The 72,089-nt window shown below is 33.9% G+C and overlaps 2 protein-coding genes across 7 annotated transcripts in view; both read left to right on the top strand.

Annotated features, from left to right (window-relative positions):
* Positions 1 to 9,157, top strand: part of LOC143059892 (fibroblast growth factor receptor 4-like) — an 11,984-nt gene extending 2,827 nt beyond the window's left edge. Inside the window, exons 2-3 of the mRNA XM_076233481.1 lie at positions 5,222 to 5,471; positions 6,711 to 9,157. Coding sequence (XP_076089596.1) covers positions 5,222 to 5,471; positions 6,711 to 6,764 — 304 coding nt within the window. The 3' untranslated portion in view covers positions 6,765 to 9,157. The remainder of the gene's footprint in view (positions 1 to 5,221; positions 5,472 to 6,710) is intronic.
* Positions 9,158 to 21,205: 12,048 nt separating this feature from the next.
* On the top strand, positions 21,206 to 65,035 carry LOC143059890 (uncharacterized). 6 transcript variants are annotated; one of them, XM_076233473.1, is made up of 8 exons: positions 21,206 to 21,329; positions 29,475 to 29,621; positions 30,651 to 30,795; positions 35,510 to 35,623; positions 36,192 to 36,317; positions 43,518 to 43,628; positions 53,004 to 53,070; positions 53,826 to 54,586. In XM_076233473.1, exons 1-8 carry the CDS (start codon positions 21,327 to 21,329, stop codon positions 53,893 to 53,895), a joined length of 783 nt encoding a protein of 260 aa, XP_076089588.1. In that variant the 5' UTR covers positions 21,206 to 21,326; the 3' UTR covers positions 53,896 to 54,586. The 6 variants fall into 6 exon arrangements, with proteins under 6 accessions (XP_076089588.1, XP_076089591.1, XP_076089589.1 ...); XM_076233476.1 differs by having other exon boundaries at positions 53,004 to 53,085; XM_076233474.1 differs by lacking the exons at positions 53,004 to 53,070; positions 53,826 to 54,586 and adding an exon at positions 59,182 to 65,035.
* Positions 65,036 to 72,089: the final 7,054 nt, after the last annotated feature.

The raw sequence follows: 72,089 nt of genomic DNA, 5'->3' as shown, positions 1-72,089 counted from the left end.
TTGACTTTGACCTCATTTTCACGGTCCATTGCTAAGTTTTAAGTGTTTGTGTGTTGTGGTCTGTTTTTCTTTATTTATAAGCAATAAGTCAACTATATTTGTTGTATTGAAAAATTGTTAGCTGTACATGTCTGCCTGGCATGGTTCATCTGACCTTGGCCTCATTTTCATGGTTGATTGATAAATGTTTCCTTTTCTTGGTTAATGTTGAGTTTATGTGACAGTTGTAATAAAGCTTTATATTTAGGTCTATCAAGATAGTATCAGGAATTAGTAAAGAAGGCGAGACATTTCAGTGTGTGCACTCTTGTGGTGTAGTAAGATAGTACTTTAATGTTAGATGGGCTATCTATTGAACCATGCTTGATGTAATTGGTTTTTTTTTTGTGTAGCGCGATAGTACTACGATTTTATATGGTATATCTATTGAAACATGCTTGGTATATTTGGATTTTATTGTTTAGTAAGATTGTACTATCATGTAAGATGGTCTATCTATTGAAACATGTTTGGTATATTTGGTTTTTATGGTGTAGTAATATAATTATATGATGTTAGATGGTTTATCTATTGAAACATCCTTGGTATAATTGGTTTTTATTGTGTAGTAAGATAGTACTATAATGTAAGATGGGCTATCTATTGAAACATCCTTGGTATAATTGGTTTTTATGGTGTAGTAAGATAGTACTATGATGTTAGATGGTCTATCTATTAAAACCTGCTTGGTATAATTACTTTTTATTGTGTAGTAAGATAGTACTATGATGTTAGATGGTCTATCTATTGGAACATGCTTGGTATAATTGGTTTTTATTGTTTAGTGAGATAGTACTACGATTTTTTATGGTATATCTATTGAAACATGCTTGGTATAATTGGTTTTTATGGTGTAGTAATATAATTATATGATGTAAGATGGTTTATCTATTGAAACATCCTTGGTATAATTGTTTTTTTATGGTGTAGTAAGATAGTACTATGATGTTAGATGGTTTATCTATTGGAACAGCCTTTGACCAAAGGGTCAAAAATTAAACTTTGTTTGATTTCAACAAAAATTGAATGTATGGGGTTCTTCAATATGCTGAATCTAACCATGTATTTAGATTTTTATACGACCGTATATTGCTATCACGTTGGCGTCGTCGTCCTGCGTCGTCGTCGTCGTCGTCCGAATACTTTTAGTTTTCGCACTCTAACTTTACTAAAAGTGAATAGAAATCTATGAAATTTTAAAACAACGTTTATAACCACAAAAGGAAGGTTGAGATTGATTTTGGGAGTTTTGGTCCCAAAATTTTAGGAATTAGGGGCCAAAAAGGGCCCAAATAAGCATTTTCTTGGTTTTCGCACTATAACTTTAGTTTCAGTAAATAGAAATCTATGAAATTTTGACACAAGGTTTATGACCAAAAAAGGAAGGTTGAGATTGATTTTGGGAGTTTTGGTCCCAAAATTTTAGGAATTAGGGGCCAAAAAAGGGCCCAAATAAGCATTATTCTTGGTTTTCGCACAATAACTTTAGTATAAGTGAATAGAAATCAATGAAATTTAAACACAAGGTTTATGACCACAAAAGAAAGGTTGGGATTGATTTTGGGAGTTGAGGTCTGAACAGATTAGGAATAAGGGGCCAAAAAGGGGCCCAAGTAAGCATTATTCTTGGTTTTCGCACCATAACTTTAGTATAAGTAAATAGAAATCTTTGAAATTTAAACACAAGGTTTATGACCATAAAAGGAAGGTTGGGTTTGATTTTGGGAGTTTTGGTCCCAACAGGTTTTTAGGAATAAGGGGCCCAAAGGGTCCAAAATTGAACTTTGTTTGATTTCATCAAAAATTGAATAATTGGGGTTCTTTGATATGCCTGATCTAACTGTGTATGTAGATTCTTAATTTTTGGTCCCGTTTTCCAATTGGTCTACATTAAGGTCCAAAGGGTCCAAAATTAAACTTAGTTTGATTTTAACAAAAATTGAATCCTTGGGGTTCTTTGATATGCTGAATCTAAAAATGTACTTAGATTTTTGATTATTGGCCCAGTTTTCAAGTTGGTTTAAATCGGGGTCCAAAATAAAACTTTGTTTGATTTCATCAAAAATTGAATAATTGGGGTTCTTTGATATGCCAAATCTAACTGTGTATGTAGATTCTTAATTTTTAGTCCCGTTTTCAAATTGGTCTACATTAAATACCAAAGGGTCCAAAATTAAACTAAGTTTGATTTTAATAAAAATTGAATTCTTTGGCTTTTTTGATATGCTGAATTTAATCATGTACATAGATTTTTGATTATGGGCCCAGTTTACAAGTTGGTTCAAATCAGGATCCAAAATTATTATATTAAGTATTGTGCAATAGCAAGAAATTTTCAATTGCACAGTATTCAGCAATAGCAAGAAATCTTCAATTGCACAGTATTGTGCAATAGCAAAAAATGTTCAATTGCACAGTATTGTGCAATAGCAAGAAATCTTCAATTGCACAGTATTGTGCAATAGCAAATATTTTCAATTGCACAGTATTGCGCAATAGCAAGAAATATCTAATTGCACAATATTGTGCAATAGCAAGAAATTTTCAATTGATTGGAGTTATCTTTCTTTGTCCAGAATAGTAGTTGAATCAACTTAAATCATTGTTTTATACAATGCACAATGTATATTCACTTTTACTACCAACTGATAAATTAAAACACTCTTTACCATTCAGTGATAACAAGCACTTTTTGTTACATTTTAATATTTTATGATGTATTTAAATGAGTAGTTATTGTTTCAAACTCCATTAGAAATTTGAATTGAGATCAGTTTTGAAAAAAGGGAAAGGGGGATGTGAAAAAAAAATGGTGGTGGGGGGGGGGGGGGGGTTAATTTTTCTCATTTCAGATTTCATAAATAAAAAGAAAATTTCTTCAACCATTTTTTTGAGAGGATTAATATTCAACAGCATAGTGATTGCTCAAAGACAAAAAAATTATTTTAAGTTCATTAGACTACATTCATTCTGTGTCCAAAACCTATGCTGTGTCAACTATTTAATCACAATCCAAATTTAGAGCTGAATCCAGCTTAAATGTTGTGTCCATACTTACCCCGACCGTTCAGGGTTCAACCTATGCGGTCGTATAAAGCTGCGCCCTGCGGAGCATCTGGTTAATATTTGGACCTGGTTATCAAATTGGTCCACATTGAGGTCTAATTAAAGGGATCTAAAATTGAACATGATTTGGTTTCATCAAAGATTTAATTCTTGGGGTTTTATGATATGCTGAATCTAACCATATATTTAGATTTTGGATATTGGACCATAATAGGTTTTTAAATGTCCAATTTGAAATTTTTAAGTTTTTATGTTTGAGTTGTTAGACCACATTCATTCTGTGTCAGAAACCTATATTGTGTCAACTATTTATATTTATTTAATCACAATCCAAATTCAGAGCTGTATCAAGCTTTTATGTTGTGTCCATACTTGCCCCAACCGTTCAGGGTTCAACCTCTGCTGTCGTATAAAGCTGCCCCCTTCGGAGCATCTGGTTGATTGAGGTGCCAATTTGGGCATAATTGGTTTTTAAATGTCCAATTTGAAATTTTTAAGTTTTTATGTTTAAGTTCATAGACCACATTCATTCGTGTCAGAAACCTATATTGTGTCAACTATTTAATCACAATCCAAATTCAGAGCTGTACCAAGCTTTTATGTTGTGTCCATACTTGCGCCAACTTTTCAAGGTTTGACTCTGCGGTAGTATACAGCTGCGCCCTGCGGGGCATCTGGTTTGTTATTTTTTTGACTACTATAGAGCACTCTGCCACCAATACCCCAAAAGACATCAATCAGGTCTTCATAGGTGTGTGCATGACCTGATTTCAGTTTTTTTTAAGCCCCCCCCCCCTCCCAATGTTCTTTGGATGAAATTATTTTAATATATTAAAAGTCGCTTTTTTTTTATTTCATTATAAACTAGGGATCATTCTGATTTCAGTGATATCTAGTTTTATACAAGTATCTTTATTAATCCTTCCACCACTAAGGGTCACTCATGCATAGTCCCTAAAATATGATGTCATAGAGAAAAAAAATGTTGATTGCACCCTTGTGTAGGTGCACTCAACTCCAATCTTAATTAACTAGGGAAAAGTGCCATTATTGGATATTAATAAAAACATAAAAAAGAGAACTGTTTTGAACAGAGGATTTTATTTTATAGCTTAAAATACTGAAAGATTTGAACAAACAGTAAAATGATTCCATATTCTATAAAGAATTTGTGTTAGCATTTATAAGAAACATGATGTAGATGTTCTGGAAATTAAGTCTTACGAAAACAAAGGTCAAAAGACTGCTACTATAGTTTAATTCAACTTGTTTCATATTGTACTGTACAATGCACGCAAGTGACAAAATCCTCGTGTGTAAACTGTTAAAAAAGCGTGTATTACACGCGAATATCATGTCACTTGACATGTATGCCTGTATATCATCTTAAGATGGTACCTAACACTACAGGGAGATAACTCTGTAAAATCAGCAGAACGTTTTAATGACGTTGTGTTCATAAGGGAGGGCCCTCATGGGGTTTTTGATTATGTGATTACTTGGCCGTTTTTTTAATGATTATTTGATTATTAAGCCAAATATTTCATGATTATTTGATTACCTAGGACTGTATTTTTAGTTTATGATTATTTGATTACTAACGATAAGCAAATATTTAATGATTATGTGATTATATTGGCAAAAAAATGGTGATTATGTGATTACTAGGACCCCCCCATGAGGGGCATCATAAGGGAGTATTAAGCTTCTCAATGATCAAAATAAGTGTTTGTCAAACTGCTATATAACCAGTGTAATTTTTTCTGATCAAACGGTTGGTTCAAACTTTTTGAAATTTTTATATTTTTGTCAAAGGGTCAAAGTAAATACTTTGTCAACATTTTAAGAAAATTAAAGGAGCCAAATTAATTTGAGTTAAAGTGTTGGGTACCACCTTAACGAATTTATATCACAGGTTCTACAGCAGTAATATTTTCCCCCAAAAAAGGCCTTACAGATACTTTATGATGACTGATTTTTGTAGGACCTTGCTTCAAGTAAAAATAAATTGCAAAGATGGTTGAAATAAAAGCATATTTTGATTCACTAAGTAATTTAAATTTATTCATAAATATATTAATCCTTGTTCTTTACAATTTTAATCTTTTTTTCATAGTTGGTCCTATGGAGTATTGTTGTGGGAGATATTTACACTCGGAGGGAATCCTTATCCATCTGTACCTGTGGAAAGATTATTTGAACTTTTAAAAGAAGGTCATAGAATGGGCAGACCTCCATATGCTTCAGAAATAATTAATAAAACGATGCAGTCCTGTTGGCATGAGAATCCATCAGGGCGACCATCTTTCAATAACCTTGTTATTGATTTTAATAAAATGTTGACCTCTATGGACAACAGAAGTGAAGTAAGTATTTATTCTATAATTATGGAATTATCAGAAAAAATAAATAGTCAAAATGGTTTTTTTTATAAATTCATTTAAAGTTTGATATTTACTTTATAAATCTTGTTCTCAAATATATGTCTATATTATACAAATGTCAGTGTAATTTTGTATGTATTTTCTGTTAGGCCAGGGTTTTTCAATTTTGCTGGTTTACATATTTTTCACATTAAAAAGTCAGGTTGGTCGGTAGGAAAAAAAAGTAAAAAATATCTTTCAAGACCACAAATATGTAAAAAAAAATATCTTTCACATTTCTAACAATATGAGTGGTATGCTATTTTGTCATCATTTCTTAAATTTGTTATCCTTGAAATTTAATTACTCAACGGTTATAAACAAAAAATGTATGGTATCCTCATCCAAGTTTTGTCTACAGACAAAGACAACATTATATTGTCATTTCACAAACAGATCCTCATAGTTGTCTTCCTGGAATTCATCAGTTGTCATGCATTCCTGTTTGAATATCAATAATGGAATTTTGGATCCTCAATGCTATTCAACTTTGTACTTGTTTGGCTTTATAAATATTTTAATATGAGCATCACTGATGAGTGTTATGTAGACGAAACGCGCGTCTGGCGTACTTAATTATAATCCTGGTACCTTTGATAACTATTTGTTATCCAAAAGGAAGATTTTTGTTTTTTTTATTATTTATGAAACAAGAAAATTCCAAATTATTTTAACTTTAACTTGACGACTTCCACGTTTTGACAGGTTCATTTAATCTTTGAGGTGATACATCTTATTGAATTATGACAAAAAAGTGAAACAAACTTATTGTTATGGGTTTTGAACACAGGTTTCTCTCATCAAAATTATTTGGCTATTTTTAGCTCACCTAGCCTGAACTTTTACAAAAATCTCTGAAACTACTGGGCCAAACTTAACCAAACTTGGCCACAATCATCATTGGAGTAAAGTGTTTAAAAGATATAACCAAAATGGCCTCCATAGCTAAAAATAGAACATAAGGGTAAAATGTAGATTTGGCTTATATCTCTGAAACCAAAGCATTTACATCAAATCTGACATGGAGTAATATTGTTAATCAGGACAAGATCTGTCTGCCCTGACATTTTCAAATGAATCAGACAACCTGCTTATTAATTAGTAGTTTTAAGTAAACTTTGCCATTTTTAGCTATAACTAAAGTTGCAATACTTCTTCAAATATATTTTTTTTTCATTTCAGGAATATCCAAATCTAGATGATTGTAACAGTATACATCCCATCATATCATCATGATCATAGTCTCTCTCATGTACGAGGCATTCACTGACAACTGTGTTTTATACTAATAGGCAGTGGTTGTTTCATTATCTCAATCATCTAGATCGTCTTCCACATATTGAATTATACTTGACTTAATTGTTCAAAGAAGACAACCATGCATCTTATTCAATCTCATGTTTTTACAACAAGTGCTATAGTGAACAAAAAAAAAGTTTTTGTTGCTCTAATGTTCAACCTGTGCAACCTCATTGACACCAAAGACAAAGAAATACTATTAGAAATCCAGTGTCTGTGATTTTTTTTTTTGTGATTTGTGTTGACAAGGATAAATATGTTTAATCATGTAAAGTACAGGAACTTATTTCAAGTCATTTTTTAAATGGAAATGTCCAAAGTTTTTTGATGACAATTTATATTAATTGTGACGAAAATGCGTTCAAATGACGACGAACGAACTTCAAATTGTGATCTTTTGAGAAATAATGAAATTCAAATCAGCGAACTGTCCGGGAGTATTAAACAAATTATTTCGATCAAATGACGAAACTATACTCCTGGTTGTTGAAATGCCAACTGACTAATTTTACAGCAAAAATGTTCTTTTATAGTTATGATCTGTAAAATTTGCATCATTTTTCCACATTTTCTATATTAAATTTTACAACAAAATTAAGCTAACAATACACAGGATTGTCAATATAGTTTTTTCTGTTTTATCATTCTGAAAGTAGAAATTGTGCAGGCACAATACTGTTTTTTATTGGCTCATGCTTTGCAACATTATACACTATTTTATATATGATTTTGGTTATACTGTTGAATTACTTTAGTATACATTTCAATGAATACAAATGTACAAATTTTGATTATTTAGAAGAATGAAAATAAGTGAATTAAATTTTCATTTAAATTCATACATGTGTACATATTAAAGAAGCATAGCAGATGCAGTTTAGCAAGAGGAAATGAGAAGTTTTTGGTAAATGAAATGTGTTTAAGACAACCTTATGCTAAGCTTTTATCCACACACGGTACCAATAATAGCCAATTGCCTAAGGTTGCTTTGACCCGAATCCTTAGGTGGTAAAAGGTGGGACTATTTTAGTTGAGTTCCAAAGTTATGGTAGGGTGAAACAACCTCCTTTATTCTGCAATGCATAAAAAAAAATCCCATCGGGAAAGGTTTTGTCCACACTTAGTTCAAATGATGGGACCAAGGTGGGTAAGGTTTTATAAGGTTTAAAGTTTGGGTAGTGTTACCACCTTCCAACTTTAATTTATCAAAAATTCCCTACGGCACAGCTTTGTCAACAATAAGTACAAATGATAGGGAATTACCTAAGGTTGTTTGGACCCAACGACCAAGATGGGTAAAGTGCTTTAACTTTTTTATACGACCGCAAAAATTTTAATTTTTTGGTCGTATATTGGTATCAGGTTGGCGTTGTCGTCGTCGTCGTCCGAATACTTTTGGTTTTCGCACTATAACTTTAGTTTAAGTAAATAGAAATCTATGCAATTTAAACACTAGGTTTATGACCATAAAAGAAAGGTTTGGATTGTTTTTGTAAGTTTTGGTCCCAACAGTTTAGGAATTAGGGGCCAAAAAGGGCCCAAATAAGCATTTTCTTGGTTTTCGCAAGTTAAAAGAATACATGTCAGTTTTCAAATCCCATGTACAGAATAAGGATAAATCATGGATATCTAAAAAAGAGGGACGAAAGATACCAGAGGGACAGTCAAAATGCCAACGAGGTTCAGGTTTTGCTTTTCTTATTTTAAATGCTTCATGGGAATATAATATACAGCATTTTTATATTTAGAGAGCTTATATTCTTCTGCATTTTTTAATCTCGTCTATAAATAAAACTAACCTTTGGAGTACATTATCATATAAAGATTAAAATAAATTGCAAAAAATACCAAGTAGTCCAAGATCAAGATATTTATAAATATCTTCGAAGTTGTGATTGAGAACTTTGTTTTCCTAAAACATATCTTTTTTGCAGTTTAGCAAGGTTCTTAAATTGAAGAAAATACAGTTCTAAAATTAACATTGTTGATCTCAAGTAAAAATTGAATGTATAGTAAAAAAAAAGGCAGTGGCTATTTGACTGGCAGCGGCAAAATAGCAAATTTGCTATTTAGCCGGCTCTAATTAAATTATATTTCACTGGAATTAAAATATGTAAAAACAATAATCAAATATGAGATTGCTCATATAGAGAATAGATAAGCAACAATAGAGCTGAAAAACGCTCAGTGGTCAATTGTGTGATTGAACAGTATTGAACATTTATTGAACATTTAAACATTTTGAGATGAACAGTTTTCGAATGATTTAATGTATTGTTATTCTTATCTGTTATTGATTATAGTATCTAATAAAAAAAATATAAATCTTTTGCAATTTTCTTTATACATATGCATGTGCTTTATGGTTTCAAAAGGGTTAGAAATGCGTTCATTATATATATTCCGGACCATATGAGTATTTTGACCATACGTGTATGGTCATGACCATATGCGTATACTCATATGGTCCGACCATACGCGTATGGTCGGACCATATGAGTATAATACTCATTTGGTTTTTAACGGGCCGGACCATATGAGGTATATTTTTTTTCAAATTACATTATAAAAGAGGGACGAAAGACACCAAAGGGACAATCAAACTCATAAATCTAAAACAAACTGACAACGCCATGGCTAAAAATGAAAAAGACAAACAGAAAAACAATAGTACACATGACACAACATAGAAAACTAAAGAATAAACAACACGAACCCCAACAAAAACTAGGGGTGATCTCAGGTGCTCCGGAAGGGTATATAATGTTTCAATAATACAAAAACTTTATCTAAAAACATGACAATTTTTTAATTTTATAATCCAAAAACTTCGTAAAAATTGAATATTGATGACATAGTTAGTTTTCATCGCTAGTTACATTCGTGCATGTAGGCTTGGTTGACATTCACTTCCACATGGTATCATAGCTTTTTTGCATTTGCAAGAAATTTGTGCACGATCGTTTTCATTTACACATTTTGTTTGCGAGTGAAAACAAGCCTTTCTTGCAGCTGCATACAGTGATACCGAGCTCTTTGGCCATTCCGATGTCTACGGTGTTTTTAAGAAGCTCTACATCTCAAATATCGTAACATGACTGCAATACACCATCTTCACAACACAACTTAAATAAACTAATTGAATGTTACTTTCCAGTGCAGTGACTTCTTATATAAATGTAACAGTTCATTAAGAAGTTTTTGGTATTTAATTTTTTAGTCGACCTATTGCCATTTACTCGAAATAACAAATCGGTAATGACCATCGGTAATGACCATCGGTATAAAATGTGTTTACTATAAATTTGACAATTAAGTAAAATAACTATGTGAAACTTCTTATTTTTATTTAGCTTATCTTTTTATTATAATATAATAATAAAATTACCTACATGATAGCGTCTTTTTAATGAACGGTCATACCATATGCAGAGTTTAGAAGTATTTAAAAAAAGTAAACTGTAACAGAGTGTTAATTACCCCGACCATACGCGTACGGTCGGACCATATCAGTATATACCCATATGGTCATGACCATACGCGTATGGTCCAAATACTCATATGGTCCGGAACATATACATAAAATATACATAATAAGACATATAAAAATGTGAAGATGTGGTATGATTGCTTAAGAGACAACTCTCCACAAGAGACCAAAATGACACAGAACACATAAACAAGCAACGTGTCCACCGCAATATTCAATAAAAATAATAGCGCTAATAGGGGTATTTCATCTATAAGAAAACATTATTACCACCAGAGATATGAACTTAATTGAAAGTCCTTTTCTAAGAGGTGCAACGTACAACAAACGTATTATAAGTGAATAGGTAACAAATAGGTAACAGGGTATTTACCGAGTGCTGGAACGGGTACATGCGCTCTAATAGGGTAATTTCATCTCTAAGAACACATTGTTACCACCAGAGACATGAACACAATTAAAAAACGATTTATTTTAAAGTGCAACGTATACCCTGCGCATTAAAAGCGAATAAGGAACGAATAAGTAACCGGGTATTATCCGAGCGCTGGAACGGGAACATACGCGCTAATAAGGATATTTCATCTATAAGAACACATTATTACCACCAGAGATATGAACACAATTGCAAAATCCTTTTCTAAAAGGTGCAACGTACAACAAACGTAAAAAAGCGAATAGGTAACGAATAGGTAACAGGGTATTAACAGAGCTCTGGAACGGGTACATGCGCGCAAATAGGGTCATTTCATCTCTAAGAACACATTGTTACCACCAGAGACATGAACACAATTGAAAATCCTTTTCTAAAAGGTGCAACGTACAACAAACGTATTATAAGAACGTATACCCTGCGCATTAAAAGCGAATAAGGAACGAATAAGTAACAGGGTATCACTTTAGCGCTGAAACGGGTACATATATTCTATTAGGGTAATTTCACCTCTAAGAACCAATACTGTTACCACCAGAGACACAAAACTATTTCTTTTTTAAAGTGTAACGCATAACACACATTTTAAAAGCGAATAAGGAACGAATAAGTAACAGGGTACCAGTCGAGCGCTGAAACGGGTACATATGTTCTTTTAGGGTTATTTCACCTCTAAGAACCGACAGTTACCACCAGAGACACAAAATCATTTCTTTTTTAAAGTGCAAAGCATAACACACGTTTTAAAAGCGAATAAGGGTCGAATAAGTAACAGGGTATCACTGAGTCGAGCGCTGAAACGGGAAGATATGTTCTATTAAGGTTATTTCACCTTTTAGAACCGACAATTACAACCAGAGACACAAAAATATTTCTTTTGTTAAAGTGAAACGCATAACACACGTTTTATAAGCGAATAAGGAACGAATAATTAACAGGATATCAGTGTAGCGGTGAAACGGGTACATAGGCGCTAATAGGGGTTTTTCAACTCAGAGAACACATAATTACCACCAGTGACATGAACACAATTAAAAAACGATTTATTTCAAGGTGCAACGTAAATCACGCGTATTAAAAGCGATTAAGGAACGAATAAGTAACAGGATATAAACCGAGCGGGTCATTTCATCTATAAGAACACATTTCATCTCTAAGAACACATTGTTATCACCAGAGACATGGACACAATTGAAAATCCTTTTCTAAAAGGTGCAACGTACAACAAACCAAGGTGTATCTCTAGTAATATTTTCAAAGACCAGGGACCCTATATGACATACACAAGACCCCATGGTCTTATCCTAAGTAATATTTACAAAGACCAAGGACCCCATATGACATACACAAGACACCATGGTCTTATCTCTAGTAATATTTTCATAAGACCAGGGACCCAATATGACATACACAAGACCCCATGGTCTTATCTCTAGTAATAATTTCATAAGACCAGGGACCCAATATGACATACACAAGACCCCATGGTCTTATCTCTAGTAATAATTTCATAAGACCAGGGACCCCATATGACATACACAAGACACCAAGGTCGTATCTCTAGTAATATTTACAAAGACCAAGGACCCCATATGACATACACAAGACACCATGGTCTTATCTCTAGTAATATTTTCATAAGACCAGGGACCCAATATGACATACACAAGACCCCATGGTCTTATCTCTAGTAATATTTTCATAAGACCAGGGACCCCATATGACATACACAAGACGCCATGGTCTTATCTCTAGTAATATTTTCAAAGACCAGGGACCCCATATAACATACACAAGACCCCATGGTCTTATCTCTAGTAATAATTTCATAAGACCAGGGAACCAATATGACATACACAAGACCCCATGGTCTTATCTCTAGTAATAATTTCATAAGACCAGGGACCCCATATGACATACACAAGACACCAAGGTCGTATCTCTAGTAATATTTACAAAGACCAAGGACCCCATATGACATACACAAGACACCATGGTCTTATCTCTAGTAATATTTTCATAAGACCAGGGACCCAATATGACATACACAAGACCCCATGGTCTTATCTCTAGTAATATTTTCATAAGACCAGGGACCCCATATGACATACACAAGACACCAATGTCGTATCTCTAGTAATATTTTCAAAGACCAGGGACCCCATATAACATACACAAGACCCCATGGTCTTATCTCTAGTAATAATTTCATAAGACCAGGGACCCCATATGACATACACAAGACACCAAGGTCGTATCTCTAGTAATATTTTCAAAGACCATGGACCCCATATGACATACACAAGACCCCATGGTCTTATCTCTAGTAATATTTTCAAAGACCAGGGACCTTATATGACATACACAAGACACCATGGTCTTATCTCTAGTAATATTTTCATAAGACCAGGGACCCTATATGACATGCACAAGACACCACGATCTTATCTTTAGTAATATTTTCAAAGACCAGGGACCTTATATGTCATACACAAGACACCATGGTCTTATCTCTAGTAATATTTTCAAAGACCAGGGACCCTATATAACATACACAAGACACCACGGTCTTATCTCTAGTAATAATTTCATAAGACCAGGGACCCCATATGACATACACAAGACGCCATGGTCTTAGCTCTAGTAATATTTTCATAAGACCATGGACCATATATTACATATACAAGACACCACGGTCTTATCTCTAGTAATATTTTCATAAGACCAAGGACAATATGACATACATAAGGTGCAAATTGAACATACCTTGTGCAATGTGACGATATGCACGGCATGACATTTCAAGGCGCTTGTGTGCATAAAATGCTTCTAATATGCGTGGCTGCACTATTTCCCGTGCATAGTCTATTCAACTTCACAGGACAGAATTTAATGCATTTCTGTTTTGTTGTGTACGCTACTGACGACCACCTAGGACAGTTTGTTAAAAATAAAACACGTTGAGACTTTGTTAATCTCACAAACAAGAAATGCCACAAAACAGTCAGCCTTAAGTTACATAGATTTAATTATGACTATTGAACGTGTAGCTAGCCTAGCTGCTACATAGATATTGATAGCAGATAGACTAGCTACTCGTTAAGTAAAAAAAATCTCTCATGGATGTGTAACTAAGCTACTGGACCAACTTCAGTGGGAATCACTGCAACACAGACGATGGAAACAGTGTCTGGTGCTGTGTTACAAGACTCAACACGAGATGATTGCCATTCATCCAGCCAAATACTACACAACAGGGGACAGTAGGACCAGGGGCAACCATAAATTTAGAAAAACTAGAGTGAAGAGGGATGTATACTACCACTCATTCTTCCCAAGAACAACTAGAGAATGGAATAAACTCCCCGAATCTGTAGTGGAGTCTGGATCTCTAGAGGACTTCAGGGCCAGAGTGAATACCATCCCCTGGACCCAGCCACATCTGAAATAGACAGCAGGATAACCAGTGTACATAGATGTAATTAATATCATATTTTATTGTAAACACCGTCCAGTTTATTTCCTGGACTTTTACTTTTGGCCAGAAGAGTGGCCTCCTGTCTGTTTGAGATGCGCCCGAGTCAATTACACTTTACTACAGAGTTCGACTCGTAGTGGGAAGAAGAAGAAGAAGAAGAAGAAATGATAAAAAAAAAAACTTTGGAGACTAAATAATTGCAGGAAAGCAGGGTTGGGTATAACGGACCCACTTGTAGAAAAATAACCATATGTTAACATAAAGTTTTGTACAGATATTATTTCATTGTAGATTAGAGAAAACATATTTGTATCAAACTTTATGAAATTAACTATACTAATATTATAGTATTGCCATACCAACGCTGTTTATTGTATTTCGTGTATAAGAAGAGGTGGTGGCAATTTTTTAATACTTTTACCCCCCCCCCCCAGGGGCGGATGCAGGAATTTTCGAAAGGGGGGGTGCTAACCCAGGGCACCCAGGGCAAAGGGGGGGGGGGTGCAAAACATATGTCCCGATACAAATGCATTGATCGGCAAAAATAAAGGGGGGGTGCGCACCCCCGGAACCCCCCTCCTGGATCCGCCACTGCCCCCCATTTTCTTTGAATTTGGGTCTTTCTAAATTTCACTCTAGTTGCTAGGGTCACCCTACCCCAACTTTGGGCCTCAATTTAAAATGTTTCATAACTTTACCCACCTGGGTCTTTGGGTCTAGGCAAACTGTAGGGATTTTTGTTTATGAATTGCAGAATGAGGAGGTGATGTCACTTTTATTGTAAACATTAGTTATTTAATACTGAGAGAGGTCAGATTCGTCTTTGAATATCTTTCTACTTTGGAAATTAAAGTACTTTAACACATTTAATACAATGATTGGTTCATCAATTAGGCAAAAGTCTTTATTCAAAATTACATTCGGGGCTCATTTTGTCCGAATTGCACTAAGACGAATGAATGACCAATCAAACACGACATGTACATCAAATACAGTTTTTCACATTGGGTTGTCGGCCTTGAAATTCTTTTACACAAACAGCGTATTTTTAAATCAGAAGTTAACTGTCATTATTTATTTTAAACAACACATTCGTCTTATTTCAGGTCAAGAGTACTTGCTATTTATCAAGCTTCCTGATCACCAAATCTTAATTATACATGTTGTAATATCATACATAAAAAAACACCGATGTTTGTTAAATAGTTTAATGTATACTCTATGCACTGAAGCCAAGAAAGGTGAGGTCTGTTCCCGTTGAAATATTGTTAGTTACCTACAATGAATTTCAACACATCTACCTCAGGTTTCAACGGGGCCCTTTGACCTCAATAACATATGAGTATAGAATTGATTGGGATTGGGATTGATACACTTTAATAGAACAAGGACTTGTATAGGCTGTTTAGCATTAGTTTTTTAATTTTTGAAGTTGAAAATTATGTTACAGGGCACAAAGGTATCTTTAAATTTATTTCTTACTGAAAATCTAAAGCTATTAAACCATTGATGTGGGTTATACATCCAGTGAGTGGGAAGATGATGATCTCAGAGGTAGAGATTAACTTATAAAGATCAGTAGCCAGCTGGGCTACGAGACCTGAAAATTGCGCTTTTTGTTCAGAAATGGCGCATAGAGTGACACATGTAAGCTCCCACATGGCGCACAATATGTTTCATTTTGTATCTAAATGTTAAGATATTGTAAAATGGATATGATATATAATATATAAAACACCCGGCCCATTGAACCTTTTACTTTCAATTCAATATCAATGTTCTAATATCACATACTACATGCAATAAATCAACTATATTTGGTGTATGGACAGTGTTCAAGCTAGTCCTTTTCACAGGGCGGTCCACCCGCCCTTACCCGAGTGCCGCCCTGTGCCCTTTGTACAGTTTCCAGGGCGCCCTGCCTTTTTTTGAAGATGGATTGTATATTATTTTGTTCGTATTGATATGATCCGCCAATAACGAAATTTTACCTGGCTTTCTTTACGACTCCAAGCTAATCAACAGTAACATCAGGTGTCACAATCTGTTGTTCTAGGTTATCCGTTTATTGGATGGGTCATTAATGATCATCAACATTAATTCATTCAAATAGAATCGGTCCTGCTTCAGGTTAAAGTTTTTGGTCAAGGTATAGTTTTTGATGAAGCTGAAGTCCAATCAACTTGAAGCTTAGTACACTTGTTGCTTATCATATGATCTTTCTAATTTTAAAGCTAACTCAGACTTTTGACCCAAATTGCATGGTCCACATGAAATAGTACATAGTACACATGTTCCCTTTGATATGATCTTTCCAATTGTAATGCCAAATTAGATTTTTTACCCCCTTTTTTAATGGTTCACTAAACATAGAAAATGATAGTGCGAGTGGGGCATCCATGTACTATGAACACATTCTTGTTAATACTTATTTTCACTGTTCACTATATGATCCTAACATTGTGCATTTACAGCTGTTTTTTGCTGTATTGCCATTAAGCACGCGCACAGCAGAGGTAGAACAATCATGCATAATACACCAGTTACTTCTAAAAATACAATGACAGCTAATCACCTTAAGACAGTACAACATTTCTTTATACATTATAATTTAAAAGCAGGTAATCCAAACATAACATTGTACTTAAAACCATTAACAAGGAAACCCTTTTAATTTGTGATCTTCCCTTATATTTCCATTTCCGCTTGTTTTCCCCACTAAAATGTTATAAATATAAATAGATTTTCTACACCATGATGTATAACACACCTACCTTTGTTGGGTGAAATCATTATTTCATAAAAAAAAATATGGCAAGAGTTGTACACATGAGAGCGCTTAGTATACAATTTCCCAAATAGTTCATGTTTCAACGGGCATTATTCTTTTTAAAGTAAGTAATCCACACTGATTTTTGAACTCGTCCAAGATAAAGCTGATTTAACCTATGAGCCCAAGACATTGCTGATTTAACCTCTGATATAAGTTGTTTCTATGTACCCTTCAAAGCATTGTGTGAGAGGAAAAAAGGCATGTGACATATACAATATGTACATGCATGGTAAGCAATGGTAATTAAAAAAAAAACTGTCCACATAATTCGCAAGCCTATACCAATCAATCAAAATCTTTAGAAAAAATCTAGGACAAGTTTTATGATAAATGGGTCTCATTGGGGTCTAAGCGTGACGCGGGATTGCCGATTATTTTGTAAGCGTGAAACGTGAAAGTCAAATTATTGTGTCGTGAAAACGGGAAATGAGGTCTAGCGGGATCCAGGAAATGACAAAAAAATGAGAATTGCTTACGTACATAGTGTAAGCGGGAAACGGGAATGTGACAAAACAGTAAGCGGGATCCGGGATCGGCACACCCCAATGAGACCCCCTGATAACAAAAAGAATCTGCAGCTTATCGTTCAAACTTTTGAACAGGACAGGAGTCAGAAAATGTCTCAAAAGCACATATACTTTAAAAGGGTAAAGAAATAATCTTCTACCAATCTTCTGAAAAACAATATGAACTGACGGCAACGCCTATTCACATTAGGAAAAAAACAAATTATACAACGGTATTATATAGTTAACATGGTTAAGAATTAATCTAAGAAAGTTTCAATAAATTCTAAAATTTTAGAAGAAATGGAGGATACACCATATACACTCCCCATATATAGCAATGAACAGTCAAATATTTGCTAAGCGAAAACCCAATTAATTTGTGGAAGTTTGTTTGAACGAAATTCATTCACTGGTTTAGAAAAGTATATTTACGCAAAAAAGAAGCAGTTGGTACATATAGCAAAGAATACAATTTTCTTAAAAAAAGAAGAGAGGAAACAGCTAGTGCAAACATTTTTAGATATTAGAAAGTTATTAGAATTTCTTTGAGAACAGTGATACTAAGTTGTTAACAGAAATACTTTGTGGTGAAAGAAATATACACATACTTTGTAAGCAACTGGGATTCTAAGTATTATCATCACAACTTTGGACAGCCTTGGTTTTCTTGAGATACACATCAACACTACTTCAAGACTGGAAGTGCAAAACTATTCTACCTACATATACCCAGATATGATAAATTAATGTATTGCCATAAATAGTTTGGAAGGCTTTGTCTTCATGAGGTTCATATTATTTGAACCTAAAGTATAGACCAATTAAATTTTCATACATACTGTAAATCGATGCCTCGTGTAGAGAGTGCTACGGTCACTGCAAGATAAGAACCATTGTAACAGCTCTTTGAAGGGTCCATATCCAATTAACCTTCATTTTCCATTTGCAGTCCAAATTGCCTCGAACTTTCAAATCGGTCTACATTAAGGTCCAAAGGGTCCAAAATTAAACTTAGTTTGATTTTTACAAAAATTGCATTCTTGGGGTTCTTTGATATGCTGAATCTAAACATGTACTTTGATTTTTGATTATGGGCCCAGTTTTCAAGATGGTCCAAATCGGGGTCCAAAATTTAACTTTATTTGATTTTAACAAAAATTGAATATATGGGGTTCTTCAATATGCTGAATCTAATCATGTATTTAGATTTTTAATATTTGGTCCTGGTTATCAAATTGGTCCACATTGAGGTCTAAAAGGTCTAAAATTGACATTATTTGATTTCATCAAAAATTGAATTCTTGGGGTTCTATGATATGCTGAATCTAACCTTGTATTTAGATTTTGGATATTGGACCATAGACCACATTCATTTGGTATATATTACAGCTAGGACCTTGGTACTCGTTTAATACATATACATGTACATCTATTGGGAAATATAAATTGACATCAGATTTACACTCAGGGATTTGTGTAACGTAGTAGCATATTAATTTTGTGTTTCTATTTTTTTGGAGGTCAAACGACCCCGATGACTTCCGTACACTATATTCAAAATTAATGGCAAATCATCGGCACAGACCTGTCTAGTGTACAGTCAAGCTATATTTTTATCTATTGTGGTCTATTAGACAGATATTGGTAAATTTATTTTTTCACAAGGGCAAATAAATACACATTTGATATTTGATTATCAAAAACATCTTCAAATACAGCAAATATGACATGTTGACATGTTGCCACACATTAAAAAATGTTTTTGAAAATTGCTTTACACCTTTTGGGAAAATATTGTGTACGCGTTTTTCCAAGGGCAACTAATCTAAACGAACGACCATTCTGCACCTGAACAACCGCTACGGTAAACCGTCAACAAAAAGATGCAAACAATTAAATCATTGAACACTGTCATCCTGAAGAATATACTACACTGTCAGTATACAGGACACCAATGTCATTGTGATTTGCACATCTTAAAATTTTTAATTATGTTTTATATAGTTTTGTCTGATTGTAGAATATTCTGTACAAAATACCGTCAGACATAGTGAAAAAAATATATGATAGGATATGTCTAAGGCGTTACGCGCGATATGTTCGTACATGTAAGCGTAACACAACGTCGCGAATATTTCGTAACGTTCAAACCGAAAATTCGACTGAAACGTTGTTTTTAAGCAAGTGCGACATTCTTGTAAGACTCGGCAAAATCGACGGTGCTTTTTAACTACTTATCGAAAATTGATGTATTTCAGTTTTTTGAAAATTTAAGAAAAATAACATTTTAAAAAATCATAAATTCTACCATTATAAGAGCAGTGATAAGCAAACAATGGACGTAAATTTGAGTTGAGTTCGTTTTTAAGTTAAAAAATGGCGGTGCGACAAACTTGTAAGCCTTTGAAAAATCGCTCATAAATTACCATATATCATGTTTCAGGATATTTGTCTTTAAATTCATAAAATTAAGCAAATTAACATTGATGTAGTAAATACAAATACTACACTTTTTTCATTTTAGATAAATATTTTTTGATTCTCAAATCTGGAATCCCAATTTTTTTTCCCGCGGGACAGATTTGCCCTTTTAGTATTGAACGCGTTTTTTTTTCTATGACGTCATCATAACGTCATAAAAATGCATAAAGGAATGGAGGAACTATTCTGTTTAATAATGGAAAAACACGTTTTTCAAAATATTAAATAGTTTTGACGAAAATCATAGTTTAGTGGTTACAATAACTGAAATATGTTACGCGGGACAACCTAAAAATAGCCGTTTTTTTTAAATGAAGTTTCAACAATTATTTTATTTGTTTTTTATTTTAAAAAATCGTTATTTTTTAAAATACGTACAATGAGGGGGAGGACAGGGGTAAGGGAGACAAGGAGAAAGGGGGTAGGAGAAAGGAGAAAGGGGGTGGGAGAAAGGAGAAATGGGTAGGAGAAAGGAGAGGAAGGCTGGGAGAAAGGAGAAAAAGTTGGACAAAAAAATAAAATATGACAAAATAAAATATCTCTCTTTTTTCCGGTAAATTAAAAAAAAAATAAGGAGAAGAGGGGTAGGAGAAAGGAGAAGAGGGGTGGAAGAAGGGAGAAGGGTACCCCCTGTCCTCCCCCTCTACAATAGCAACTACTCAGAAGTTTTATAAATATTTTTCTCTAATTTTTAGTCAATTTATCCCTTTCTAGTGCACCCATTGTATAAAAAAAATCCACGTGTGCTTCGTTTGATCTCAGTTCTTCATTGGTTAAAATCCGATTATGACGTCGAATTTTCTTGTTTTCCTCCGAATTTCCTATTGTGACGGCATGAAAAAAAGGCGACCATGCCTGATGACATCACATAGAAAGAACACATCTTTTTGCAGATCAGTCGCAAAGAAGGAATAAGTTTGCCTGCGTATTGTTAGAAAATCATTAGATAAACAGATTCCACCACCAAATCTCGTGTAATACGATATTTATCCACTCTCGACAGTTAAATTTTAAATATTTCTTCTTCCGAATACGGGAGTAGACTCCTAGGTAGGAGTGTAAAACGCTCGGCGAGTCTCGGGTTTAGTCGCACACCAGTCGTGTCCAATCCGGATCTCAAAAACCGATTCCGATATGCAGTTTATTGTATAATAGATACGTCAGCAAAACCAGTGTACACATCATGCACATATTTAATGGATTTGTCATAAGGCGCTAACAACAAAACGCAACGATAAGAATAGGAAACACAACCATAAAAATAATTATGGAGGAATGGTGAGACAGTGGCGGACCCCTCCCCCCCGTATTTTCCACCTTTACCAGATGAACCACTTCAGTTGGAAAATCCTCTTGAAGTGTAGAATCCCTTATTGTTGATTATTCACTATTGCCGTATTGGAGGGGGAGGACAGGCGTAAGGGAGACGGGGAGAAAGGGGGTAGGAGAAAGGAGAAAGGGGGTGGGAGAAAGGAGAAAGGGGGTAGGAGAAAGGAGAGGAAGGCTGGGAGAAAGGAGAAAAAATAAAATATCTCCTTTTAAAATTTTTTCTTATATTTCAAGAAAAAATATCTCAAAAGGAGATGTTTTATTCTAATGGGAGAAAGGAGAACAGGGGTAGGAGAAAGGAGAAGATGGGTGGGAGAAGGGAGAAGGGTACCCCCCTGTCCTCCCCCTCGTATTGGGCTATTCCAGAAATAATCCATACCCCCCTATAGTCCAAATAATTATGACGTCTTAAAAGGCTATTATAATTTTTTTCTTTGACGCCTTACATCGACGACGTTAATGTAAGGCGTCAAAGAAAAAAATTATAATAGCCTTTCAAGACGTCATAATTATTTGGACTAACCCCCCTATAGAAGGTTAAGGATTTCCAGAAAAAAAATCTGTTAAAATCTCAGATTTTCAAGAAAATATTCTGTAAGTTGTCAATAATTTCCAGATTATTTCAAAAATTCTAAAAAATATTCCAGGAAAAAAATGAGAATAATACTAAAAATTCCAAGAAAATATCCTGTGGAAATAAATATTTCCAGACAAATTTAATTTCCAACAGAAAAATTCCAGATAAACAATTTTCATGAAACATATAAGTTTTAATATTGTTTTTTGTGTGTCATACATGTAGATGATTAGATCAAACTGGCATTCATTCAGTGTATGGCAGCTGTATGCTTACTTGTTTTTGTTTAAATGTCTTTGTGATCAAGTTCATCCATTTCAAATGTACAATCATTCAATGGATAATTTATCTTGGGTCTTTTTATATTGTTATGATACATTACGGTCTCTGGTAAGGGTGAAGGTTGGCTCCTGTTGTAATGTTTAAAACACTACATTTTTTTATGCACCTTTTCTAAATCAGATGCCATTGACATTGTTCAGTGGTTGTCATTTGTTGGTGTAGTAACTTGTTCATGTTTCTGGTTTCTTTTTTTTTCATATAGATTCCACAGTTGGTTTTCTGTTATTTTTGGGGCCCATTATAACTTGTTGCTTGGTGTGAGCCAAGGCTCCATGTTTTTGACCTATACCTGTTAACTTTTTATGCGCTGTGATTTGGGTTGAGAGATGTCTCATTGGTATTCTTACCACATCTTCTTGTTTATACATGTAGGACTCTAAAGTGCGATGGTACTCTAAAGTGCGATGGTCACGCTAAAGTGCAATGGTCTACGCTAAAGTATGACGGTGTCTCACGCTAAAGTGCAATGTTTGTTTGTTCCCTAAAGTACGATGGTACAGCACGCTAAAGCGCGATGGAACAAAAGAGAAAGATTCAAGGGCACTAATGTCAAAAACAAGTCTTTTTGCGAAATCTAGTTTGCAATGATTCAACATATATACAACTTAGATTGACAACTAATACAAATAAATTTTGGAAAATCACTTGGATCATTTTGAATATCAATGTTTAGTGAGAGTTTAATGTCTCTAGCATATTTTGATTTTTCGTATTATAGGTGGTGAGCAGTTCTCTTTTCTGTAGTTCCACATAAACGACAGTTATAGTCTGGGTCCATTTTTTACCATATCTGTTGACAAAAAAAGACTATTTTGGATTTGTTTTAAAGGGTTGAAGGGTAGAAAAAGCACATCATAAGTTGTGATTGAAAGTTGTTTGTCTTACGTCCAGTGGCATGTATTTCATTCATATTTCGGGACTGTACATATTGAAAATTGAGCCGATTTAATCAAGATTTAAAAAAAGACAATTTTATTATAGAGCAATTATAAGACTTACAAATGTACTCCAAATCCAGGGCTGGTTTAACACCATGTTAAATAAGGCTTTACGTATATTATTATATACAGTGGCGGATCCAGAGGGGGGTTCCGGGGGTGCGCACCCCCCTTTATTTTGGCAGATCAATGCATTTGAATCGGGACATATGTTTTGCACCCCCCCTTTGCCCTGGGCTAGCACCCCCCCTTTCGAAAATTCCTGCATCCGCCACTGATATATGAAATATCCTGACTGCCAAATATACATCACTGATTTCTGATTTCATGGACATGTATATGTTAAGTGCACTGTAAAACAGTTTCAGTTTACGTTTTTGAAATAGACATTAAACCTTGTTTTTTAAGTGCATATATAAAGTATAAGATTTACAGTAGAAGTTGATAACTTTAAGATTTGTCCTTGTGAGAAAACAATACTCGGGTCATAAAGACTTTTTTTAAATCTTGGCTAGTATATATATTGGCATAGTCATACATGTTCAAATGATAAAATACTGACCATGGCTTTATATGATCGGAAAGGTCTTTCAATTGCGGGTAGACATGAAGTTTTTATATTCACAATTAAAAAGATATTAACCAACATTATATAAATAGCTACACAACGAAGTGAGATCTCTGTTTTCTTCTTCTGTATTTTGTTGATGTTGGTACTTGTTCGATTAATTTTCGTATTTTAAACTGGAAATTTCTACTTTCCAGGGTTATCCAGTACCTTAACTATATAGACTACTCGAAACTTCACAGTAATTATTTTTATCAAATATATTTATTTTTAACCGGCGGTAACCGGAACACACCTTAATTACGATTTAAACTTAACCCACAAACTAATGAAATATTGTCACTCACCACTTCAAAACGTTGTAGTATTCAAAGTTCTCGTCCGATTTTCTTGTTTTGTACATCAGTCGATTTGTTTTGAAAAATTGAATAATTCTGAAAGACCACAGACGAGATTGAAATAAACAAAGGGGTTTTCCGACAGGTATTAGAGATAACCTTTCGCAATAAAAACCACGTGATGATAAGAAGTATGTCTGGTCAATTTAGGACGGCGGCATCGCACATGGTCACAAAGGGCTATTAACGATAACATACTAATTAGTCAGTTTCCATATCTTTTCTACAGAGCTCCCCGGGTTATAAATAAGTGCTAACAAATCGTTGTAGTTCCTGTCAATATAATACTTCCATGGTTCAACATAAATAGATTGTTATATTGGTTATCAAAATCAGCTAGTGGCAAAATCTTCTGAGTTTTGAATTTTATAAGCTCCAGACATCCCCCCCTTTTTTTTGTAAAACAAAATTTTTGTTTAGTATGTATGTTATCTTTATATTTATATTATAAAATCTTCAATATAAATTTGAATAAGAAATGACTGATTTTCTACAAAAAAAAATTGTATACTGGAATGAAATTTGAGAAGTTATCAAAGGAGTACATGTAGGTTCAGTAAGACCCCTTTTTGGCTCCAAAATTAAGCAGCTTTGCAAAATTGAGCAAATGTAATCTTTTAGCTATTTTTTGGAAAGTAGAATGCTTCTGCTACATAAATATGTGCTGTTTTTGACAATACAATGTACATATATCGTGTACTAGCATCATAAAGTCATGCTAAATTACTGAAATCTTCACAATTATAGCATTTTAGTTAAATTTTAGACAGTTTCCGTCTAAAGCTTAGATAATGCAGCCTCTAATGAAGAGAAGTTATGTATACAGCATTACGGGTAACGAGGGTAAAGGGGCGAGTTTCTTCATATTTTGGCTTGGTAACTATGAATGTCATGTGAATATTCTGAGACATTTATTCAGGAGATTAAATATTTTCTTTGGTAATATCTTCTGACATCAGACTCGGACTTCTCTTGAACTGAATTTTAAATGTGCGTATTGTAAAGTGGCCGCATTCGTGTTCATTCATAATATTAAAATGTAAGTTGTATTTGATGATAATACATAACATATACATGATATATAAAGGTTGAGGATGAACACGGATGCGGCCACTTTCATTTTTGACGAAAACCATCTTAAAAGTGACGTTTTTTGGCATATTTGTTAGATTTTTAACCGGATTTTTGTGACAAAAATGTCGGTTATTGATTTGGGGATGTACGGCGGGCGGGCGGGCGGGCGGGCGGCAATCAAATGTTGTCCGTGCATTAACTCATGAACCGTTCAATCAAAGCTTTTAAAATTTTAATATGTTGTTACTGACAACTAAATGAAGGTCAAGTTCAATAATGGCGATTTTGACTTTTACCGTTCAGGAGTTATGGTTCTTGAAAGATTGAAAAATGAAGTTTCCAGTCGTGTCCGTGCATTTACGCATGAACTGTTCTACTAAAGCTTCCCAAATTTTAATATGTTGTTACTGATGACAAAATGGAGGTCATGTTTAATAATGACGATTTTGACTTTTACCGTTCAGGAGTTATGGTTCTTAAAAGATTGAAAAATGGAGTTTCCAGTTGTGTCCGTGCATTTACGCATGAACTGTTCTACCAAAGTTTCCCAAATTTTAATATGTTGTTACTTATGACAAAATAGAGGTCATGTTCAATAATGGCGATTTTGACTTTTACTGTTCAGGAGTTATGGTTCTTGAAAGATTGAAAAATGGTGTTTCCAGTCGTGTCCATGCATTTTCTCATGAACCATTCAACCAAAGCTTTTGAAATTTTTATATGTTGTTACTGATGACAAAATGGAGGTCAAGTTTAATAATAAGGATTTTGACTTTTACCGTTCAGGAGTTATGGTTCTTGAAAGATTGAAAAATGGAGTTTCCAGTCGTGTCCCTGCATTTACGCATGAACTGTTCTACCAAAGCTTCCCAAATTTTAATATGTTGTTACTGATGACAAAATAGAGGTCAAGTTCAATAAAGACGATTTTGACTTTTACCGTTCAGGAGTTATGGTTCTTGAAAGATTGAAAAATGGTGTTTCCAGTCGTGTCCGTGCATTTTCTCATGAACCATTCAACCAAAGCTTTTGAAATTTTTATATGTTGTTACTGATGGCAAAATAGAGGTCAAGTTCAGTAATGATGATTTTGACTTTTACCGTTCAGGAGTTATGGTTCTTGAAAGATTGTAAAATGGCGTTTCCATTCACGTTGTTGCATTTACTCATGAACCATTCAATCTAAGCTTTTCAAATTTTTATATGTTGATACTGATGACAAAATGGAGGTCAAATTTGATGTTGACAATTTTCACTTTCACCATTCATCAGTAATGGTTCTTGTGATATTGCCAGGACACAAATAAATATTAATAAATCCGGTTTGCTGTCGTTGTGACAGCCTCTTGTTCATATTTAAGCTTCAATCGGAGCGTTTTTAATGACTGATCATTTAAATCTTTTACATAAACTAATCGAATCAATTGAAATATACACTTAAGTGTTTAAAAAGTGTCCTAAATATCTCGTTAGATGAAACTGAAATTTGGGGCCAAAATCGGCCCTTACCGGACCTACTCCTTTAATGTTCTCATACCACAGTCACAATTTGAAAATGTTTTCTCCAAATACAAATGGTTTTTAAAAAAATTATAAATTAGTTCACAATACATTACAAAATAAATGTGTCTCTAATCTCATATAATTTCCTGTACATGCAGTTTTACAATTTTCTATTTGTCGCCTGCAACTAAAGTGGCCAAATCTAGACATCTAACAATCCTTCTTTGGGGAACGATTTATATAATTTCTTATTGTTTTCAAATTCCTGTATTTCTTTACATGTTATAATTTCCTAAAACATCATGAAATTAAAGAAAATTACAAAACTTTTAAACAATTGTTAAACTCTAAATTTGTATAATATGAATGACATTTGATTTTTTAAATGTATACATGTTTAACATTTTTAAAGTTAAGATAAGTTATGGAACTGAAAGATGATACATTATGTATATATATTCAAAACATATTCATATAATAGATGTAATCATATTAATCCACTTAGACAAATAGAGTCAATGTATTATAATGATTGATAAATAAACGGAAAAAATAACAATTTAAATAATAAAAAAATAAACTTTTCTAATTTTAAAACTGAGACTAAATATTTATTTTTGCAGAGCAAGGGATTATGGATACATAGTTCCTAGTATTTATCTCCTTTGTCTTATAACATGTGGTTCAAGTATTTGCATGTAGTATATTATGATATAATTAAAGTCCACAGAAATGGCCATGTGTTCACAGTGGGACTTCTTTAAAGCTTTTTAATTACTGATTGTTTGTCAACTAGATGGCTAGATAAAATAATCTTCAACCTCAACAACTATGAAAAGCAGTAGGTCCTGGTGTGTGGTTTCTCACAAATTTCAATACAAACATACTTGTAGAGAACATAAATCATTGTAAATAAAACCCTATAAATCCAGATAGTGAACTATGATTTTGTTTTTATTTTAAAACCATTAAAACACTGACTTGTAAATAGTTGTAAAAATCTTGATTTGTTATCAACATCCAGTATTTTTACTTAGTCATTTCTTTTGATTCTTCATTTCTTAGTATGGATGTTTTGCATTTTTTATCATAAACCTTATAGCTGCATTAAAATATGACTCCTTCACAATAAAAAACAAACTTGAAACAAAAAGATAACTATGGGTCTATAATCAAGTTTGATTACAAAATCAAAAGTTAAATATAATTAGTGGAATTTGGATGTTAGAACCATTTGTTATGTTTATAAAGGTTTTTTTTTTATCATTTTTGTCATGAATAAATTATAATATACACAGTATTCATATCAATTTAATTTCACTTAGTTCTAGAAATGCAAGTTTCAAAATATTTTTTTTAATCACAGGCATTTATTTTCTGAGAATTTTTTCCCTTATGCCATGACCATAACCATGATAACACATGTTTTATGAAAATGCAAAAAAGCAAACAAGTTCTATAATACCAATATACTGATATACATGCATGTACATGTAACTTCCATGGTAAAAGAAAAGAGGGGGAAATATTATTATCTCAATCTCCAATTAGAAGTTGTGAATTGTCCCAATAAGATTACAAATGTAATAGTAAACATGTCATGTGGTGTTGAAAGTATGCATTTCTTTTGAAGTATTATCACTATCAATATCTACATGAATATCATATCCCCTGAATGTTATGTTAGAAGCTGAGGTACATGAACAAATGTACATTTTTTTATTTTTTTTTAGGTCCTATTGCAAACAATTTCAAATTTACAACTCTCAGACTTAATAGATATAGGAAGATGTGGTGTGAGTGCCAATGAGACAACTCTCCATACAAATAACAATTTAAAAAGTAAACCATTATAGGTTAAAGTACGGCCTTAAGTTCAGTACTGACAACTCTGGCTTACAACATGTATGGACACACTTTATACATGTAGTATTAAAATAATAAAATGTGGTATCATTTCCAAATTGCCAATAAGACTACTCTCCAATAGTTAAGATAATCATGCCATCTGCTGTGGGTATTTTTCAATTTTCACATCTTTTGATCCACTGGAAGGCGTCAAAGCAAAAGCTTAAAATAGCTTTCCTAGACATCATAATTATTTGTACTAACTCCCCACCAGAGATCAAAAGATACAAAATTAACCACTTAAGAATATCGTACAGCCTTCAACAACGAGCAAAAACCTATTAAACCACTTTAAATTTCTGGTACATTGTTTGTAAAGATACATAGGGCTTTAGAATTACCTAATGAACTACAGATATACATACAAGCACAAATTTATCTTAAGTTTACTGAAAGCGACTAGAATCCAGATTTTCCATGGAATTTTTAAACTTTTATTGTTGCCTTCTATAGGATGCTCTGGATTTCCAGAAATTTTCTAATAACAACAGCATAATTTTCCATGGAATATTTTAATTTATCTTTTTGCCTTCTATAGGACCGACATGGAATTCCAGATTTTTTTCTGAACCACATCCCAAATTTTCCATGGATTTTTTTCTGAACCCCATATACCTTCTATAGGGGGGGGTATGGATTATTTCTGGAATAGCCCATTCACTACATGTATCTGTAGCATTAACATCCTGACACAAATATGTGTGCAATACGCATTGCTGAAATGTGACGTTTTTCTCCTCAAAAGATGATATTGTTGTAACAAATCTGTGTTTATTTTTTTTATAGTTTATGAGCATGGCACCTACATCCCCATTTATCTTGTTTGAAGAAAAATTGATGGAAGTCATCAAAAAAACACCAAAGACATCACCCCTGGAGATATATATTTTAAAAATATATCTGGAAATGAAAACAGAAACTGACATTGTTCAGGTTTGTACTATAGTCATGATAGTAGGATATAGACTGTCTGATGGACATGCATGACAATTTTTTATACCCTGTAAGAATATAAGATGGTCCCAAATGTTTGTTTGTAGACTGTTAACATCATGTAAAAACTTGAAGGCATTATTTGACGTTTTTATACCCCATCAAATGAAGTTTGTGTGGGTATATAGGAATCACCTCTGTCTGTCTGTCTGTCTGTCCATCCGTCCTGCTCATTGTCCTGAGCAGAACTTTTGTACCTTAGTACCTACATTGTAGGATTATCAAACTTGGTATGTGGATGAATCATATACGGGAGGTGGATGTGTCACGAATGAAATTATGTCACAATGACCTTGACTTTGATCTTCATGATAGCAAAACGAAGATGATGTGTCACGTACCAAATTTAGGTCAATGTGACCCTTGACCTTCATGATAGTAAAATGTCATCCACTTTTTTCTTTATAATTTTTAAAGCTTTTCTTCTTCATGTTCTTCATGTCATAGCTTTTGTACTGTAGAGCCTAGGTGGTTGTATCATTGGCATAGCTTTTGTACTGTAGAGCCTAGGTGGTTGTATCATTGGAAGATGAACTTCTTGCGATATCAGATGTAAGTCTCATGACTTATAGGGTTAGGCAAGTGAGAGGGAAAAAGGGGTGGGGTATAGAGTTGTGCTCATAGTTTCAAGTTAGATTTAATATGGAACAAGAATTTCATTGCAGACTCAATACACATGATACATTTACAAGTTTAACTTCATACCCTTGGGAAGGAGATTTGAAAGAATTTTGACACGCATCTTCATCAGTGATATCTCACCCATTATTTCATGATGTTATTATTATACAATTTTATTTCTATCTATTATTCAATTTTCCGTATTTAGCGCCAAAGTTCGGGAGCGGAGTATCACTAATAAGCATCAGTTCACACAGATTTCTTGTTTTGCTCTTGCATACATATATTATTATTTAGTGTACAGTTTTGTAACTGCTGAATATTGATTTTCATGTGTGTTATCTTTAGGAAGTAGGAACCAAGTATGACAGTCCCCCTCTAGATGAGAAGGACAGTTGTGGACAGAATTCAAGGAAAAGGAAAGAAAAGAATAGACTTTACACCTGGATAAAAAATTTCATAACAAGAAAGACGTGTGCACCTGTGGAATCTTGTGAGTTTATGATGTTTATCATGTTTATATGCACATTGATTTAAGAATTGAATGCATATTTTTTGTACTTAATCGGCGTGTAAAAGCGTTGACCGAAGCACATTTTATATAAAGCGTGGAAGCGCTTCATACAAAAAATGTGTGCACGGTCAACGCTTTTACACGCCCATAAAATGCAAAATCTGCATTCAATTCTTAAAATTACATTTTCAGTCAAAAAAAAACCAAAATCACATCAAAGTTCAAGGCAATATTTTTTCTGCGCCAGTCGAGTGTTTCGTCTATAAAAGACTCATTAGTGACACTCTTATCTAAAACTATGCAAATCCAAATCACTATGAAGTTGAAGAGATTATAAACCCAAAATATACCGAAACAGGGAACCAAAATAAGACCAAGGAAATCCTATGCCTTGAAGTAGAAAAACTTTATTGTTTTAAACAATTTCAAAATTTATAACAGCACATTTAGTTTGATGAATCACGTCAGCACCGAAGTGTTGACTAGCGGAGCGGGTTAACCTCTAGGAAGAATACCTCCACCAGCAGTGAAAACCATCATGGTGTTAAAAAAAAAAATCACATCAAAGTTCAAGGCAAGATTTTTTCTGCGCCAGACGCGCGTTTCGTCTATAAAAGACTCATCAGTGACGCTCTTACATGTATCTAAAACTATGCAAATCCAAAATCACTATAAAGTTGAAGAGCTTATAAACCCAAAATATACCGAAACAGGGCACCAAAATAAGACCAAGGAAATCCTATGCCTTGAAGTAGAAAAACCTTAGTGTTTTAAACAATTTCAAAATGTATAACAGCAAATTATGAATTTCCAACATAGTGTATTTTAACAGATTTGAGCTAGGACTTACATTTTCTGAGCTATAAGGGGCTAAAAGGGGTTAAAAAAGACTTCTCTTTTTTGTTCGTCAAATTTTTATTTTTCATCTTATTTTGGTTTTGTTTTTATGCCCCGCCACGAAGTGAAAGGGGCATATAGATTTACCCTTGTCCGTCCGTACATACGTATGTACGTCCGTCTGTCCCGATCTTGGTTAAGTTTTGCGTTAAGGTCCATTTCTCAGAATGTGATAATGATGTACCAATGATATTTCATCAGTATATTCTTCTTAAATAGTACTACATTGATCAACAACATTTGGGTCAATTTGACCTACATTTCATGCTTGATTGACTTCAATAACTTTTTTCATAAATGACCATTGTGAAGAAACCTATTGTAATATATGAATGATATTTCACCACTGTGGTGTTCCTATGTAGTGTAACACAGTTCAACAGTTCAGCATCTTTTGGGTCACTATGACCTACATTTTATGCTTGAGTGATTTTGGTTAAGTTTTGCGTTTAGGTCCATTTCTCAGAACCCTATGGTAGTGCATCAATGATATTAGACTGTTGTAGTGTTCTTGCTTAGTGCAACACAGTTCAGCATCTTTTTGGTCAATATGACCTACATTTTATGCTTCAGTGGTTTTGGTTATGTTTTGTGTATAGGTCCATTTCTCAGAACCCTATGGTAGTGTATCAATGATATTAGACTATTGGTAGTGTTCTTGCTTAGTGCAGCACAGTTCAGCATCTTTTTGGTCACTATGACCTACATTTTATACTTCAGTGATTTTGGTAAAGTTTTGTGTCGAGGATTATTTCTCAAGAACCTAATGTAGTATATCAATGATATTAATGTATTGTAGTGTCCTTGCATAGTGCAGCACAGTTCAGCATCTTCTAGAATACCATGACCTACATTTTATGCTTGAATGATTTTGGTCAAGTTTTGCATTTACTGCCATTTCTCGGAATCTGTGGTAGTGTATCAATGATATTACACTGTTGTAGTATTCTTGCACAGTGCAGCACAGTTTGACCTCTTTTTGGTCACTTTGACATATCTTATGCTTGAGTGACTTTGGTTTAAATTTGCCATACAGCTCTTTTCAGCAGCATTTTGGTCAATTTTTACATGAGAGAACATGGAACCTCATATTGATCTAAATGGCAGGGCATCTGTGGCTTACAGACACATTTTCTAGTTTTTCTTTATGTTCCTTATGAACTTTCGCAACAGTAGAGTACGACAGATTTAGCATAGCTTTTACCGTTTTCGAGCTATTAGGGGCCAAAGTGGTGCTAAATAAAAAAAAAACCAAAAAAAAGTTTTTTTATTACTAATCAGAATTCTCTGTCCAGCATATTACTGTGTCCAGCATATTATTGTGTCCAGCATATTATTGTGTCCACTTTAGTAGTGTGTCAATGCTTGCCCAAATGAACACCTGTTCGACCACTGCGGTCGTATCATGCTGCGCTTGGCGTAGCTCTTTATTCTGGTAATGCTTCAACCAAATGATAATATCTTTGGTATGTAGCCTTATTATGAAGAGTTACAGATTAAGTTAGAGTTTGGTGACGGTTCAATGATTTTCACGGAAGCTACAGCCCTTGGACATAGAAAAATTCAATATCAAAGAAATTGTAAATGTAAAACCACTGGCAGTGGGGCTAAACAAACCAAATATAAAACATACAAAACAATAAAAAGTAAAAGACATAGGTTAAAGGTAAAAGTGGCCCAAAATATAAAATATTTCTATACATACAAAATTACAGTGAATTATAAGTATTCCACACTTTTTTTTGTAATGTTCAACCAATTGATTTTATTTTTGGTATGTGGTCTTATCATGAGAAGTTACAGATTAAGTTCTACTTTGGTTGTGGTTGAATAATTTTTACGGAAGTTACGCCCTCGGACTTAGAAAATTACAGTGAATTTGAAGTTTTCAGCACTTTTTTATGTCCCGCCACAAAGTGGTCGGGACATATAGTTTTACCCTTGTTTGTCATTCTGACTTGTTGCGCAACAACCAGTTTTCCAGACTTTTTTACTAAACACCTTGAGATATTGAACTGATTTTTGGTATATAGATATTTATTGATGTTACAGATTGAGTTTGAGTCTTGTTACGGTTCATTGATTTTCACTTTTGTCGTTCAAGAGTTATGGGACTTTGTTCATTGAAAATTGACATTTTTCACAAAAACTCAAGTTTACTTTGACCAATTCTTACTAAATTTTAACATGATGTTACATGTAGGTCCTATGTAGAGTAAATGCCTTTGGTTTTTGTTATTTTCCCTATTGTCCTTTTAGAGTTCTGGAGTTGGGAGCGGACTAAGTAACTTACTTTTTTTTTGTGAATAACTAAAGAATATTTTTTTCCTATTTTCATTTAGATTTTTTTTGGTTCTATATTTAATTTATTATTTTTTTCATTATTTTATTAAATTTTATTTTTATAAAAATAATTGTCTGTTTGCTTTTAAAATTCACATAGTGTTTCTTCTTTTGTTTTGTTTGAAATAGACATGATCTGATAATTACAGTCGAATCTGCTTAATCCGACACCTGAATATTCCGACATCCTGTGAAATCTGACAAAATTTACTGGTCCCGAAAGTTTTCTTTAACATTCTTTGTTAAAAAATCTTCTGTATTCCGTCACCCGTCTACTCCGTAATCCGACAGCATTTTCAAGTCCCAGCCTTCATAAGTACTCTAATTATACTTGTTTAATCCGACCCTTTGATCTCCTTAATCAATTTATAAACAAGGTAATCATAATTCAGTCAGGTGTATTTCATGCATTTTTATTAAAGGTAATTTAATCCATTACCTGTGTACACAAATATCTTGTTATTTTTTATTGATCGGATAGGAAATTTGAGGCTCAGTACGGGATAAAAACATTTCTACAACATATGGAAAATATATAAATCTTAATACATACTTTTCATAATGTCTTTCTTAATTCAATGTGAGTAAATTGTTGGGGAAAAAAATCCAGACGAAGAAATATTGCTAATTGGACTGTGAAATGATTTCATTTTGACAGTTTAATTTATGTGACCAGTGTCGAAGACGATATTCCGACTAAATGATACAAATAACCATGACTGGGAAAATAGTTAAACAATTGATGAAGACTAACACTGTAAATGTTCTAAGAACTTGTCAATCTCACTGAAATTTATCGTACTAAATATTTACAAGATCTTGGGAATTCGTACTTGACGTGGTGTAATGTTTCATAAACACTATTTTTCTTTAAAGGATCTCCTTAGTAAAACCTATTTTGGGTGTTATTGCCCACGTTTGTATCTTACATGCTTATTTCACTTTTATCAAATGTGAAACCCGAGTATTCCGACACCCTGTCCAATCCGACATATTTCTCTGGTCCCGAGGTGTGTCGGATAAGACAGGTTCCACTGCATATGTTTTGAAATGAACTATAAAAAAAATTCGGAATGGGCGTATATTGCACTTGTGGCGCAGCTGTTTATTCTAATTCTGATTTCCAATATATTTCAATAATAGTGAACTACCAACATAATCGTGGCAAGCAAGTTAGACTGTCAAGAAAGTAAGCATATCAAACACATTACTGTATGAAGCAAGCTACTGGTAACACAATTCCTGTGTTGACCACAATATAGGTTATTGAGTAGTCAACAAAGTAGGTTGTTGAGCACCTCAGTTTGTATTGATAAAATTATCTGTAATTTCAAATGTTATTTTGGACTGTCAATTAAGTCATTTTAAGCTTGAGAGGCAAAATAAACCTTTGCAAAAAAAAAGCTCAGACCTGTCCTCTGTTTATCATTGGATGAAAATCTTATATTTTCAGTTAAAGAAAAATGGACCAGATTTGCAGATGCAAATCCATCTGTGGTGATGCAGTACGTCATAAGTAGGCCCAGGGTAATAGAACAACTGCAATGCATTTTGGACTCTGATTCAGGTAAATTTAGAGTTTTACCAAAGAAACAAATGGAATTGTGAATTCAAAAACATGTGTTTTTGATTTCTGTTTAATAATTGAATGATTAATTGTAATATGTTTTGCATTAGTCCATGATTGCAGAATATTTAATTTATTTCAGACAACATGTATGAAAGATGAGCATTGTTGATTGCTTTATAGATTATTATTAGGGTAATGTGAGCTTTTGCCACCATGAAACATCTATCATAACTTATCACACTTTAATCTTCCCCTCTGAAACCGCTGGGCTAAATGGAATCAAACTTGGCAGGATGCATCTATGTAAGGTCTGTTATAAAATTGCCTCATTTCGTCCTGATTGGACAACAAAATTGGCTGCCATGGGCAATTCTTGATGCTCACCTGAGCCTCTAGTTTTTTTTTTATTCAGTCATCTTCAAAATTGTTACTAAAAGAATGCATAGATCACACACAAAAAATTAAAACGGCATTAAAATTGCTATATTTAGCCATTGATATGTTTGGTTAAGACTATCCAGGTAAGCAATTTATGTTAGTTAATGAAATATCTTTCCTTATTCAGAGAAAGAGTTAGAAATAGACAGAGAAGAAGATAGAAATACTCAGATGGAAGGTGTAGAGGCAGAAGAAGATTTTGAGAGGGAACAGTTCATCGATTCAGAAGAGAATATTATCAATGAAGAAGAGGGTATAAATATTGTCAAGTGCTGTTTTTATCCCCCCTGCTAAGCGAAAGCGGGGGGATTATGTCATGTATGTAATGCAGTCCGTCTGTTTGTATGTATGTAATGTCATGCAAAATCTCAGAAACTAGAAATGATGGAAACTTGAAACTTGGTAGCATGTTAGAGTATGTGATCAGGGTATGAAATTCATGCCCTAGGGCAAATTTATGAGCGAAATTTCGTTTTTGAGATAGGCAGAAAATGGTGAAATCTTCCAAAATATTTACAATAGGAAGTTGGTTCCAACAGTATGACCTCCCATTATGGGTACCAAGTCTAGCAGTGGCATGGTATTTTGCCTGCAAGCCCTGAGGGCATTTTCCTAAGGGTTAAAAATAATGACAAAATCGATTCTGCACGAACTCCTCTTACACCTTTCATGGTAGAAACAAGAAAATTATAAGTGTATAAGTAGTACTATGAAAGTTGTCTGTGTCGAAGGTTTCGGAATTTTGAACTTTGCCCTTAGGGCAAAATGATTTCCCACCAAATGATTAATATGCGACATCTTTTGGTATGATTATGATCCAAGCAACTAACTTTTTATACCACCGCAAAAATTTTGCGTTCGTATAATGGTATCGCCCCTGTCCGTTGGCGTCGTCGGTGTCGGCGTCGTCGTCGTCGTCCAGATTAATGGTTTCCGGACAATAACTTAAGTTCTGATAGAGCAAATGCTACGAAATTTTAACACAAGGAATATAACCACAAAATACAGCTTGGGATTGTTTTTGGGGGTTATGCCCCCGCCGGTTCCTGAAATAGGGGCCAAAAAGGGCAAAATAAGTGTTTATATTAAATATGATGTAGAGGATTTATTTTTATGCCCCACCTACGATAGTAGAGGGGCATTATGTTTTCTGGTCTGTGCGTCCGTTCGTCCGTCCGTCCGTTCGTTCGTTCGTCCGTCTGTCCCGCTTCAGGTTAAAGTTTTTGGTCGAGGTAGTTTTTGATGAAGTTGAAGTCCAATCGACTTCAAACTTGGTACACATGTTCCCTATGATATGATCTTTCTAATTTTAATGCCAAATTAGAGATTTTACCCCAATTTCACGGTCCACTGAACATAGAAAATGATAGTGCGAGTGGGGCATTCGTGTACTGAGGACACATTCTTGTTTGTTCAATTTTAATCAAATTTTTTTCATAATGTTCCTTATGAAATCCCGCAACTGTAATATTGCAACGGATTTAACATAGCCTTTACCGTTTCCGAGCTATAAGCGGCCAAAGTGGTGCTAAATCCCAAAAAACGAACTTTTTTATTTCTTGTCCGATTTCAATGGGTTTTTTTTTTTTGATTCCTCATGAAATTTTAAGCGATTTGAGCTAGGACCTACGGTTTCGGAGCTACAAGGGGCCAAAAGGGGCTAAAACTGCCTTCTCTTTTTTGTTCGTCAAATTTTTATTTTTCATCTTATTTTCATTTTGTTTTTTTCATTATGTTCCTTATGAAATTCCGCACCGATAGTATGTCAACGGACTTAACGTAGCTTTTACCGTTTCCGAGCTATTAGGGACCAAAGTGGTGCTAAATAAAAAAAAAAAACTTTTTTATTTCTCGTCCGATTTCAACGGGTTTTTTTTCTTTGGATTCCTTATGAAATTTCCAACTCAGAAAATTTTTACCGATTTGAGCTAGGACTTACGGTTTCTGAGCTACAAGGGGCTAAAAGGGCTAAAATGAACTTCTCTTTTTTGTTTGTCAAATTTTTATTTTTCATCTTATTTTGGTTTTGTTTTTTTCATTATGTTCCTTATGAACTTCCGCACCGATAGTATGTCAACGGATTTAACATAGCTTTTACCGTTTCCGAGCTATTAGGGGCCAAAGTGGTGCTAACTCCAAAAATAGAACTTTTTTATTTCTCGTCAAATTACAACATTTTTTTTGTTTGGATTCCTTAACAAATTTCCAACCCGTTTGATTCTCTCCAAATTTAAGCTGGGACTTACGGTTTCCCTGCTACAAGGGTCTTAATTTCTGTGTCCAGTATATTACTGTGTCCAGCTAATTACTGTATCCAGCAAATTACTGTGTCCAGCAAATTACTGTGTCCAGCACATTATTGTGTCCACTTTAGTAGTGTGTCAATACTTGCCCAAATGAACACTTGTCGACAACTGCGGTCGTATCATGCTGTGCTCGGCGAAGCTTTTTATTATGTATTAGTATAACAGTTGGAACAATACTGTATGTTTGGATTCCAAATATGGCAATTCCAACTTTGGTAAATTTCCTGAAAGTCTCAAAGACTGTTTAAATTTTGGAAATGTTCCTTGAAACTAATTGTGTTTTACAATAACATATAAAAAGATATGCACACTTGGATTTTTAAAAAATGCCAATTCCAGTTTTAAGAAAATTCCTGAAAGTCTCAAAGACTGGCAAATCTTTGAAAATGTTCTTCAAAACTTACTATTCTTACATTGCAAAAACAAACAAAATATTTTTGAATGTTCAGATTTCCATTTTTGGTAAATTTCCTGAAAGTCTCAAAGACTCATTATTTTTTCAAAATTTAACTTGCAATTAATCTCTTTTGCTACATTTTATTTATTGGAATTACATGGAACACTAAGATTTCAAAAAATTGCAATTCCAAGTTTTGTAAATTTTCTGAAAGTCTTAAAAAGACTGCTTGATTTTTGGAATCATTCTACAAGACTTACCATATATATATATCATAAAAACTAATGAAATGTTTTGAAATGCTCTGATTCCAAAAGTTGCAATTCCAACTTTGGTAAATTTCCTGAAAGTCTCAAAGACTAGTTAGTTTTTGAAATGAAACTTTTACGCTGATGCTTGTAAAATGGGTTAAAACAAGTCCAATGTTTAGTGTGGTATAATAAAACAATTATGTCCTTCATGAAAAGTTAATATCCAAAATTGTTAAATCTCGAAAGGGGGAATTTCCCTTTGGCTATGCCCGCAGGAAATAACCTCTTCCTCGATTTATCAATTTTGGATACAGTAAAACCTGTGTAAACCGGCCACCTCTGGGACCGTCAAAAAGGGCCGATTTAGGCAGTGGGTCGGTTTATTCAGGTTTTCAGATTGACAGGAAGTCAGTGGTTCATGACGTCAGATATTTTACAGAACTGCATATTTCATGCAATTAACAAATAATAAGCTTGTATAGTACAGTAGATTACTGACATATTATAAATTAGTGTATTGAATAATAGAAAATTCTGAAACTAATTTTATTTAACCTAGAGTGCCGATGATTTGAACACAATATATATTTGGACATGTCCCTGCTTTTTACCATTTTTCTACGAACGAAACATCTTCAATCATTGCTCTCATTGGTATGAGAAAGTTAAGAAATCCATCATCTTTGGAATTTGAAAAATGATTCATACATTTAATGTTTGTGAAGAAATACTCATATGAAGTTAAAGTTTCTGGCTCGTCCGCTTCATTTTCACTTTCGCAGATTTTGTTTGCGTCGGAATCTCCACATTGTTTGAATTGATAAACACGAGTTGTTTTTCTGTCCATAAGTTTCCTCCGTAGGCATTGAAGATTAATTTTCCATAGCAGTTATTTCGTTTCAAAAGTGGTCGGATCTCTGTCGACTTGATCAGTTGATTGACATCAATCAATACCGTTATGATAAAAGGCCAAACCGGTTTTGACAGGTAATAATTAAAGTAATTTACTGTATTGGGACTAGATAATTAGATCGGAATTCCGAATAGACAGGGTCCGGTTTACAAGGGACATTTTTGCAAAGAATATTAAGGGAAGGAAGTGGGACTTTAATTTTCGGCCGGAATTGACAGGAAACCGGATTACTCAGGGTCCGGTTTTCACAGGTTTGACTGTATTAACTTTCCATGAAGGTCATAATTGTATATTATACAATTTATGACTTTTGATGAGGTGGATACAAGGATTTATTTACCTTGTACAAATATTTCATGTGATTAAGGTCAATATTTAAGAAATAGTTCAAGACACTGAGGGCCTTTTGGAGTGGCCTGCCAGTCCATATATTACAATTTGGCCTAAAGTTTCAATGAACAATTTCTTTAATTATACTTTCAACTGTCCTTTACAGTAACATGACTATCAATCTTTATTTTTAAAATTTTGTAAAAAAAAAAAATGAGTCTTTCATTGATATTTTATTGTAATAATTTGATACATTATTTAGTTTTACCCCCGCTTAAAAAAACGGGGTATATAGTATTCGTTGTGTCCGTCCGTTCATCCTTCCGTCCCTAAACTACTGAAGGGAATTCCATGAAACTGTCAGAGAATCTTTGTTACATGTTCCCATTGTGCACCTCCTAATTTAGATTTTGATCCTACCAATTTCTGCGGTTTCCAATAGCAAATCATGGACTTTGTCTGTCCCTTCGTCCGTCATACTAAGCCATCCTGTTTACGGACTTAGTACATATATTAAACATATGGCTGTTAATGAAAAACATGTTCGACTGTATTGACTAATATCTCAAAAACCATTCATTGCAAACAGAGAAAATGTGACAAGGACAAAAATGTTCAGAATGACAAGATCTATTTAATTTATATTTATGTCAAAATTGTTGGATACTCCTGCATAGGGGTTATTGGCCATAAATGACAGTTTTTGGCAAATTTGAATGCTTTTGGCTATTATCTCATAAACTATTATCACTGTGCTTAAACGGCTGTGGGTAACTTGAGTTACCCACAGCCCAATATGGCGGCGTAAAATAATGCGATTTTAATTTTATCAAATATCTTTAGATTTACGCATTAATAATTCTTTACAAGTTGTCAATGTATTGTATCTAAGGCAAAATAATCAACTGAAAACAAAAAATGTAATGCATTTTGTCTTAGCTTAGCGTAAGAACAATTTTAAAAATGGCAAAAGATGTCCGTAACTTTTCTTAACCGAAAACTCTGGCTGTGGGTAATTTTTCTGTTGTAGCCTTTGGATGCATAATTTTTGCGTATATAAGGATTCTTTATACATAATGATCTGACATTTGTTTTCCTTTTCCACGGACACCGAAGAAAATGACACTCACAAACATGGGGATAATACCAACTTAAGCGCTTAACTTTGGTCCGTTTAGCTGTGCTGGATGTACAAATACACAGTCAGGTCCGGTCAGATTAGGGACATTAAATCCGATGCCTCGTATAGGAAGAGTGCCACGCTCTCTACGTTCATGAAAATATAACATAAAATTGCGTACCAATACAGGATAATTTGTACATTAAACATGCAATAAACTTCAGCATTTCAGCTACTGCAATTTACAATCATTAGATCTGCAAGTTACACGCATCCGCTTTACAAGTTAAGGGCATCTAAACTGTAGAAAAAGCAGCAGGTACACGCATCTTACAGCTCACTAAGAGCTTTAAAAATGAAATAGCTAGACATATAATAAACATGATTCTGGTCTATATTAAATCTTGAGACACTGACCTTTTCCTAAATTGCAAAATTCAACAATTGTAACAATTTTATAGGCTTAAAAGCTAGAAAATATAATGCCCATATTTTCGTATGCCATCTACGGCTAACCGTAACTGCATTTACGGGCATCGGCTTTATACCAGTGATTTTCCACTATTAACAGCTACCGAAGGAGAGACAGGGTTTCAAAGAACTCAATAAATCATTATCCCAGTAGAAATTTTATTTTCAACTGTTTGAAGAAAAACAACAATGTGATCCTGGCAAATCTATTTGAAATTACATATATGTAATTGCACTATGTTTCGATGAGTAACACAAGTAAATAATGAAGAAAGTTTATTAACCCAACTAGTCCTGGTTTCTTTAAAAATAAGGCTAAGATATTTTCATTGTTTCAGTATTAATGTACGGTTTATTCCCTTTTGTAATTTCATCTGAAAATTTGAATATTGGCACCGCATAGAAGAAAAACATTTAAGCTACATGTTCAGATTTTTCGGCTTCTTAATATTCATCTTAAACTAGTTGATGAAGGACAGCCGTGGTTTGTTATTGTAAAAATGTATGTTGCAGTACTGTGTTGCTGTAATTTTATGAGTAAAACAGACAGAGTGATATCACATATAATCTAGAATAAAAAATGTTGAAGGGGTTTAGTGTTTTGCTTTAAGGGATCGTTTCGAAAATTGGAACTTCTGACTATGAATTCCCCTTGCCGTTTTTGGGAATAAGTAAGGCGTTAACCTTTACTCTTTACTGTAACTAAATGTAGTTGTATACCAACTTACGATATTTCATAGCTTACCTTTATATTTTTGTGTATAACAATATAAATTCTGAGAAAAGTTAAAGACACATCATGAAGTTACGGACATCTCTGTAAATTACGTAAAAAAAGTTACGGATATCTCTTGTAAAAGTTACGTACCTCTTTTGGACTTTTAAAATCAGTTGTTTTTCGACTTATTGTTTTATACTTAAGTTATTTCTACTTTTATTAGTGCGGGCGAAACTGATATACATCTTCTTGAAAGCTTTATCTTCGTTAAACAACTTTGTTTTGCTTTAAAATAACTAAAATCTATATAAACAGAAGATGTCTTGCGCCATCTTGGGCTGTGGGTAACTTAAGTTACCCACAGCTGTTTAAGCACAGTGATTATAGATAGAAAAAAAAATATTTTAGATTGCAAATATGTTCAGCAATAAAAGCTCTACACACAGTTCAAATGACCACTTGTTATTGGATTTATTGCCCTTAAATGTTTATTACTTGTTTATTACCATATCCTCTATTTTTATATTTTCACCGATTTTAGTGCTTTAAAAAGTATCTTTTAAACTGTTATAGATATATTGAAAGTTTGAACAGCAAAAATGTTAAGTAGGACAAGATCTAAAAAATACAGCCAGTGGGTCTGAAATCATCCTCAAAGGAAGATTTAGACAAATTTGAAAACAGGTGAGCGACACAGGCTCCTTGGAGCCTCTAGTTACCTTTCTTGCAATAGTTACTAGCTGGTTCGTGTCAAGCGCAAAATTATTATGATTTACATTCAGAGTGGAATTGGTAACGACACGGACACATAAATATTCTGAAATATAAAACAGCAATACAAGACTTGACACAGCTTGTTTTTTTTTTTTTGTCAGATCATACATTATTTTTTTTATTTTGGTCCTGGTAATGAAACATCTGTCAAATATGATATTCATCTTTTGCAGATCTACCAACAATGGAAACTCCAATTTCCTATCCAAAAAGGAAAAGAATTCCTAGAAAAATATATACTCCAAGCAGCAGTAAAGTAGCTGAAAAGCAAGAAAACAAGAAAAGTAAGAATTGCTGATTTGTATTATTGGTTTCTGTTTTGGTCACTTAGCCTGAAAGGCTTGCAAGTTTTTGCCATCACTAAGCATTTTCATCCATTATTTATCGTCTGTCTGTTGTCCATCCATCCATAATTTATGTTTTATTTTGTTCTAAAACATCAAACGGACAGATGGATCAGTATAAACAATATGCCCTTCACTTATTGTCACGGTGGCACGAAAAAGGCGTCTAATTTTCCATCTAGTTGTAATTTGACCATGTCATGAATATTGTCCAAGTCCCTTCCAACAACAATCGTCAATTTAAGGAAAAAAAATCCAGTAAATTTTCAAAAGTTGTAGGCTAAAAAATATCTTTAAACCTGAATTTCTTTTTATATTAAATAAAATTGACAATTTCGATTTTCAGTTATGTCAAAAGTAGTCATATTTTTTCCAACAAAGTGAATTTTTACAGATTTGAGCTAGGTCTTAAGGTTTCAGAGCTAAAAGGGGCTAAAACGGACTTCTCTTTTTTGTTCATGAAATTTTTAATTTTCATATTTTCATTTTGATTTTTTCATTTTTCATTGTTTTCCTTATGAACTTTTGCACTGGTAGAGTCTCGACGGATTTAACGTAGCTTGTACCGTTTCCGAGCTATTAGGGGCCAAAGTGGTGCTCAATCCCAAAAAACAAACTTTTTTATTTCTCGTCCGATTTCAAAGGTTTTTTTTCTTCTTTAGAGTCCTTATGAAATTTCCAACATAGAGAATTTTAGCAGATTTGAGCTAGGACTTGCAGTTCTTCCAACCTATTAGGGGCCAAAGTGGTGCTTTTTAGTACTAATGTAATTTCTGTGTCCAGCAAATTACTGTGTCAAGCATATTATTGTGTCCACTTTAGAAGTGTGTCAACACTTGCCCAAATGAACACTTGTCGACCATTGCGGTCGTATCATGGTGCACTCGGCCAAGCTCTTTATTCTTGTATGTTGTTCATGAATTCAAAAATGCTTCATCCAATTGAACTGAAATTTTAAAATTAGGCTGGAATTGGTAATGTCTGGTTACCTTTTGTTTTTTTCCAATTTTGCGATGTGTCCAGAGTATGGGACTTTGATTTTTATAAAAAATGCCATTTTTCTTGAATGTCGTACAGTAACTCAAAAATGCTTCATCCAATTAATCCGAAATTTTATAATTAGGCTAGAATAGGTAATGCCTGGTTCTCTTTCGTTTTTTTTCTGATTTTTCTATATGTTGTTCTAGAGTTGTGGGACTTTGGTGTTAAAAAAATGCGTTTTTCTTGTATGTTGTACACTAATTCAAAAATGCTTCATCCGATTGAATTGAAATTTTAAAATTAGGCTGGAATTTGTAATGCCTGGTTCCCTTTCACTTTTTATTAGCTCACCTGACCTGAAAGATCAACTGAGCTATTCCCATCACTTGGCGTCCGTCGTCGTCGTCCGTTAACTTTTAACAAAAATCTTCTCCTCTGCAACTGCCAGGCCAAATGGAACGAAACCTAGCCACAATCATCCTTAGGGTATGATGTCCATGTCAGTCAACCAAGATGGCCGCCAGGGCTAAAAATAGAACATAGGGGTAAAATGCAAATATTGACTAATTTCTTGAAAACCATTGCAGATAGAGAAAATCTGACATATGCAAAAATGTTCAGAATGTCAAAATCTACCTAAGTTCCATTTATGCCAAAATTGTCGGATGCCCTCGCAAAGGGGTTATTGCCCATAAATGATGATTTTTGGCCAATTTTAACGTTTTTGACTATCTAAGAAATAATTCATGGCAGCCATGGTTTATCAGAGATTTTAACATGGGTTGCATTGTTTGTGTAAAATTTTAATCCCGAGTGTTAGCGAGGGTTAAAATTTCGCAAATAATAATTTTCTCCTCTGAAACTACCAGGTCAAATGGAACCAATCTTGGCCACAATCATCCTTATGGTATCTATTTTTAAAATTATATCCGTAGTCCTTGACGGGCAACCAACATGGCTGCCAAGGCCAAAATTTAATAGATGTATATCATGCTAAAATTGTCATATTTCTTGCATTTTATATATAAAAAACCTGTACTCAATTTCCTTTTGTTTTCACAATTCCCTTTATTATCCAATGCTACATACTATTATGCTGCGATTGGTAAGCACCTATGTTTCCATGAAGTGCCAGCGCTGCAGGTCCAGAGCCGACTTTGCTCTTGTTCTTTCCCATTTTCATACTTAACAAGTTTTCTTTTCATGGTCTGTATGTTTATATTATTGGCAAGTGTTAACTAGAGATCAAAAGAGGTCAGGGCATCAACTTAATCGGAATAAAAATTAGCATGGTTATAAATGCCACTTGGCTAAGTACATGTAATTAAGACAATATAAAAGAAAAAACACACCTGTCATATTTTAAATTTCTCTTTAATTACCGTTATCAGTGCCAGCTAAGTAAATTAACAGTAATAATTATACCCCCGCTCCGAAGGAGAGGGGGGGTATAGTGTTTTACCTCTGTCCGTCCGTCCGTCAGTCAGTCCGTTGTTATGATATTGTAATTATTATGTTTATTTATGTTGGCCTAATTTGTGTTGTATGGCCTGATAGTTGTTTACCAAATAATCTTATAACTGTGCAGTTTAGGAATCACTGGAACAATCACAGAATGATTGGAACTTTCTAGAATGATCCTTATAAAAGATGCGTAATTTAAACTTCTACGTTATTCCAGAAACTTCCGTTGTAACTTTCCAGGATTTTCCACAATGTTCCATTATAGAGTGTTCTAGAATTTTCCATGACAACACTATATATACAGACACTAAAGTTAAACTCTCATAATTAAACTTGGACATAGACATTGATAGACATTAGTATTCATAGCATTTGGATTGACACTTTTATTCTAAAGACAACATCATACTGGATTGTGACATTAGTAGTGAACGTAATATTCAAATTGGATTCCGAAAGATTTCCGGATACAGATAAAGATAACAGATTGGACTCATATTTTGACAGTTAAGTTAACAGTAATATTTGTTTAATACCTTTTGTAAACTTTTGTATATTAAATGTTATTAAATTTTACTATTGATTTGTGTCTTTTGTTGGCTACAATTTAAAGGCGATTTCTGGCCGTAACAGAAATTGGGGGCTCGTCCGGGAGAACGAAAATATCTTATTTAAAATTTATTCAATATTTTTATTATAACTAGCCAACAAAATTCTACAAAATGGCATTTGATGCCGGTAATTTTTTGAAAACGCCAGACCTGGAGAGTTTTGATAATTTAAAGAAAGAGGAATTAGTGTTGCTTGCTAAAGAACTGAAATTAGTTTTTAAAGTATCTATGAGAAAACAAATTATAAAAAATTTGGTTATAGACAAATTAGTTGACGCAGAAATTTTAGGTAAAGAGGCTCTTGAACTTAAGGTCGAAAATATTGACGCCTTTAAATTAAAACAGCTTGAATTAGAACATGAACGCAAACTAAAAGAACTGGAAATGAATTTGAAGGAGATGGAGAAAAGAAAAGAAGATGAATTTAAATTAAAACAGGCAGAACTGAAAATGAAGGAAAGATTGGAAATGGATAAAAAGGAAAAAGAAGATGAATTTAAATTAAAAGAACTTGAAATGAGGGAAAGGCTAGAGATGGAGAAAATGAAAATTGAAATGGTCAAAGAAGAAAGCAACACTAAAGTCCAGTCGAAATCAGAATATTTTGATGCAGCAATATTTTGTGAAAAAAACAGTCGATAAATATTTTCCACAGTTTGAGAAAATTGCTCATAGTTCATTTGTAGTTTGAATTGGCCAAAGCCATATTGGACTACAATGCTACAGAGTGTTTTTGAGGGTAAGGCCGCTGAAATATACTCCGCACTTCCATCAGAAAAAAGTTCCGATTATGACACGGTGAAACAGGAAGTTTTGAAAGCTTATGAGCTAGTACCAGAAGCATATAGACAGAAATTTAGATCTTATAAAAAGTTTGATTCACAAACCTATGTGGAATTTGCTCGGGAAAAAGAAGATCTATTTGATAAATGGCTTACGTCAAAGAAAACAGATAACAATTTTGATAACCTAAGACAATTGATGTTATTAGAAGAGTTCAAACAATGTGTTCATTTAGACTTAAAAACACATTTAGACGACAAAACTGTTGAGACAATACATGATGCAGCTGTTATTTCAGATAATTATACTCTTTCACATAAAAGAAGTTTCAAGGGTCAAAATGTTAATACTTCAAGTGGAAATTACAAAAATCAAAGCACTGAGCGTACTGATAGTAAGCCTGTTGCACAGAATAAGAGTCAGTCCAGTTATAATATGTCTAGTCCAAAATTTGATACTTTTGAGAAGAAGTCACTGACTTGTGCTTATTGTAAGAAGATTGGTCACCTGATGGCTGATTGTTTTAGACTTCAGAAGAAGAATGAACGAGATAATAAGCCGAAGACCAGTGCTTGTACGACACCTTATATTACCAGTACATTGGAATGCCCTGCGCGTCAGGCTTTTAAGTCCAGTTTTTGTGATTACATGGAGGAATATAAACCCTTTATGTCTGATGGGTTTATTTCTATTGTTGATGATACCACTCTTCAGCCTATTAAGATTTTACGAGACACTGGAGCTTCTCAGTCTTTATTGTTAGAAGGTGTGTTGCCTTTGTCCGAGAAGACTTCTGTTGGTGCCTCCGTTTTGTTACAAGGTGTAGAGATGGGTTGTATAGATGTTCCTCTCCATCGTATTTATCTGAAGTCAGATTTGATAACTGGACCAGTTATTGTGGGTGTTCGTCCTAATCTCCCTGTTGAGGGTGTTACATTATTGCTAGGAAATGATCTAGCTAGGAACAAAGTGGTTGCAGAACCAATTGTTACCAGTGAACCGGTGGTGGATGTTAAATCACCTGAAGATGATGCTGAATTGTATCCAGCTTGTGTTGTTACTAGGGCGATGGCTAGAAAACAACAAAATGAGAATTTGCAAGAAGACAAGTTTGATTACATGGACCTTTCTGACACTTTTATAGCTGATATTGAAGATCCTGGTAACTCAGAAAAGGCTATTATAAAACCACCTAGTGTTAACAAAAATGTTATTATGCCATGGCCAGATGTGAACAGCCATTCATTAGACCGAAATAATTTACTCGAAGAACAACATAAAGACCCTGAGGTTCTTCAGCTCAGCCAGAGGGCTCAACCACAGGAGGAAGCAGACAAAGTGGCCGAATGCTATTACCATCAGGACAGTATTTTAATGAGGAAGTGGAGGCCTCCTGATGCTACCCCAGAGGAGGAATGGAGAGTGATATACCAAGTGGTGGTGCCTAAAGTTTATAGACAAGAAATTATTGGTCTTGCCCATGACACCCCCTTGGCTGGACACTTAGGTATAAGGAAGACTTGCCTTAAGATCTTGCAGCATTTTTACTGGCCTAAACTTAGAAATGATGTTGCAGAATACTGCAAATCATGTCATATATGCCAGGTTGTTGGTAAACCTAACCAGAAAATACCACCAGCACCTCTTCTGCCTATTCCAGCCTTTGACGAACCTTTCAGCAGAGTTCTAATTGACTGTGTTGGACCTTTACCAAAGACCAAGACTGGAATTGCATATTTATTGACAATCATGTGTACATCTACCCGCTTTCCTGAGGCTATTCCGCTAAGAAATATCAAGACACCTACTATTGTCAAAGCACTTATCAAATTTTTCACATTAGTAGGACTTCCTAAGTCTATACAGTCCGACCAGGGATCAAATTTCATGTCAGGTCTATTTCAGCAAGTAGTGTACCAGTTAGGGATTGCTCAGTATAGATCAAGTGCGTACCATCCAGAATCTCAAGGTGCCTTAGAACGTTTTCATCAGACATTGAAGAACATGATTAGAACTTTTTGTCTTCAATTTGACAGAGACTGGGATGATGGAGTTCACTTTCTACTTTTTGCAGTCCGAGAGGCTGTTCAAGAATCCATTGGTTTTAGTCCCTTTGAGTTGGTATTTGGCCATACTGTAAGGGGACCGTTAAAATTGATTAAGGAAAAGTGGCTTACTGAACATACTGACTTGAATCTTTTAGACTATGTATCTAGATTTAAAGAAAAATTGTATACTGCTTGTCAAATTGCTCAGAAAAACTTAAAAAATGTACAGAACAAGATGAAAATATGGTATGATAAAGATGCCAGGGACAGAGTTTTTGAGCCTGGTGATAGGGTACTTGTATTTTTGCCAGTCCCTGGACATCCTTTACAGGCTAAATATTGTGGTCCTTATACAATAGAGAGTAAAATTAATGATTTGAATTATATTGTAAAAACTCCAGGTCGGCGCAAACAAAATAGAGTGTGTCATATTAATATGTTAAAACCATATTTTGAGCGTACTAATGTTCTATGTGATAGTAAACCAGTTGCCACTTTAGGCATGGTTAAATTTGAGAACAATCATGACAAACCAGATGTAATTGAACCAATTTTTAGTTGTAAAACTATGGAAGAGACAGTTAGATTGAAAAATTCAGAAATTTTGTCAAATTTAGATTCAAAACTTGCACATCTGTCTTTTGATCGTAGAGAAGAAATAAAAACTTTGGTATTTTCTTTTAAAAATCTTTTTCCAGATGTGCCAAACAAAACCACTGCTGTTTGTCATGATGTTGATGTCGGAGATGCTTGTCCAATTAAGCAACATCCTTACAGGCTCAATCCACTCAAACTTGAAGTTATGAGAAAAGAAATTAAATATATGCTTGACAATGATATTATTGAGCCGAGTAACAGTGAATGGAGCTCTCCTTGTCTCCTTGTGCCAAAACCAGATAAAACTTTTCGTTTCGTGACTGATTTCAGAAAAGTAAATTCAGTCTCAAAATCTGATTCCTATCCGATTCCAAGGATAGACGATTGTATTGACAATATTGGTCAAGCAAAATTTGTGAGCAAATTTGATTTATTGAAAGGTTATTGGCAAGTTCCATTGACACAGAGAGCTCGTGAAATATCAGCTTTTGTTACACCAAATGGCTTATTTCAATATACTGTAATGCCATTTGGCATGAAAAGTGCTCCAGCTACATTTCAAAGAATGATCAATAATGTTATAAAAGATTTAGACCGTTGTTATGCTTATATTGATGATCTTATTGTATGTAGTGATAGCTGGGAACAGCATTTAACACATTTATATGATACCTTTGATAGATTGTCAAAATCAAATTTGACTGTTAATCTTGGTAAAAGTGAATTTTGTCAGGCCACTGTTGATTATTTAGGGCATACAGTTGGCCAAGGTCAAGTAAAACCTATTATGGCTAAAGTGGAAGCTATTTCCAAATTTCCACCTCCTACAAATAGAAAACAACTTATGAGATATTTAGGCATGATTGGATTTTACAGAAAATTTTGTTCAAATTTTGCTACTGTTGTTCAACCATTGACTCATCTTTTACGGAAATATTCTAAATTTATCTGGAGCGGAAATTGTCAAAAAGCTTTTGAAAATAGCAAATCACTTTTAATTAATAGTCCAGTTCTGATTACTCCAGACTTTGAAAAACAATTTAAACTTGCCGTTGATGCAAGCGATGTAGGAATAGGAGCTGTTTTATATCAAGAGACAGATGATAATGTTGAAAAACCTATATCATATTTTTCTAAGAAATTAAATAAACATCAGAAAAATTATTCAACTATTGAAAAAGAGTGTTTTGCAATGTTGTCAGCACTTCAACATTTTGATGTATATTTGAATCCCACTGTATATCCTATTCTTGTTTATACTGATCATAATCCTCTCACCTTCATGCATAAAATGAGAAACAAGAATCAGAGGTTGACTAGGTGGAGTTTATTGTTACAGGAATATGATGTAATTGTAAAACATATTAAGGGTAAAGATAATGTAATAGCTGATGCTTTATCTAGAGCTTATTAAATCACTTTGTATATATTATGTATTTTTGTTCATATTATTCATGATAAGTTTTTGTTACACTAAAACTTCTTTTAAGGGGGGAGGTGTTATGATATTGTAATTATTATGTTTATTTATGTTGGCCTAATTTGTGTTGTATGGCCTGATAGTTGTTTACCAAATAATCTTATAACTGTGCAGTTTAGGAATCACTGGAACAATCACAGAATGATTGGAACTTTCTAGAATGATCCTTAAACTTTCCAGGATTTTCCACAATGTTCCATTATAGAGTGTTCTAGAATTTTCCATGACAACACTATATATACAGACACTAAAGTTAAACTCTCATAATTAAACTTGGACATAGACATTGATAGACATTAGTATTCATAGCATTTGGATTGACACTTTTATTCTAAAGACAACATCATACTGGATTGTGACATTAGTAGTGAACGTAATATTCAAATTGGATTCCGAAAGATTTCCGGATACAGATAAAGATAACAGATTGGACTCATATTTTGACAGTTAAGTTAACAGTAATATTTGTTTAATACCTTTTGTAAACTTTTGTATATTAAATGTTGTTAAATTTTACTATTGATTTGTGTCTTTTGTTGGCTACAATTTAAAGGCGATTTCTGGCCGTAACACCGTCCTCTGTCAGTCCATCCGTAACACTTTTTTGTAACACTTTTCTCAGCTACTATGTATTACAGCTATTAGATATTTGGTATCAAGCATCAGGTTGGGGTGCTGTACCGTGTAAGTGGTTTTCAGGTCTGGTGCTCATCTACTTCCTGTTTACAGACTTAGTACATATATTAGACATAGGGGTATTAATGAAAAATTTTCATAACACTTTTCTCAACTACTATGTATCACAGCTATTAGATATTTGGTATCAAGCATCAGGTTGGGGTGCTGTACCATGTAAACGGTTTTCAGGTCTGTCGCTCTTCTACTTCCTGTTTACAGACTTAGTACATATATTAGACATAGGGGTATTAATGAAAAATTTTCGTAAGACTTTTCTCTGCTACTATGAATCACAGCTATTTGATATTTGATATCAAGCATCAGGTTGGGGTGCTGTACTGTGTAAGCGGTTTTCAGGTCTGTCGCTCTTCAACTTCCTGTTTACGGACTTAGTACATAAATTAGACAGGGATATTAATGAAAAATTTTCGTAACACTTTTCTCAACTACTATGTATTACAGCTATTAGATATTTGTTATCAAGTATCAGGTTGGGGTGCTGTATTGTTTAAGTGGTTTTCAGGTCTGCTGCTCTTCTACTTCCTGTTTACGAACTTGCAGATCCTATAATGATATGGTTAGCGGGGGTAGACTTTTGTGAGTAATAGCTCACAGTTCATCTTGTTTAATATTTAATTCCTATCTTGAACCTGTAATAATAATGAATTAATAGAAGTTGTATCACTCAAAACTGGCAAGAGAAAAAGGAAGGCTCCTTCAACTTTCACACCAAGTGATTGGTAAGTATCAAAAATGTAAGTACACATTGATTAACTTTGGTTAAAAGTTTACGTCCGAGTTCATTTCTCAGATACTATGTGGCCTAGGATCATGTAATTTGATGTGGGGATGTAACTTTGCAAGCCTGTCAGCATCAATACCAAAATAGGTCAATTTGACCTCCATTTCATGCTTGATTGACTTTGGTTAAAGTTTACGTCCGAGTTCATTTCTCAGATACTATGTGGCCTAGGATCATGTAACTTGATGTGGGGATGTAACTTTGCGAGCCTGTCAGCATCCATACCAAAATAGGTCAATTTGACCTACATTTCATGCTTGATTGACTTTGGTTAAAGTTTACGTCGAAGTTCATTTCTTAGATACTATGTGGCCTAGGATCATATAACTTGATGTGGGAGTGTAACTTTGGGAGCCTGCAACATCCATACCAAAATTGGTCAATTTGACCTACATTTCATGCTTTTATTGACTTTGGTTAAAGTTTACATCCGAGTTCATTTCTCGGATACTTTATGACCTAGGATCGTGTCACTTGATGTGGGGATGTAACTTTGGGAGCCTGTCAGCATGCATACCAAAATAGGTCAATTTGACCTACATTTCATGCTTGATTGACTTTGGTTAAAGTTTATGTCGAGTTCATTTCTCAGTCACTATATGGTCTAGGATCATGTAATTTGACCTACATTTCATGCATAGTTGACCCTCCTTAGGTAAAGCTCTTACTTTTATGAATTATTGTGTTTTATAGGTTTGTCTTAGGTACAAAGAATGTTGCAGATGAGGCGAACTTTGTAATCATGGATTACCCTATGTTTTAGCAAGGCACATTCACTGATCATACAAGGTTAGTGCCCTGAGGGGCATTTCTAGAATTATACAGGCCCTGGAGATAGTTTTTGATTTGAAGGAGAATTCAATTTGTGTTTCTTTGGACATCTATAACAGCATCCTGTTACAATTATATCTTCTTAGGTTTTGCTCTTTTGATATAAATTACATGAGTTAAAAAGTAGTCTTAGATTTAGAGTGCACTTATTGGCAGTTATATGCATGTATTACTTTTGCTTATATAAAGAGGTTTATAGCATTGTATATGAAAATCTCTGTTAATATCGACCTACAGGGGATGCATGATGCCTTGATTTATAAAGGTAAATCTAAATTTATAAAGGTTTGTTGTTATCTTGAATTGTGTCACATTTTCTTGTTTAGGGGCTTTTTACAGCTTACTTTATGTTGTGGATTCTTGTCCATTGTTGAAAGCCGTACGGTAACCTGTAGATAAATTTTTATTTGTACTTGGAACCTTTCCAGATGACTGTCTCATTGACAATCATACCACATCCTCTATTCTTATAACTAACTTGATAAGAAAATATAAAGTGCATCTTGAAAAAAAGCCATGGGATAAATATCAAAAAGGGATGTAGCTAGTCTATATTGTTATTGATATGCTTGTATTATACGCCTTAAATCATACTTTTCCTATAGAATATTCAAAATCTGCACTTCAAACTAATGAATTACACTATACAAAAGATGTATACGACAAAAGTTTAATCACATTATCAGCTGAAGTTCTGTTCACCCATAAAACATGGACAGTTGAAGATTTGGAAATTTTCTGAAAATACTGTGTAAAATTAATATAATAGTTAATACTTGTTTCATATGACATTTTACTTGCTTGTTTGTTGTGTATAAGGTATTGTTTTTTATTTCTTTGGTCAACTCACCTTTTTGTATATTATTTTATGTATATAATTTTGTTTTGAGGACTCCCAATAGATTAGCTAAATTGTATGGGGTAATCCTCAGTTGGTAGAGTATTTTGTCTTGCTTCTACAGTTTTCAGGCATCAAATTTTTATTGTATTTATGTTCATATATATATGTAAATACTTGCATGTCCTAATGCTTAACTGGCAGGTCGAAACTTTCCTGGTTCAGTTTAAATTAAACTTAGAATTATTTATTTTTATTTGTTGTCAAATATTAAATATCCTCTGAATACAATTTTTGAAATGAAAATAAAAATTGATGATTTTTAAAAAATTAAAAGCTCAAGTTTGGAATAGTTATGTACATTAACAATTATGTACTAACTTTTAGAACCAGGAAGGTCTCAGGGAAAGTCAGATGATATAGATATTTCTTGAAACCATGAATTTGATTCCTACCCTGACTGATGAGACCAAATGGAAGCAAATTTATAGGTATATAAATTTCTAGTTTTAAGCTCACCTGACCTAAAGGGCCAAGTGAGCTATTTCTATCACTTGGCGTCCGTCGTCGTCTGTCATCGTCAGTCCTTTAACTTTTTCAAAGATCTTCTTCTCTGAAACTGCCAAGCCAAAATGGAACCAAACTTGGCCACAATCATCCTTAGGGTAACTAGTTTAAATGTTGTGAACGACATTTCTGCCGGACAACCAACATGGCTGCCAAGGCTAAAAATAGAACATAGGGGTAAAATGCAAATATTAACTGCCATCTTGGAAACTGTAACAGATTGAGAAAATCTGACAGGGTGACAAATGTTCAGATTGACAAGATCTACCTTAGTTACTTTTGAGTTAAAATTGTCGGATGGCCCCCGCATAGGGGTTATTGCATATAAAAGACTATTTTTGGCCAATTTTAATGTTTTTGGCTATTATCTAATAAGTTTTAATAGATAAAAAAAAAATTAAAAATTGCAAAAATGATCAGCAATAAAAGCTCTACAAACAAGTCATTGATCACTTAATATTAGTGTTGTCAACGGTTAACCGGTCGAACGACCGAATACCGAATACCAAAAACGCTTACCGGTTAACCGGACCTTTTTAAAATTTTAATAAAATTGATGTAAATGTGTACTGAAATCATTAGTAAATAATGTGAAATGATTGTACGAATTGATTGGTACTTGATTAGACAGATCAATTGTTCAGTTTATTGATTAATCTTGTTAACCTTGAAAACATTTAAATTTTATTACTTAATTAGCACATAGACAACTTGTCTGTCAGCTCCGGGCAAGTATAATGTAAACATAATTAGCATATTAAGTTTATTTTGAACAGTTGTAAGCTGAACATGCTGAATAAATTTTACGATTTAGTTTATTTCTTCACTTTGACTTTATATTGTGTGTGCGTACATGTAAATATGCCACCTCCGTCATCTAAGGCTTGGTCTTTTTTTAAACGTAATGCTGACTCCAAAATAGTGAAATGCAAACTATGTGAAATGGAATTAGTCTATACTGGTGGTACAAGTAATATGCTGAATCATCTGAAGTTAAAGCATCCCAATGACTTTTCTGAAACGCCTGAGAAAGTTAAGCAGTCATCGGTTTTAGACTTTGTTCAGACACCCAAATCTAGAAGATTTTCGTCTACTCAATCTGAACTAATAACAAATTCAATAGTGGATATGATTATATTGGATTACCTACCCATTCGCATTGTTGAGGGAAAAGGATTTTCAAAACTTATGTCGATAATAGCTCCAGAATTTAAAATTCCGTCTAGAAATACTATAAAATCCAGAATAGAAAAGTCATATAGTGACAAAAAAGAGAGTTTGATTAAAGAGTTAAATCTCATTGACAGCGTATCCCTTACTTCTGATACATGGACATCGAATGCTACAAAAAGCTTTTTAACAGTCCAGAACATCACGTTGACAAAGACTGGAATTTACAGTCAAATGTGCTTGTTACTCGTGAAATGCCTGAACGCCATACAGGCGAAAATCTTGCTGAACGACTGAAATCTACAATTTCAGAGTTTGAATTGGACGGTAAAATTGTGAGTTCTGTACATGACAATGCTAGGAACATGAATTGTGCATCAGAGAAATGTGACTTTGACGATATGAGATGCTTTGGTCATACCATTCAGCTTTGCATTAAACCATGCTTGGAAATACCCGCTATTGCCAAACTTACTTCACGTGCTCGTAAGTTAGTGGGACATTTCAAGCATTCAACTACAATAACTGCAGAAATGAGGAAAAGACAAAAGTTGTTCGGACTAAGACAGAACGAACTTATACAAGACGTAGTTACGAGATGGAATTCGACTCAGCTAATGATTGAACGCCTATGTGAACAACGCAGAGTTATTACGGATGTAATGCTAGATACAACTGTTACTAAGAAATGTGACACACATATGCTTCTCAAAGATCATGAGTGGGATTATCTGGTTGAAATTTCCGCAGTATTGAAGCAAATGTCTCATGTTACAACATACATGTGTCTGGAAAAGGACGTATCAGCCTCTGTAATGCTTCCTATTGTCAACGGACTCTTAAAAAAACACCTAAAAAACTCTGAAGAGGATAGTGCTCTTGCGCATAAAATGAAAGCAAGTATTTCAGAAGAACTCATCACCTGCTTTAAACCGTATGACATTGAAACTGCATCTACACAGCATGCTTTAGCGTCCTTACTTGATCCGAGGCATAGAACACTTAACTTTTTCTCCCCAGAACAAAAAAAAGTCGCCATTGAAATGTTAGAGTCCAAGTTAGACGATGTGCCATTAAAGCCCGCAGTTAAAACGTCATAAAAAAACCTTGGAACTGAAGTTGACAAGCAACCAGCCAAGAAACAAAGAGTCCAACGATCTTTGGACTTTCTTTTGTTTGACACCGACGAAGATACGTCCTTTCAAGATGAATCGGAAATGTCCTTATACATCAAGGAGCGTGCTGTGCAAGATTCAAACCCACTCGAGTGGTGGAAAGAAAATAATTGTAAATTCCCCAGACTCTTTGTGTTAGCTAGACAATATTTAAGTATTCCTGCTACCTCTGTTCCGTCAGAACGAATCTTTTCATGCGCGGGTCTCATTGTTACTAAACTGAGAAATCGACTATCTTCCTCTGTGATCGACCAGATAATATTCCTGAATAAAAACTATGTACCCGAGGAAAAATGTGAATAACTCTTCTTTCGTTCTTTCTAAATGTACATACTTATAAATTTGTTTTTTTTGTAATTTATTACATATTGAAATCCTAATTGTGTTAGTGTTTGCATTATTGTGTTATAATACCCTGGGATAAATGTCAATTTATTGTATCATAAAACCAGTCATTCGTGAAGTACTTTGTATAAGACTTTGAACATCAACGTAACTACCGGTTAACCGGTTAATCGGTCGAACGATTATTCGGTTAACCGGTTAGGCATAATTGTTCAATTTGACAACACTACTTAATATGAAGATTTTGTTTGAGAAATGAAATACACGTAATTGTAAATACTAAGATTGGTGAGATCAAAGAGTATCATAGAAAATAAGTGAATTTTTACAGATCTGAGCTAGGACTTAAGGGTTCAGAGCTAAAAGGGGCTAAAACGGACTTCTCTTTTTTTTTCATGAAATTTTTATTTTTCATCTTATTTTCATTTTGATTTTTTCATTGTTTTCCTTATGAACTTCTGCACTGATAGAGTCTCGAAGGATTTAACGTAGCTTGTACCGTTTCCGAGCTATTTGGGGCCAAAGTGGTGCTCAATCCCAAAAAACAAACTTTTTTATTTCTCGTCCAATTTCAAAGGTTTTTTTTTTCTTTAGAGTCCTTATGAAATTTCCAACAGAGAATTTTAGCTAGGACTTGCAGTTTTTCCAACCTATTAAGGGCCAAAGTGGTGCTTTTTAGTACTAATGAAATTTCTGTGTCCAGCAAATTACTGTGTCAAACATATTATTGTGTCCACTTTAGAAGTGTGTCAACACTTGTCGATCATTGCGGTCATATCATGGTGCACTCGGCCAAGCTCTTTATTCTTGTATGTCGTTCATGAATTCAAAAATGCTTCATCCAATTGAACTGAAATTTTAAAATTAGGCTGGAATTGGTAATGTCTGGTTACCTTTTTTTTTCCAATTTTGCGATGTGTCCAGAGTTATGGGACTTTGATTTTTAAAAAAATGCCATATTTCTTGAATGTCGTACAGTAACTCAAAAATGCTTCATCTGATTAATCCGAAAATTTTAAAGAGAAAAGATTCCTGCATGGGATGATATAGTTTTTTGACAGAGAGTTTTATTCCAAAGTACAGAAATTTTGCTCTAAAAGTTGGGTAATTTTTGTTTTTATAGAAATCTACCGCAGAATTTTTCACTTCATGACGCAATTTCACGCCTACCAATCTCTCTCATTCACCACCAAATGTGATGCAAAGAAATTAATGAGAGAGACATCCGGAGCTGAATGAGAGAGATACATTTTAGATCAATTAGAGGTAAGTGTGTAAATTAAAACCTCTTACTCAAATTGTTTTAAAAATCAGAGAATGCTATTCTGTGGCAAATTCATTTCTCTATACTATCACGTGAAATGACTGTTTCAAGTTTCAGTTATACATCAAAACCTGAAATCGTCTTTCTGGAGACCTTAATTATCATGTTTACCTGAATCAGTCGACATTGCAAAAGCAATGCGGTGTCTGCCTTTTTGATTTTTCTCTATTTTCGGTATAACTTTACCATTTGCATCTCAATTTGTAAAAATAGAGGAAGAATACCTGGAGTGTTTTTTATAATATGGTTTTATTTTTCCAATGGTGTATATGATCAGTATTTTCAAATTTGCTCATTGATAAAGGTAACTTTTGCATGAATGGTGACTTGGCTTAGAACGGCATAGGCATGAATAAAAAACGGTCATAATACAAGACACAAATTCACTGTGGTCACCTCAAGTTTTTCAACAGGGTATCAAGCTCTGAATGACCCCGACAAGATTTAAAAAAAATATATATCGAACAGTATAACACATTAGTTTGTCACAACATCAACAAACATACAAAATAGAACTACTAAATGTACCCATGGCCAATATTTTCCTGCCTTTGAACTGGTGCATATGCATGCGAGGGGTTAGACAGATGTGGCCTTTGGAAAAATAAATCCATACTATAAAAATTCGTTAAGGTTCCATGGAATCAGTGATAACATGTAACTCTTAATTTGTTGATCTTCAAAAACTGTCCTGAAGAAAAATGTTCCCCACCTCATAATACTTAATAAGAGTCTCTGATGACGGAAAGATTTACAACAGACTGTACCAGAATGTAAATTGACAAAAAATAAGTCTTATTATCAATCAATTTTGGAAAAATCTATATTGTTGTTAAATTTTGATAAAAACACTGTACTTTTATCACTAAAAGCTTTGGTACTAGTTTCAGTTAGTTTCATGAAGGTTTGATATAAATATTGATAATTAAAAACTTTAACAATACACTACCCTTTAATGTGAAATGCAAAAAAAAAAAAATTAAAAAAAAAAACAAACCTAAGTCCATTTATCAGTACATTGTGGAAAAATAGATAAATATTTTTAGGTACAATTTCTTGATCATAAAGGTGCCTCGATCCAATTTAGAAGGAATTCCAAAGAGACATGCCGATAAAGTAAACGATGTTTAAAGAACTTTAACTACAGACTGAACCTAAATGTAAAGTGCAAAAAACTTATTCCAATTACCAGTGAAATTCAGAAAGAAAATCTTTTTTTTTTTCTCAAAATTTAGTTTTGAAACATGCTATATCTCTTGATCATGAAGAAGCTGCTATCCAAGTTTCAAATGATTTGATTAAGATTTGATGAAGTCATTGATGTTTGAAATTTTTTTTAACCATAGCGTGTACAAAATATGATGTGCAACATACTGTCCATTTGCCAATAAAATTCAGAAAAAATAATAAAACTTTTTTTTCTCTCAAAATATTGTTATAGATAGTGCCTCCTCAACATAAAGTCACTGTCTAAATTTCAAATGATTTCATAATGATTTGATTAAGTTATTAATGTTTAAAGGAATTTAAACACAGGGTGTACCAGATGTTGATCATCACAACGCCGACGACGACGACGAAATTAAGGAGCGCTACGTCTCGCCTTCATGACTTTTGTTGCAGGCGGGACGGACAAAAATTGCTCTTGGTAATCTTCCTCTATTTTGATAAATTACATGAAAATGGTAACTTTATTATCAGAAAATAGAGAAAATCAAAAAGGCAGACATCGCATTGCTTTCGCAATGTCGACTGAACCAGGTAAACATGATAATTAAGGTCCCCAGAAAGACAATTTCAGGTTTTGATGAATAACTGAAACTTGAAACAGTCATTTCACATGATAATTGTCGAACACTTTGATATAAGCATAAAGAAATTTATTGTCCTCTCATGCACCACCACTTTTCTCCTGCATCACCACTAGTTCTCATGCATCACCACTAACTTCAAAGAATGATTGAGAGAAAACGGATAGAGTCTGACACTTGATATGACATGGTAGTGATACCTTGCTGGTAAACTTTCTACAACAGTGAAATTGGTAAGATAAGATTAGATTAACATTGATTTCTGGACAATTGTTTGACTTTTTTTCTTGTATTTCCATTGACATGTTTGTAGGAGAAAACGTCTTACGTTGTCAGTTTTGTGTTTACATGCAAGCAATGAATACCAACGTATAGAGAAATGAATTTGCCACAGAATAGCATTCTCTGATTTTTAAAACAAATTGAATAAGGGGTCTTAATTTACGTACTTACCTCTAATTGATCTAAAATTTATCTCTCTCATTCAGCACCGGGTGTCTCTCTCATTAATTTCTTTGCATCACATTTGGTGGTGAATGAGAGAGATTGGTAGGCGTGAATTTGGGAACACTCTATTTTTCCCAAAAATATTTCATACTTTAAAATTATATGACTGAAAAGAGGAAACTTCGAGGCATCCTATGATATATTTTTCTTTAAATTTAGTTGAATATTTAGTTCAAAAATATATAATGAAAAGTTCAGTTTTTGAACCCCAAAAATTTGATGTAAATTTCCGTTAGTGGGGTCACGTCAGTAAAACTAAAATCACACTGTAAATATTCTCACCTGCATAAATTTTATATGGTTACAAAGCCAATATTAAGAGCTTTATCCAGGTTAAATTTCATAATAGTAGTGTGGAATTTAACAGGTAAACTAACCAGTTAAAGTTACGCAATTTTCTTGATTTCTAGTATTCCGCCGCTCGTTAATCATCGATAACTTCAATTGTTTATTGGAAGGTTTCTTGACATTTTTACGACCTCTTTTCACAAGAAAACTACCCCTCATGCCTTTATTATTTTTCTAAAATTAGGATTTTATTGTTATGCGAAAGAAAATTTAATCTTGCAAATCAGTAATAAATCAGCTTCCCTGCATAATTTTTAGAATAATTTTATGATGAGTAAATCAAAAGTTATAGGTGAAAGTTTGAGACACGACGTAGAAAATTTACTGTTGTATCATAGAAATACTGAGAGATTCAAATCCCAATCGTTTTATATTGATCCCAGTTAAAATCAAATACTTAAAATATGCAGAATCCACATAGAGCCACAGATTAAAATGTCTTTAACAATTTTAAATAAAATGTAAAACAGTCAATAAATTTTAAACATGACTTAAAATGAAAACAAATTCATGCAATGAGAGAAATAGAAGGAAACATAATGAATATAGAATCAATATAAACATGCTCATATCAAATAAGAAATATAAATTACTTAAAATAATTATCAGCCATCATTGAACTTACGTACTATGGGGTTCATGGAAGTAGGAAATTTAATTTCAATGTTACAATAGACATATAATTTACATTTAAATATATTAAGTTCAAATCTGTATTTTGCCTTAAACGCATGAAACTACTTACAAGATTTACAGATCCAATACGTTTGTTTGGGCACACATTTCAGATGGACACATTTGCAGATGGTGCCACTCTAGACAGCAATCACATGCCAGAGTTTCCTTAACACCAAGTTTTTGTTTACAAGCAAAACAATCCCATTCATGATGCTCCTTATTCTGAATCATCAATTCTTTTAACAATAACCAGCCATCGTCAGTTAAGATGTTTGCGTATTCTTAGTGTGTTTGGCATTTTCATCTAAAATTTTGTAGGATACATGTCCATATAGTCACTAAACATCAGGCTAGTCTATCAATTGAATGATTTTATATTTCGACATAATGATTTTTTTGGGTCAAAGTCAATGCACCATTCACGGGATTTATTCCAAGACCGAAATTTGGAAATTCGTATACGTTTCATCTATATGGCAGTTCGTACTAGGAGCCCTGGGACTCGCCGTATGAATTGTTCGTACGGAGAGCCACTTGCATGAAAAAATTGACATGAATTCGAGTAATCAGTAAATCTGAACATAGATAATAAATCTATGATCTGACGGTTTTTTTTATGATTTTACTGTTTCTTGTAACATCAACGAGAACTTACAATCTCCACGTAGGACATACCAAGTACGCTTTTGCTGTGTTTTTTTTACAATAATTGTGCAGTATATAGTCAAATTTAATAAAAAAAAAAATGAAAACCAAAATAAGACAACAAAAACTTTTAAAATGTCTGACCTGTAACGTATCCTTTCTGGGGGTGTTGTTGTTCTGTAAATTCCTCCACTGGCTGGAGAAACACTGCATAAAATTTGGCAACTATCTATTAAAATCTAAAACTGAGAATGTAGGGCAAGCAGGATGATCCCTACTAGAGTCTCATTTAATACCAAAATGTCTATAGTTCACAGAATATGATCATCTTAGTTCACTTAAAATGGATGTTCAGTATTTTGCTACGGGTAACGTGAAGTGCATAGCAAAGTCCTCTACTGATTTCTTCAGGGGTGTTAATTACGGTGTCCTTTAGGAGTCATTATATGTAACACGCTTGTTGTTTAAATGCGTATGAATTTTTGACATTTCAATTTTCATTTTTGCGTCCGATGACCCTAAAAATCCATAAATGTAATGTACACTTCATTAGATTTAAACAAATATATTGCGAGCCTTCTTTTGAACTGCATGATTTTGAATTTTGTTTCTCTTACCCCTTTTGGGTCAATTCCAAGGATTCTGAAACGGGGATTACATATGGAGAAAGCCTTCTCATTTTCCTAGTAATTTTTAGCAATACCATTTTTTTAGAACACGACAAAAGTCTTAACTGGTTTATTTTTCAGATCTCAAAAATATATTTTCTTTTAAATTTTACATGTTACTATCCATTGAAAATGGACAGTCATATAGGATACTTAAAAATACTTTGTCGTCGCCGTTGTCTGGACAAATTAGTTTTTTTTTCAAGAATCTGAATGACACCCCCCCCACCTCCTCCTTCTTTCCGGCACTTTTAATCTTAAAAAAAGATAAATGAAAATATAACAACAGCAAATAAGCAAATAAATCAAATAAATAAAAACAAAACGAAAAAACAAAATCTAAGCAAAATACAACAAAAAACAAACACACAGTGCCCAGTCCCCTTTCTTTGCTTTCAAAGTAAGTAAGTCCCTTATAGAACTGAAATTTAAAAAAAATGATTTACTATAGAAATGAAAGATTGTTTGAGATGTGTTGTATTAACTTCGATATTTTTTTGGTAGGGGTGTGCCATTTTTGCCTCAAAAAACGTACCCATTTTAATATAACATTCACTGAAATTCAGTACCTATAGTTATATAAATATTTAAGAAAGAATGACCTATACTTATATACAATATTTAAAATATGACGTCAAAACGTTATTGCAGATCAAACCAGGAGACAAATTTCCGGGGTTCATTTGGGAACTTATTTGAAAGGTGAACTTTCAAATGAATTGATTAAATTTAATATAATAATTGACCATTAATAATGTAAGATTCTCAATAGCATATTTATATATCAAACTCTGACCCTGTAAACTTGATTGTTGTTTTTCGTTTATTTTTTCTATGTATTTCATGTTTTAGATAGTATTATGTATTTGTATTTGTTTTGTTATCTTGTGATTATCATTGGACTATAATTGTCTATGTTCTTTATGTTGTGAACTTGTTTGTTTTGCGTTGACCCTCTTTTGGGTGTATGATGCAATAAAATTATTCTTATTCTTATTCTTATTCTTATATGATATGAAGATCATACCCCAAATCAATATACAGTTATCCAACGTAAATGCATTATTTATCCCGTAACAATAATAATACTGTGACCTATAGACATGGTGTCAGAGTCAATCTATCACAGTCAGATGATTTATCCTGTAACAATAATGATACCTTGACCAATAGAAATGGCGTCAGAGTCAATCTATCACAGTCAGATGATTTATCCTGTACCACTAGTGATACTGTGGCCAAAAGACATAGTGTCAGAATCAATCTATCACAGTCAGATGATTTATCCTATAACAATAATGATACTGTGACCTGTAGACATAGTGTCAGAATCAATCTATCACAGTCCGATGATTTATCCTGTAACAATAGTGATACCTTGACCAAAAGAAATGGTGTCAGAGTCAATCTATCACAGTCAGATGATTTATCCCGTAATAATAATGACACTGTGACCTATAGACATGGTGTCAGAGTCGATCTATCAGTCAGATTATTTATCCCGTAACAATAATGATACTGTGACCTATATACATGGTGTCAGAGTCAATCTATCACAGTCAGATGATTTATCCTATAACAATAATGATACCTTGACCAATAGAAATGGCGTCAGAGTAAATATGTCACAGTCAGATGATTTATCCTGTACCACTAGTGGTACTTTGGCCAATAGACATAGTGTCAGAGTCAATCTATCACAGTCAGATTATTTATCCCGTAACAATAATGATACTGTGACCTATAGACATGGTGTCAGAGTCAATCTATCACAGTCAGATGATTTATCCTGTAACAATAATGATAATGTGACCTATAGACATAGTGTCAGAATCAATCTATCACAGTCAGATGATTTATCCTATAACAATAATGATACTGTGACCTGTAGACATAGTGTCAGAATCAATCTATCACAGTCCGATGATTTATCCTGTAACAATAGTGATACCTTGACCAAAAGAAATGGTGTCAGAGTCAATCTATCACAGTCAGATGATTTATCCCGTAATAATAATGACACTGTGACCTATAGACATGGTGTCAGAGTCGATCTATCAGTCAGATTATTTATCCCGTAACAATAATGATACTGTGACCTATAGACATGGTGTCAGAGTCAATCTATCACAGTCAGATGATTTATCCTATAACAATAATGATACCTTGACCAATAGAAATGGCGTCAGAGTAAATATGTCACAGTCAGATGATTTATCCTGTACCACTAGTGGTACTTTGGCCAATAGACATAGTGTCAGAGTCAATCTATCACAGTCAGATGATTTATCCCGTAACAATAATGACACTGTGACCTATAAACATGGTGTCAGAGTCAATCTATCACTGTCAGATGATTTATCCCGTAATAATAATCATACTGTGACCTATAGACATTGTGTCAGAGTCAATCTATCACAGTCAGATTATTTATCCCGTAACAATAATGATACTCTGACCTATGGACATGGTGTCAGAGTCAATCTATCACAGTCAGATGATTTATCCTGTAACAATAATGATACCTTGACCAATAGAAATGGCGTCAGAGTAAATCTATCACAGTCAGATGATTTATCCTGTACCTCTAGTTGTACTGTGGCCAATAGACACAGTGTCAGAGTCAATCTATCACAGTCATATGATTTATCTTGTAACAATAATGATACTGTCACCTATAGACATGATGTCAGAAACAATCTATCACAGTCAGATGATTTATCCTATAACAATAATGATACTGTGACGTATAGACATAGTATCAGAGTCCATCTATCACAGTCAGATGATTTATCCTGTAACAAAAATGGTACTGTGGCCTATAGACGTGGTGTCTGAGTCAATCTATCACTGTCAGTTGATTTATCCCGTAATAATAATGATACTGTGACCTATAGACATGGTTTCAGAGTGAATCTATCACAGTCAGATTATTTATCGCGTAACAATAATGATACTGTGACCAATAGACATGGTGTTAGAGTCAATCTATCACAGTTAGATGATTTATCCTGTAACAATAATGATACCTTGACCAATAGAAATGGCGTCAGAGTAAATCTATCACAGTCAGATGATTTATCCTGTACCACTAGTTGTACTGTGGCCAATAGACATAGTGTCAGAGTCAATCTATCACAGTCAGATGATTTATCCCGTAACAATAATGATACTGTGACCTATAAACATGGTGTCAGAGTCAATCTATCACTGTCAGATAATTTATCCCGTAATAATAATCATACTGTGACCTATAGACATTGTGTCAGAGTCAATCTATCACAGTCAGATTATTTATCCCGTAACAATAATGATACTCTGACCTATGGACATGGTGTCAGAGTCAATCTATCACAGTCAGATGATTTATCCTGTAACAATAATGATACCTTGACCAATAGAAATGGCGTCAGAGTAAATCTATCACAGTCAGATGATTTATCCTGTACCACTAGTTGTACTGTGGCCAATAGACACAGTGTCAGAGTCAATCTATCACAGTCATATGATTTATCTTGTAACAATAATGATACTGTCACCTATAGACATGATGTCAGAAACAATCTATCACAGCCAGATGATTTATCCTATAACAATAATGATACTGTGACCAATAGAAATGGTGTCAGAGTCAATCTATCACAGTCAGATGATTTATCCCGTAATAATAACGATACTGTGACCTATAGACATGGTGTCAGAGTCAATCTATCACAGTCAGATAATTTATCCCGTAACAATAATGATACTGTGACCTATAGACATGGTGTCAGAGTCAATCTATCACAGTCAGATGATTTATCCTGTAACAATAATGATAATGTGACCTATAGACATAGTGTCAGAATCAATCTATCACAGTCAGATGATTTATCCTATAACAATAATGATACTGTGACCTGTAGACATATTGTCAGAATCAATCTATCACAGTCCGATGATTTATCCTGTAACAATAGTGATACCTTGACCAAAAGAAATGGTGTCAGAGTCAATCTATCACAGTCAGATGATTTATCCCGTAATAATAATGACACTGTGACCTATAGACATGGTGTCAGAGTCGATCTATCAGTCAGATTATTTATCCCGTAACAATAATGATACTGTGACCTATAGACATGGTGTCAGAGTCAATCTATCACAGTCAGATGATTTATCCTATAACAATAATGATACCTTGACCAATAGAAATGGCGTCAGAGTAAATATGTCACAGTCAGATGATTTATCCTGTACCACTAGTGGTACTTTGGCCAATAGACATAGTGTCAGAGTCAATCTATCACAGTCAGATGATTTATCCTGTAACAATAATGATAATGTGACCTATAGACATAGTGTCAGAATCAATCTATCACAGTCAGATGATTTATCCTATAACAATAATGATACTGTGACCTGTAGACATATTGTCAGAATCAATCTATCACAGTCCGATGATTTATCCTGTAACAATAGTGATACCTTGACCAAAAGAAATGGTGTCAGAGTCAATCTATCACAGTCAGATGATTTATCCCGTAATAATAATGACACTGTGACCTATAGACATGGTGTCAGAGTCGATCTATCAGTCAGATTATTTATCCCGTAACAATAATGATACTGTGACCTATAGACATGGTGTCAGAGTCAATCTATCACAGTCAGATGATTTATCCTATAACAATAATGATACCTTGACCAATAGAAATGGCGTCAGAGTAAATATGTCACAGTCAGATGATTTATCCTGTACCACTAGTGGTACTTTGGCCAATAGACATAGTGTCAGAGTCAATCTATCACAGTCAGATGATTTATCCCGTAACAATAATGATACTGTGACCTATAAACATGGTGTCAGAGTCAATCTATCACTGTCAGATAATTTATCCCGTAACAATAATGATACTGTGACCTATAGACATGGTGTCAGAGTCAATCTATCACAGTCAGATGATTTATCCTGTAACAATAATGATAATGTGACCTATAGACATAGTGTCAGAATCAATCTATCACAGTCAGATGATTTATCCTATAACAATAATGATACTGTGACCTGTAGACATATTGTCAGAATCAATCTATCACAGTCCGATGATTTATCCTGTAACAATAGTGATACCTTGACCAAAAGAAATGGTGTCAGAGTCAATCTATCACAGTCAGATGATTTATCCCGTAATAATAATGACACTGTGACCTATAGACATGGTGTCAGAGTCGATCTATCAGTCAGATTATTTATCCCGTAACAATAATGATACTGTGACCTATAGACATGGTGTCAGAGTCAATCTATCACAGTCAGATGATTTATCCTATAACAATAATGATACCTTGACCAATAGAAATGGCGTCAGAGTAAATATGTCACAGTCAGATGATTTATCCTGTACCACTAGTGGTACTTTGGCCAATAGACATAGTGTCAGAGTCAATCTATCACAGTCAGATGATTTATCCTGTAACAATAATGATAATGTGACCTATAGACATAGTGTCAGAATCAATCTATCACAGTCAGATGATTTATCCTATAACAATAATGATACTGTGACCTGTAGACATATTGTCAGAATCAATCTATCACAGTCCGATGATTTATCCTGTAACAATAGTGATACCTTGACCAAAAGAAATGGTGTCAGAGTCAATCTATCACAGTCAGATGATTTATCCCGTAATAATAATGACACTGTGACCTATAGACATGGTGTCAGAGTCGAGCTATCAGTCAGATTATTTATCCCGTAACAATAATGATACTGTGACCTATAGACATGGTGTCAGAGTCAATCTATCACAGTCAGATGATTTATCCTATAACAATAATGATACCTTGACCAATAGAAATGGCGTCAGAGTAAATATGTCACAGTCAGATGATTTATCCTGTACCACTAGTGGTACTTTGGCCAATAGACATAGTGTCAGAGTCAATCTATCACAGTCAGATGATTTATCCCGTAACAATAATGATACTGTGACCTATAAACATGGTGTCAGAGTCAATCTATCACTGTCATATGATTTATCCCGTAATAATAATCATACTGTGACCTATAGACATTGTGTCAGAGTCAATCTATCACAGTCAGATTATTTATCCCGTAACAATAATGATACTCTGACCTATGGACATGGTGTCAGAGTCAGTCTATCACAGTCAGATGATTTATCCTGTAATAATAATGATACCTTGACCAATAAAAATGGCGTCAGAGTAAATCTATCACAGTAAGATGATTTATCCTGTACCACTAGTTGTACTGTGGCCAATAGACACAGTTTCAGAGTCAATCTATCACAGTCATATGATTTATCTTGTAACAATAATGATACTGTCACCTATAGACATGATGTCAGAAACAATCTATCACAGTCAGATGATTTATCCTATAACAATAATGATACTGTGACCAATAGAAATGGTGTCAGAGTCAATCTATCACAGTCAGATGATTTATCCCGTAATAATAACGATACTGTGACCTAAAGACATGGTGTCAGAGTCAATATATCACAGTCAGATTATTTATCCCGTAACAATAATGATACTGTGACCTATAGACATGGTGTCAGAGTCAATCTATCACAGTCAGATGATTTATCCTGTAACAATAATGATACTGTGACCTATAGACATAGTGTCAGAATCAATCTATCACAGTCAGATGATTTATCCTGTAACAATAATGATACTTTGACCTATAGACATAGTGTCAGAGTCAATCTATCACAGTCAGAGGATTTATCCTGTAACAAAAATGGTACTGTGGCCTATAGACATGGTGTCATAGTCAATCTATCATCATCAGAAAATTTATCCTGTAACAAAAATGGCACTGTGGCCTATACACGTGGTGTCAGAGTCAATCTATCACTGTCAGGTGATTTATTCTGTAGCAATAATGGTACTGTGGCCTATAGATATAGTGTCAGAGTCAATCTATCACAGTCATATGATTTATCTTGTAACAATAATGATACTGTCACCTATAGACATGATGTCAGAAACAATCTATCACAGTCAGATGATTTATCCTATAACAATAATGATACTGTGACCAATAGAAATGGTGTCAGAGTCAATCTATCACAGTCAGATGATTTATCCCGTAATAATAACGATACTGTGACCTAAAGACATGGTGTCAGAGTCAATATATCACAGTCAGATTATTTATCCCGTAACAATAATGATACTGTGACCTATAGACATGGTGTCAGAGTCAATCTATCACAGTCAGATGATTTATCCTGTAACAATAATGATACTGTGACCTATAGACATAGTGTCAGAATCAATCTATCACAGTCAGATGATTTATCCTGTAACAATAATGATACTTTGACCTATAGACATAGTGTCAGAGTCAATCTATGACAGTCAGAGGATTTATCCTGTAACAAAAATGGTACTGTGGCCTATAGACATGGTGTCATAGTCAATCTATCACCATCAGAAAATTTATCCTGTAACAAAAATGGCACTGTGGCCTATACACGTGGTGTCAGAGTCAATCTATCACAGTCAGGTGATTTATTCTGTAGCAATAATGGTACTGTGGCCTATAGATATAGTGTCAGAGTCAATTTATCACAGACAGATGATTAATCCCGTAATAATAATGATACTGTGACCTATAGACATGGTGTAAGAGTCAATCTATCACAGTCAGATGATTTATCCCGTAACAATAATGATACTGTGACCTATAGACATGGTGTCAGAGTCAATCTATCACAGTCCGATGAATTATCCTGTAACAATAATGATACCTTGACCAAAAGAAATGGCGTCAGAGTAAACATATCACAATACTGTGAGCTATAGACATAGTGTCAGAATCAATCTATCACAGCCAGATGATTTATCCTGTAACAATAAGGATAATGTGACCTATAGACACAGTGTCAGAGTCAATCTATAACAGTCAGATGATTTATCCTGTAACAATAAGATACTTTGACGTATAGACATAGTGTCAGAGTCCATCTATCACAGTCAGATGATTTATCCTGTAACAAAAATGGTACTGTGGCCTATAGACATCGT

This window comes from Mytilus galloprovincialis, unplaced genomic scaffold (genome assembly GCF_965363235.1).
Source record: "Mytilus galloprovincialis unplaced genomic scaffold, xbMytGall1.hap1.1 HAP1_SCAFFOLD_39, whole genome shotgun sequence".
Taxonomy (NCBI): Eukaryota; Metazoa; Mollusca; class Bivalvia; order Mytilida; family Mytilidae; genus Mytilus; species Mytilus galloprovincialis.
Note: the sequence above shows the minus strand (reverse complement) of the source record. Positions and strands in the feature narration are given on the sequence as shown.

Excerpts from the sequence above, each read along its gene's own strand:
- LOC143059890 (XM_076233473.1), top strand. Across the intron at positions 30,796-35,509 it reads GTGTGCACCTGTGGAATCTT|TTAAAGAAAAATGGACCAGA; the intron begins GTGAGTTTATGA and ends TTATATTTTCAG. Across the intron at positions 43,629-53,003 it reads AAAGCAAGAAAACAAGAAAA|AAGTTGTATCACTCAAAACT; the intron begins GTAAGAATTGCT and ends ATGAATTAATAG.